This window comes from Amphiura filiformis, unplaced genomic scaffold, assembly GCF_039555335.1.
Source record: "Amphiura filiformis unplaced genomic scaffold, Afil_fr2py scaffold_136, whole genome shotgun sequence".
In the NCBI taxonomy this organism is placed as follows: domain Eukaryota; kingdom Metazoa; phylum Echinodermata; class Ophiuroidea; order Amphilepidida; family Amphiuridae; genus Amphiura; species Amphiura filiformis.
Window position 1 is genome coordinate 34,387 of NW_027305600.1, and position 72,089 is coordinate 106,475.

At 38.2% G+C, this 72,089-nt stretch overlaps 1 long non-coding RNA gene across 2 annotated transcripts; it reads left to right on the plus strand.

Moving 5' to 3' along the window:
- The first annotated feature begins 19,792 nt into the window (after nucleotides 1–19,792).
- On the plus strand, nucleotides 19,793–42,577 carry LOC140145104 (uncharacterized). 2 transcript variants are annotated; one of them, XR_011857986.1, is made up of 4 exons: nucleotides 19,793–19,853; nucleotides 40,475–40,589; nucleotides 41,124–41,337; nucleotides 41,945–42,577. It is a non-coding gene; the product is annotated as an uncharacterized lncRNA (long non-coding RNA). The 2 variants fall into 2 exon arrangements; XR_011857985.1 differs by having other exon boundaries at nucleotides 19,828–19,846.
- The last annotated feature ends 29,512 nt before the right edge of the window (nucleotides 42,578–72,089 follow it).

The window sequence follows — 72,089 nt, forward strand, 5'->3', positions numbered from 1 at the left end:
CTGTGTTAAATACATAGATATTATTATTGCTATCTTCAGTAGATAGCATTTTGTCATTATGCTGTGTTAAATGCATAGATATAATTATTGATATCTTCAGTAGATAGCATTTTGTCATTATGCTGTGTTAAATACATGGATATAATTATTGATATCTTCAGTAGATAGCATTATGTCACCGGTAGGTAGGTAGGTAGGTAAATCACTGAATAGGCCTTTAAAGTAAAAAAAGTTTGATTTACTTGTAGATACTTAAGTTTTACTATAGGATCAAAATAGACTGAGTTGCATTCCCATCTATAAACAATCACACCAATTAGGCCTATGCCATTCCATAAAACCCAACACATCCACAATGACCACTCGCTCTGCTTTTTTTCAGGGGCAGGGGGGAGAGTGCCCCCCTGACAAAAATGAAAGAAAAAGTGCCCCTCTGACAAAAAATAAAAGGGAAAATCAGGAGGGCAAAGGAAAAGAAAAGGGGCAAGGAGCCCTTTTCTACCGAAATTCAGCCCGAAAATACACAATTTTTAAGCGCTACGCGCGCATATTGCAAAGATTAAGCCCTTTTCATCCTGATAATGGGCGAAAATAGTGTAAAATACCAATTTTTTGCGCGCTACGCGCGCACATCGCCCCTTGTCTCTATGTATTGTATGATGCAACTGTAATGTTTTTCGTCTGTGCCCCCAAAATTTTATTTTGCTCCCCCTGACCAAAAAAGCTGGCTACGCCCCTGGCCGACGTCTTCTATTTTGCAATTATTTACCGGCTGAATTTGTGAATATTCTCAGTCATCCAGGTAGATAAACATAATAAAATGAATATTAAATATGTTCATCTGGACTTACTATTTTTGAACACATCAACGCTGTTGATGAGAACATCAGGTTCACACAGGAAGGTTTACATGACAACAAACTCCCATTTTTGGATTGTTTGGTCACAGTTGAGAACAATGGCTCGTTAAATACCACAGTGTACATGAAATCCACTCATACGGACCAATAGGCCTACCTGTTGTTCGATTCGCACCATCCGCTCATTCACAAACTCGGGGTAATTAAAACCTTATTTCATCGTGCAGAAAAAATCCCATCTACCGAGGAGGCTAAGTTGGAAGAATGTAATCACCTCAAATCTGCGTTAGGTACTTGTGGGTACCAGAACTGGACATTTGAGAAAGCTCTCAAACTTCGCGAGAAATCAAAATCCATCTCGTCTGATTCCTCTGCCACAAGGAGCACTCGTCCAAGGAACATTACCAATACCATCGCATACATTGCTGGGGTTTTGGAGAAGCTTAAATGAATATTCGGGAAACACAACATCCCCGTCTCCTTGAAACCGGGCAATACTTTGAGACAGAAACTAGTGCATCCCAAGGACAAACCCCCCGCAATAAACAAAGTAATATTGTTTATGCCATCCAGTGCAAAGACTCTGACTGTGAGGACTCATATAGGGGAGACTAAACCACCCTTGCACAAGCGTATGTATCAGCACCGCAGACCCAGTTCTATAACAGGTTTGAACGATTCTGCAGTTTACACGCACCTCAAATTTGCCAATCATTCATTTGAGGACAAGGATGTGCTAGTGCTCGACAGAGAACATAAGTGGTTTGAAAGAGGGGTTAAGGAGGCAATACATGTCCGGTGGGAGGAACCTTCGCTCAACAGAGGAGGGGGACTTCGCCACAACCTGTCAAGGACCTACGACGCAGCAATCCGGAAACTACCCGGCGACTCTCCTGTCCTGTGACGTCATACCACCAAGTGTGTCACAGATCAAAAGTCAACAACCTGATCAGTCAGCCTGATGATGCGTCTTGGATGAGACGCGATACTGTCGCTATCAAAAGTATAGATGTATTGTAGGTTACTATGTCTAAAAGTCGCGTGCTTTGCATGTAAGGAATGTACGAGCAGTCATGGTCGCTCAACTCAAAAAAAAAAATCAAGTTTCATTGTTTAGATTAGGGGATAATGAAAAGTTAAACCTTGAAGATTTGAATGGATATGAATTGCAAACATTACTTAGGTCTGCTAATGAGCCAATATAGACTAGTCTCATATCAAATGGCATATTACAATAACCCCTATTCAATTATAATAGGTCGAAAGTTGACCTCAACTTTACGAGTATGAGGTTTTTGAACCAATTTACTTTGAATGTCACACAGTGACATCGCCCCGATATCTTCATGGTAGAAATCGCCATGGTAGGTTGAATCCACAGCCACCCATGGCCATTTTATTCGGACCTTATGACATGCATAATTAGCGAAGTGACCTGACTCAGGCTACTGTCAATAGACGGGGTATTTGATTTCTCGCTGTGTGAGTATGCTTGTATACGACATTGCGGTCAATGGTTATACTGTCTCCACTTGAGTGAGTGCCGCTATAGCCTGCTGCACGCTGTAGTCCATACAGGACCAACGCAATATAAAATTAGAGTTTTGGTCAAATTTTGAGTTCAAAACGCACGGCCAATTTTCAAAGCGCACGCTAACGACTATCATATCTGTTCAACACGTATTTTCAAGTGTATGAGACCAAATCTGGTTTCTTGAGAAAAAAATCATGGCGGGAGATATTCATCATTTTCTAACCCAGTATCGGAAGATTTTCGTCTGATATCAAAATCGTGCATAGCAATTCACGTGTATCGACCCCGTGTATTCATTTTAATGTCTCTGCTACACCAAATAATTATTAGCCAGGCGATGTCGGTGTGTGTCATGAATAACATGATATAATTGGAGTTATAGAACTGCGTCCTTACACATTGATGCATCAGAGATTCCAATTTTAGGTATGACGTAATGTCTGGAAGTTCAAACACTAAATTCCAGATCGAGTAAAAAAAATGTAATAATTTGGTTTTTTTATGCAGCCATGTGTGACAGGTATAGGCCTACCCGTAAACAATAACAATATCACGATACTTATCATATCACCTGATCGATTGATTGGGCCTATACAAAAAGGAACACGCGAGACTGAAATATGCCATTTTGTATTTGCTAATTGTATAGAGTAAACTTACCGTGAAGAAGGCTGAAACAGCAGAATCAGAATTACGTTTACAGGTAGGAATTTAATTCACTTTAATAGATTGTAACATCACCAATGTTCTGTGCAGCTCCCCAAATTCCATTGGGTGAAGGAAGCTTTTGATAACCAAACAACTGATCACCAATTTTTGAAATGCCATGTGCATTAAATATATTTTTAGTGTGTTTTATATTCATAGATGTAAATTCAGCAAATGGTACCCATTTTTTTGCTTTGTTTGAATCATCGAGATAAAATATAGATCTATTTTTATCTCGATGTTTGAATCAACAAAACTAAATAATTTTAATATTCCTAATAATCAAAATAAACGTTGTGGTGTTGTCAATCGTTTAAAACATCGGGCCATTTGACACCACCTATATGGAAGACATCACCTTATCCCCCACACTGTACTGACAGGTGGGCATGCGCGTATTTTGGGGGGCTTTGGGGGCGTCAGCCCCCCGGGGTCAAAGTAGGGGGCGGCAAAAACGAAGGGGCGGCGGAAGAAGAAGGGGCGGCAAAAACAGGGGCGGCAAAAAGGAATGGGGCGGCAAAACGAATTAGCAACTAAAAAAGGGCGCAAAAAAATTGAAAAAGCATAAGAAATTTTGAAAAAAGGATGCTTTTAGGGCGCTAGCGCCTAAAATCCTTTTTTTTTTTTTTTTTGCTCTTCACTTTTTCAAACGACCGTGAAAAAAATTGGGTCAACCTTTTCGGGCTGTTAAAGAAGGGGCGGCAAAATTGTTTCTTCTTCAGCCCCCCGGGGTTGGGGCGGCCACGGTACGCCACTGGTGGGTGACTCCATTTGAAATCTACACACCCTGTGTATGTGGGACATTAACGACACATCTTCCACAGGGGATGAGGTGTATGTATTTCAACTGGAACAGCACAGGAATTTGATCTTGAATCTCTCTTTATAATTTGTAGCGTTTATTTTTAATCATTTATTTATTTATTTATTTATTATGCTTCATCACTGGCTCATATACAATTACATATACAAATATATTAAATATAAATATTGCACATACTAAGTTAATAGAATAAAATGCCAGCGAAAAGAATGAGACAAACAGGTACAAAATCACCTCTGAGACCATCCCACCTTTCGATTTTTGAAAACAATTTATGGAAAAAAAAACCCATCCCAAGTTAAATAAGCCTGCAATTCGAGCATCTACAGTAAGAACTAAGAGCATGTATTCAAAGAACAAAAATTTTGAGAAAAATGAGGATTCAAAAATTCAACCACCCCAGATTTGAAGGAAGAAAAGGAACCGGCTGTCCTTGTAGACAAAGGCAGCTGATTCCAAAGCTGCACAATGCGATTAAAATAAGTCATGTGCGCTTCGGGTTTTGCAACGTTGAATTTTAAGTTTTGGATCGGAAGATAATCTAGTGGTGGGATGGTCCCATTCCCTTGGCTGAATTTAATATAATTATTGATATTAATATCATGGTGACCCTCCCTACATCTGTAAAAAAACAGGAGATCACTTTTGTCTCTCCTGAGAGTAAGGGGAAGTAAGTCCAAAATGGTAAGCCTCTCCTTATAATCTTGATCAGGATAATGTAACATGAATTTGGTAGCTTCTTTGAACACCTTCCAACATCTGGATGTTGTGTTTGGATGTACCGCTCCAAAGACAGCTATACCATACTCCTGATCAGATCACTCCTGATCAGATAAAGAGTTCTGGTAACTTTTACTGGGGTATTGAACCCTACTGTACGCATGTTCATGCCCATCTTACGATTGCATTTTTTGACGTCAATAACTATATAGGGCCGCTACAGATCCGAGTATTCGACGTAGAATATTTTGAAGTACCATTATATCTACGTTATTTAATCTATAGTCCCATTCTATTTCCAGTAATGTTGACGTTCTAACGTAGATATGTTACATCAAATAGCCTATTTTACGGCGAATAAAAAGTCTGTAGGGTCACTATAATATTCGTGCGTTCAAACTTCGAGTTTTTTACTACTTCACACTGCCATGTCATGGTTTCGATAGTTTTTTCTTCATTGTTTTGTTTTTATTCTTAATGATTTTGGTATATTTTGTAGTAGGCCTATTGCTCTCTGCTTTGCTCTCTGTGTTTGAGTTTTACACATAAACACACTTAAAACACCTTATTATACTTCTGAATTATAAAGATATCAATAAAAAAATTAAATTTTAGTAAATAGGTATAATTTCTTTCAAATTCAATCATAACCATAGTATTTGTTTAAATGTTACTCTGTAGAATGGGTAATACGTGTTGTATCAATCAATAAGCGTATCTCTTTAAACGTATATCGAGGCTCTGAATTCGAAGTGTTTTAACCATCCGTGTATTTGTGTGACCCTTAAGGGTATCCGTAGGGAGAACACTAAGTGATACGGCCAGGTCTGGCCAGGTGCATGTTTGTTCGCAGTCTACAGGTGTAACTATGTTGTTGTATATTCTATAATTTTCCTGGTGTGTTAACTGTGATTACATCTAGACACCAGTTTATTTTTTATTTGAACGGGACCCTAATTTAATGAGAAAAACGAAAAAAAAGAGAGGCCCGGCAAAAGCCGATTTGCAGACAATTTTGTAGCTACAGACAGCTCGTATTCCATATAACAACTACGGAAACCGATCAGTGCCAGATATGTTGATTTATATTTCATCCACTTAGGTTTGGCTTAACCCACTAAAAGGTAAAACTTTAAGGCTGATCATTTTAATTATAAATGTAGTGTGTGTGTAAAAGTATATTTCTCAAAATGGAGGAGAGCGCCTATGACTATTGTCCGTTCTGTCTATGGTCTATGATAATTGTTTTCTTACCGAAATATATTCACTTAACACAGACCACGGTTGCCAAACAAATGAGGGCAAACCGTTGGTTTCTATGAGATAAAAAACTACCAGAAGTCGCGTAAGCCAATGTTGAGAAGTCATGCAATATTTTTCTTAACCATCAATTGGTGTCTATAGGACAGGAAATTGTCGCGAGGAAAATCTTCAAAACTCATCCTATTGACCTAGGCCTATTACATCGCGGGTTTGGCAACCCTGCAATATATACAGTTATATAACATCGCACCGCATTGTGAGGTGAACGAACTGAATGTTGACATTGTATTCAGGATTTAAAACAAGAACTGTCTTTAAACAGACAATGCGGTTGGTATAAAACATAGCGTGTGATATCATGATATCAACTTCAAAATCTAAAAACAAAAGTAAAGAAATAATTTAGGGCGAAATAAATAAACAGCGTACAGCAGGTGCTATCTTGTCAATAATGATAAGAGAAACATGAAAAAAACCAGCAGAGAGCATGCACCCCAGTAAAGAGTTAAATAAAGCAAGGAAAAATCATAATGTGCAGAAGGCCTACTTTTCGGATGATATTCACAGAAACAAAAATAAAGAACTAAAGATCTAAAAACAAAAGTAAAGAAAATGAGGGCGAAATAAATAAACAGCGTACAGCATGTGCTGACTTGTCAATAACGATAAGAGGAGCATGTACCTCAATAAAGAGTTTAAATAAAACAAGGAAAATCATAATGTGCAGAGGCCTACTTTTCGGATGATATTCACTGAAACAGAAAAAAAGAAATAAGTTTAAAGAATTATATATTTTAAGATTAGATAATGAACAATCATACATAAAAATGTGACATGTGTCTGATGATATTTATACACTTCGAGCAAAAAAAAATAAAGAACTACTTAACACGCGACATAAATAAATAGCCATATTTTATGAACGAACTGAATGTTGACATTGCGGACCAGGATTTGAAACAAGAACTGTTTTCAAAAAGAAAACGCGGTTGGTATAAAAACATAGCGTGTGCTATCATGATATAAACTTCAAAATCTAAAAACACAAGTAAAGAAATAATTTAGGGCGAAATAAATAAACAGTTAAACATACTCAGTGATCACTTGTACTAAAACAAGCATGTCCCAAAAAAGAATTAGTAAAAGATAAAATAATGATAAAACGTACAAGAAGGGGCAAAATATTTGTCGCAAAAACTTATTAAATGCTCATTTGCTCTATAAGATATTTAATGTTTGCAATTTACTCCTAGTTTATCATTTATTTATTATTTATCTAGGCTTATATATCTTTTATTTATTTATCTATTAATTTATCTATTTATCAATTTATTTCAATATCATTATTATTAAGTGCCTATTTATAATGATATTTAAATCTATCAACATTATGCTTACGTCATCCAGGAGTTATTATCCCACTTGAAATCGCCATATAAACACAAATTAATAAAGAAATACACAATGGGTGAAATAAAAGCATGATCTATCTTTTCAAGAATGAAAAGAGGATATAAAAATATAACAGAGCATGTCCTATAAACATGATAAAGAATTATTTAAAATCGTACAAATGTGAAACATGTAATATGACATATACTTCTGGAATGAGCGTTTTGAGCGTTTCGACAGTATTTTTGTGGGAAATGAGAGCACATCAGACATATCGAATTGCATTCTGAATACGAAGAATGTCTTTCTCATATCAAATAATTTTCATTTTTTGAAATTCACGATATAATGCAAATTTTATGACAAATTATTAAAATTTGATATTTTTCACATTTTGATATATAACAGTCCTCGAAGTAAATTTTATAAATCTAATGACATATTCTTAAAGTGTATGTAGCTGGGAGGAAAAGCCGACGATCAATTGAAAATTTTGACCTTTCATATTGAAGATATGGATTTTATTTCCCAAAAAGACCTTTTTTTTGGGGAAATCCATATCTTCAATACGAAAGGTCAAAATTTTCAATTGATCGTCGGCCTTTCCTCCCAGCTACATATACTTAAAGAATGTATCATTAAATTTATAAAATTTACTTCGAGGACTGTTATATATCAAAAATATCAATTTTTAATGATTTGTCATAAAATGTGTATTACATTGCGAATTTCAAAAAATCAAAATTATTTGATATCAGGACATTCTTAGTATTCAGAATGCAATTCGATATGTCTGATGTGCTCTAATGTCCCACAATAAATACTGTCCAAACGTTCATACCCCAGCCCTTAACATAAAACAAAATAAAACGGTCATGATAATATGACATTAAGGGCGAACACCACTAATGAAGCGTCTTGGTTGAAATGCACGTGAAAATTAATGTCTTTCTTTGCTCAATTTGAGGCCTTTTTGGCTCTCATAGTTGCCTGATGTACCCCGTTACATTTTATTAAGAAACAATGTAGTATAGTTTCTCTCCATTGATTTTGCAATGGCGTCTCCAGGAGGGGGGCTCAGAGGGGCTTTCAGATTTATGCGGTGGAGGGGGGGCTTAATGGCTAAAATCGCCAAAAACCGCCTGATTTTACATATCCCTCTAGCGTTGGTTGTCAGTACATTGCAGTCACTCCTCATCAAGTGTTGACAAAGACAACAGTGGTTGTTGAAACGTACACAGTAAGTGCATTTTCTTGGATCAGATACTACGAACTCTGGTTTACTAGTTTACTCTACCGATCCTGATGAAATTGTTCAATCAATAACGATATCTGGGGGACCAATCACAAGCCAGATTCATTTAAAGGTGCATTACATCATGACCAATTTTAGTTAGGCCAGAAATTGGCCTAACTCTCCATAGAATCCCGTGTTAAAAATGTTATCCGCAATCCAAAGTCAGTAGTCCACTTGGGAAGCTAACAAACAGAGGGAGTACGGTGACTGAAAAGATTAGATGTGAAAATCTATCAATTGTGCACAAATAATAATCAGAGTTTTAAGCTTAAATGCAATAGCCAGAAGCACAATTGGCAAGTGGAGTACGGAGAAGTCTAGCTACACCCTGGAAGGAAAAAAAAACAGTATTTGAAACGAGGAAATGTGCAATATGACTTAATGTAATACATTAGAAAAGGCTTAAAAGGCAACTATTAGGCCCTGATTCATATTTAATCCTCATTTAGGCCTGTAAATTAGATTGTCTGTAAATTTAGCAGGATCCTACTTTTTATGACGACTTTCAAAATGTGTTACATTTCAGAAACACCAAGCTGTTTGTGAGGTGGCGTTAGCTGTATGGGTTATAGGTTGAACTTTTTACAATATTTCTGGAAAAAAAATCCTGAAATCCATACCGTATATATTAATTTTTACAATGGATGTCGTCATCTGACCTTCTGCTTGCAGAAAGGGGAAGTTTTGAAGAACTGAGTTGTTTTCCCGGCCTCTGTCTGTACAGAAAGTCAGTGGGGTTATTTACTGGTGTGCACCCTAAAAGGCCCTTGTCATAACCAATGGTGGCGGCATGATTTTTCCCGTGCATGAGGGTTTAGGCCAAATTAAATTATATGTCTAAACTTGAGGTTGCATGTGTAAAACATGGTCTTTTTTTAACGCATGTTTGGGGTATTAAAATGATATTTTTTTGGCTTGCACAATCATGGTAAAGATCCATGTCATACATAAGAGATTATAGGACATACAATACTTGGTAGGCCTCATGATAGGCCTAATGCGTAAACTTTGTAACTGTTAGGGAACTGAAATCAGACTGAAAACACAAACGTCATGGGAGGCTCTGTCTCACCAGTTGCATTTACAAGGCCCTTGTTATAACCAGTGGTGGCGGATGATTTTTTTTTTTGTTGTGTGACAAACAAGGTTCTGAACAGAAACGTCACATACGGACCAACCCACACTACCGAGAACCGCGAATGCCGAGAACCGCGAAAGCCGAGAACCGCTCTAGTTTCAGATTTAAATTTACTCTGTCTTTATACCCGCATGCGAAGCATGGACGGTTATACCCGCATGCGAAGCATGGACGGGTATATTTATACCCGCATGCGAAGCATGGACGGGTATATTGCCATCCTTGGGTTTCATCTCCTTCTCCTTCTCCATCTCCTTCTCCTTCTCCATCAAACACATCATTCTGTCAAGGCTAGCGCTAAAACTACAAAGGCCCTGGGGCCCATATGTGGTACACTTATGGGCCCTATCCCGTAGAAGTGCCTTTTGCCCATCTTGGCCCCAGAGGTCAAAGGTCACGGGCCCCAGGGGCCCAAATGTAAAAACACAAACCATGCCGTTTCTCATCAGATGAAGCAGCCTCGGGGCCCTGAGTTGGTACACTGATAGCCCCAGGGGTACTCTATAAATACAAGTATACATGAGCCCCATATGTTATATATTATGGGCCCCAGGGCCCCACGTGTTAAAAATATGGGGCAACAGATTGACAAGCCTAGCTCTAAAGCTACAAGGGCACTAGGGCTCATATGTTGCACATGTATAAGCCCTAAATTGTAGATGTGCCTTTTGCCCATTTTGGCCCCAGATGTACAAGGCTAGAGGCCCCAGGGGCCCAAATGTTAAAACAAAGGGCCGGCCGTTTCTCAGCAAATAAAGTAGCTGCAGGGCTCATATTTGGTACACAGATAGGTTTTCAGTATTATATTGTCATATGTATATATGTACCCCATATGTCACATAATATGGGCCCCTGGGCCCCAAACGCTAAAACATAGGGCCGGTCGTTACTCTGTAAATAAAGCAGCTTTAGGGCTTAGAGTTAGTACACAGATTGCACCTGAAAATCACATTGTTATATGTACATGTGAGCCCCATATATTACATTATATGGGCCCTAGGGCCCTAAACGCTAAAACATAAGGCCGGCCGTTACTCTGTAAATAAAGCAGCTTTAGGGCTCAGAGTTAGTACACAGATTGCACCTGAAAATCACATTGATATATGTACATGTGAGCCCCATATATTACATTATATGGGCCCCAGGGCCCCAAACGCTAAAACATAGGGCCGGCCGTTACTCAGTAAATAAAGCAGCTACAGTGCCCAGCTTGAGTCTACTGATAGCACTAGAGGATTAAACTTCAACATATGTCCATGGGCCTCATAAGTCAAATATTATGGGCCCCATGGCCCCAAATGTTAAAACAAAGGGCCGGCCGTTTCTCATCAAATAAAGCAGCTTCCGGGCTCAGAATTTGTACACAGTAGCACCTGAGAATTATATTGTTATTAACACCCACATACCCCTCCCCACCGTACACACGTTGGACTAAACAGACATATCCGTATTATAATTATTAATATAATAATTGGAAATACCAGCGTGAAGCGTTAAGGCTGTTCCAGTTAAATTACATACCCATTGGCTGTTCTATTTAATTTACATACTCCCTCTGAAATGGTCCCAAAATAGGCTGTTCCGTTTAATTTACATACTCCCTCTAAAATGGCTGTTCCATTTAATTTACATACTCCCTCTGGAATAGTTTTCCCCTAATCATATTGCATAGCCTCACTGTGAATAAGAGAGACTGACAACAGCAATCTATGGAGAGACAACTCCCCTAGCAGGGGACTTTTTACAAGCAAGTTCTTTAAAAGTGCTACGAGAGTGCAACCTGCATTAAATTAAAGCTTGTGACTTGGACTTTCAATTTTTACACATTTTCCACCCAATTGGGCGACTTTTTACAATTTCTATGTTTTAAGTCCTCAGCAATTTGTACACAGATAGCACCTGAGAATTATATTGTTACTAACACCCACGCACGCACCCCTCCACCCCACACACGTAGGACTAAACAGACAGATCGTATTATATCATAATTGGAAATACCAGCGTGAAGCGTTAAGGCTGTTCCAGTTAAATTACATACCCAGTGGCTGTTCCATTTAATTTACATACTCCCTCTGAACATGGCCCCAAAAAGGCTGTTCCGTTTAATTTACATACTCCCTCTGAAATGGCTGTTCCATTTAATTTACATACTACCTGAGTAAGAGAGACTGACAACAGCAACCTATGGAGAGTAAGAGAGACGACTCCCCTGGGAGGGGACTTTTTACAATTTCTTTATTTAAAGTGCTACGACAGTGCAACCTACATTCAATTAAAGCTTGTGACTTGGACTTTCACTTTTTACCTATACAATTTCTTTATTTTAAGTCCTCAGCAAAAAAGGACTGTAAGTTTGGGTACACCGATAACATGCGGGTATAGCCGTATTTGTGTACAAATATATAGCCTTCTAGTGCCATTCTGTGGTTTCATCTCCTTATACCCGCATGCAGCGCATGCAGGGTATCTTCCCATTCTGTGGTTTCTTCTCCATCTCCTTCTCCTCCTTATACCCGCATGCGAAGCATGGACGGGTATATTGTTATCCTTTGGTTTCTTATACCCGCATGCGAAGCATGGACGGGTATATTGTTATCCTGTGGTTTCTTATACCCGCATGCGAAGCATGGACGGGTATATTCCCATCCTGTGGTTTCTTCTCCTCCTCCTCCTTCTCCTCCGTCCATCAAACACATCATTCTGTCAAGGCTAGCGCTAAAACTACAAGGGCCCCAGGGCCCATATGTGGTACACTTATGGGCCCTACCCCGTAGAAGTGCCTTTTGCCCATCTTGGCCCCAGAGGTCAAAGGTCACGGGCCCCAGGGGCCCAAATGTGAAAATACAAAGCACGCCATTTCTCATCAAATGAAGCAGCATCAGGGCCCTGAGTTGGTACACTGATAGCCCTAGGGGTACTCTATATTTACAAATATACAAGAGCCCCATATGTTATATATTTTGGGCCCCAGGGGCCCAAATGTTAAAATACGGTGCAACAGATTGACAAGCCTAGCTCTAAAACTACAAGATCACTAGGGCTCATATGTGGCATATGTATGGGCCCTAAGTTGTAGATGTGCCTTTTGCCCATTTTGGCCCCAGATGTACAAGGCTGGGGGCCCCAGGGGCCCTAATGTTAAAACAAAGGGCCGGCCGTTTCTCAGCAAATAAAGTAGCTACAGGGTTCAGATTTGGTACACAGATAGGTCTTATAGTATTATATTGTTATATGTATATATAACCCCCATATGTCACATAATATGGGCCCCAGGGCCCCAAACGCTAAAACATAGGGCCGGCCGTTACTCAGTAAATAAAGCAGCCTACAATGCCCAGCTTGAGTCTACTGATAGCACTTGAGAATCATGCTTTAACATTATGTACATGAGCCCCATAAGTCATATATATTGGGCCCCAGGGCCCCAAATGTTAAAACAAAGGGCTGGCCGTTTCTCATCATATAAAGCAGCTTTATGGCTCAGAGTTTGTACACAGATTGCACCTGAGAATTACATTGTTATATGTACATATGAGCCCCATATGTCACATAATATTGGCCCCAGGGCCCCAAACGCTAAAACATAGGGCCGGTCGTTACTCAGTAAATAAAGTAGCTACACTGGCCAGCTTGAGTCTACTGATAGCACTAGAGAATTATACTTCAACATAATTATGTACATGGGCCTCATAAGTCAAATATTATGGGCCCCAGGGCCCCAAATGTTAAAAACAAAGGGCGGCCGTTTCTCATCAAAGAAAGCACAGATAGCACCTGAGAATTATATTGTTACTAACACCCACACACCCATCCACCCCACACACGTAGGACTAAACAGACAGATCGTATTATATCATAATTGGAAATACCAGCGTGAAGCGTTAAGGCTGTTCCAGTTAAATTACATACCCATTGGCTGTTCCATTTAATTTACATACTCCCTCTGAAATGGCCCCAAAAAGGCTGTTCCGTATAATTTACGTACTCCCTCTGAAATGGCTGTTCCGTTTAATTTACATACTCCCTCTGGAATAGTTTCCCCTAATCATATTGCATAGCCTCACTGTGAGTAAGAGATACTGACAACAGCAACCTATGGAGAGTAAGAGAGACGACTCCCCTGGGAGGGGACTTTTTACAATTTCTTTATTTTAAGTGCTACGACAGTGCAACCTACATTCAATTAAATCTTGTGACTTGGACTTTCACTTTTTACACATTTTCTGCCCAATTGGGCGACTTTTTACAATTTCTTTATTTTAAGTCCTCAGCAAATAGGGACTGTAAGTTTGGGTACACCGATAACATGCGGGTATAGCCGTATTTGTGTACAAATATATAGCCTTCTAGTTATACCCGCATGCGAAGCATGGACGGGTATATTGTTATCCTTATACCCGCATGCAATAGCATGCAGGGTATCTTCCCATCCTGTGGTTTCTTCTCCTCCTCCTCCTTCCTCCTCCTTCTCCTTTTCCTTCCATCAAACACATCATTCTGTCAAGGCTAGCGCTAAAACTACAAGGGCCCCAGGTCCCATATGTGGTACACTTATGGGCCTTACCCCGTAGAAGTGCCTTTTGCCCATCTCGGCCCCAGAGGTCAAAGGTCACGGGCCCCAGGGGTCGAAAGGTAAAAACACAAATCATGCCGTTTCTTATCAGATGAAGCAGCCTCAGGGCCCTGAGTTGGTACACTGATAGCCCCATGGGTACTCTATAAATACAAGTATACATGAGCCCCATATGTTACATATTATGGGCCCAGGGCCCCAAATGTTAAAAATAAGGAGCAACATATTGACAAGGCTAGCTCTAAAGCTACAAGGGCACTAGGGCTCATATGTGGCACATGTATGAGCCCTAAATTGTAGATGTGCCTTTTGCCTATTTTGGCCCCAGATGTACAAGGCTAGGGGCCCCAGGAGCCCAAATGTTAAAACAAAGGGCCGGCCGTTTCTCAGCAAACAAGGTAGCTACGGGGTTCAGATTTGGTACACAGATAGGTCTTTAGTATTATATTGTCATATGTATATATAACTCCAATATGTCACATAATATGGGCCCCAGGGCCCAAATGCTAAAACATAGGGCCGGCCGTTACTCAGTAAATAAAGCAGCTACAATGCCCAGCTTGAGTGTACTGATAACACTTGAGAATTATGCTTCAACATATGTAAATGAGCCCCATAAGTCAAATATTATGGGCCCAGGGCCCCAAATGTTAAAACAAAGGGCCGGCCGTTTCTCTTCAAATAAAGCAGCTTCAGGGCTCAGAGTTTGTACACAGATTGCACCTGAGAATTACATTGTTATATGTACATATGAGCCCCATATGTCACATAATATGGGCCCCAGGGCCCCAAACGCTATAACATAGGGCCGGCCGTTACTCAGTAAATAAAGCAGCTACAGTACCCAGCTTGAGTCTACTGAGAGCACCAGAGAATTATACTTCAATATATGTTCATGAGCCTCATAAGTCAAATACTATGGGCCCCAGGGCCCCAAATGTTTAAACAAAGGGCCGGTCGTTTCTCATCAAATTAAGCAGCTTCAGGGCTCAGAGTTTGTACACAGATTGCACCTGAGAATTATATTGTTACTAACACCCACCCCATACACGTAGGACTAAACAGATCCACAGAGAATAGCGTAATTAATATATAGATGACATCAACGCTGAGGCTGTTCCAGTTAAATTACATACCCATTGGCTGTTCCATTTAATTTACATACTCCCTCTGAAATGACCACAAAAAAGCTGTTCCATTTAATTTACATACTCCCTCTGGAATAGTTTCCCCCAATCATATTGCATAGCCTCACTGTGAGTAAGAGAGACTGACAACAGCAACCTATGGAGAGTAATTAGAGAGACGACTCCCTGGGAGGGACTTTTTACAATTTCTTTATTTTAAGTGCTACGACAGTGCAACCTACATTCAATTAAAGCTTGTGACTTGTACTTTCACTTTTTACACATTTTCTGCCCAATTCGGCTACTTTTTACAGTTTCTTTATTTTAAGTCCTCAGCAAATAAAGACTGTAAGTTTGGGTACACCGATAACATGCGGGTATAGCCGTATTTGTGTACAAATATATAGCCTTCTAGTTTGGTTTCTTATACCCGCATGCAATAGCATGCAGGGTATCTTCCCATCCTGTGGTTTCTTCTCCTCCTCCTCCTCCTTCTCCTCCTTCTCCTCCATCAAACACATCATTCTGTCAAGGCTAGCGTTAAAACTACAAAGGCCCTGGGGCCCATATATGGTACACTTATGGGTCCTACCCCGTAGAAGTGCCTTTTGCCCATCTTGGTCCCAGAGGTCAAAGGTCACGGGCCCCAGGGGCCCAAATGTTAAAATACAAAGCATGCCGTTTCTCATCAAATGAAGCATCCTCAGGGCCCTGAGTTGGTACACTGATAGCCCTAGGGGTACTCTATATTTACAAATATTCAAGAGCCCCATATGTTATATATTATGGGCCCCAAGGGCCCAAATGTTAAAATATGGTGCGACAGATTGACAAGCCTAGCTCTAAAAGTACAAGATCACTAGGGCTCATAAGTGGCATATATATGGGCCCTAAGTTGTAGATGTGCCTTTTGCCCATTTTCGCGCCAGATGTAAAAGGCTAGGGGCCCCAGGGGCCCAAATGTTAAAACAAAGGGCCGGCCGTTTCTCAGCAAATAAAGTAGCTACAGGGTTCAGATTTGGTACACAGATAGGTCATTAGTATTATATTGTCATATGTATATAACTCCCATATGTTACATAATATGGGCCCCAGGGCCCCAAACGCTGAAACATAGGGCCGGCCGTTACTCAGTAAATAAAGCAGCTACAATGCCAAGCTTGAGTGTACTGATAACGCTTGAGAATTATACTTCAACATATGTAAATGAGCCCCATAAGTCAAGGCTAGGGGCCCCAGGGGCCCAAATGTTAAAACAAAGGGCCGGCCGTTTCTCAGCAAATAAAGTAGCTACAGGGTTCAGATTTGGTACACAGATAAGTCATTAGTATTATATTGTCATATGTATATATAACTCCCATATGTTACATAATATGGGCCCCAGGGCCCCAAACGCTGAAACATAGGGCCGGCCGTTACTCAGTAAATAAAGCAGCTACAATTCCCAGCTTGAGTGTACTGATAACACTTGAGAATTATACTTCAACATATGTAAATGAGCCCCATAAGTCAAGGCTAGGGGCCCCAGGGGCCCAAATGTTAAAACAAAGGGCCGGCCGTTTCTCAGCAAATAAAGTAGCTACAGGGTTCAGATTTGGTACACAGATAAGTCATTAGTATTATATTGTCATATGTATATATAACTCCCATATGTTACATAATATGGGCCCCAGGGCCCCAAACGCTGAAACATAGGGCCGGCCGTTACTCAGTAAATAAAGCAGCTACAATTCCCAGCTTGAGTGTACTGATAACACTTGAGAATTATACTACTTCAACATATGTAAATGAGCCCCATAAGTCAAGGCTAGGGGCCCCAGGGGCCCAAATGTTAAAACAAAGGGCCGGCCGTTTCTCAGCAAATAAAGTAGCTACAGGGTTCAGATTTGGTACACAGATAGGTCATTAGTATTATATTGTCATATGTATATATAACTCCCATATGTTACATAATATGGGCCCCAGGGCCCCAAACGCTGAAACATAGGGCCGGCCGTTACTCAGTAAATAAAGCAGCTACAATGCCCAGCTTGAGTGTACTGATAACACTTGAGAATTATACTTCAACATATGTAAATGAGCCCCATAAGTCAAATATTATGGGCCCCAGGGCCCCAAATGTTAAAACAAAGGGCCGGCCGTTTCTAATCAAATAAAGCAGATTCAGGGCTCAGAGTTTATACACAGATGGCACCTGCGAATTATATTGATTCCAGGTCTTCTTGCCAGGTCAGAACTATACCCACCTACCGAGTTTGAGCCCCGTACAACCTACGACGGCCTCAGACAAATCTACAAATTTACAGACAGATCTACAGAGGATAGTGTATTATTATATAGATATAGGCCTAGGCCTATGTAGGCTCTACATAGGCCTATGTAGGCTATGAGCCCCATATGTAGAATATTATGGGCCCCAGTTTCACTATTATTTTTTTGCCCAATAGAGAATGGTAGCCCGATCGATGAGAATTATACATTGGCACGGGTAGTCGGGTTCCCTTAAAAAGGGGGTCAAGGGGGTGTCATGGTCGGTCAGGGATGCCATGTTAAAGCCTGGTCAAGGGGTGTCATGGTGGGTCAAGGGTTGCCATGGTGGGTTAAGAGGTGCTATAAAATATCAGAGGGTGTCATGATAGATCTATGGTGGGTCAATGTTGTCTAGTTTGACCCCCAGAGGTGTCAAATGAATGACAAATAAGGAATAAAAAAAAAAAAAAAAAACCATGGTCGTTATAAATTAAGAAAAATCATAAATTTTGGGTTCCTAGTTTCAGGATATAGCGTCAGGCCCGTAGCCAGGGGGTGCGGCGCGCGACGCACCCCCCTATTTGCATAAGTAGGCCTATACAAAAAGTCCAAACATTTAAGAATATGTGAGCGGAGCGAGCCACAAAATTTGATTTTTTTAACCTTTTTGGTAAAAAAGGTCTAAATTTGGGGAGAAAGTCCACTTATCATAGATTTGCCCCCCCCCCCTTGAAAAAAAGTCCATTTTTTCAAAATCAGCACCCCCTACAAAAAATCCTGGCTACGGCCTGGCTAGGGCCTACCCATTTCTCCAATGCTTTAGCAATCAAATATATTAAAGCGTACGTCATTATACGTTGAACACGGATCGATTGGCGCGAGGTACATATTATGATTATGCACCAAATATGTATCTTGTTTACACCGTGTGATCAGAGCCGTGTGATGGTCCAGGCCCAGGCGGTTCCAGCTGGTCAAAGTAAGTACCGGTATTTAGTCCGTCAAGAAACCTCCTATTCTTAAAGGCACATTCACAGATTTTGTCACTCACAGATGTTGTGAAATTTGTAGGATGTATTTATTTTGACTTCATGTGCATGTTGATGGTATGTATGTAGGCCTACATTTAACATCAAAATACCAAGTGAAAGTTGCAACAATATTAATGTTTATTTTGACAAATCGGGAAGTTTTGTGAAAATTTAAAGATCTGGTAATATTTTTCATTAGCTCTTACCATGGTTAGAGCTAATGACAATGGACCGGGGGGGGGGGGGCAAGCTTAGTCTTGGTAGCGATATGCCTACGAGAATCTGAAAGTGGGCTATAGGCCTAGGTCTATTTAGGCCTATAAAAAAATTCCAAGGGAATTTTTTATGCCCGAAACACAGATTTTTAGCTACATTTAGGCTAATTGTATTTTGAGCAATGTTTCATGTTTTTTTAATGCAATTTGGGCTCCAGTTAGGGGAAAAGAAGCTTGAAAAAACAAACAAACAAACAAACAGCCGAATACCCATGCTTCTTTAATATAGGCCTACCAAAATTGAAAAGGGAGCTATCATTATACAAGAAGTCTAAAATAGAGACCATGCATAGTGCAGCACAGCACAGCACAGACTATAGGCATGATAGTATCCCGGGATAGTAAGGTTGAACATCCGGACTTGTTTTTCCTTACCATACTCCCCTTGTGCATGTGCTACAAAAATGCTATAGGCTACATATTAAACCAGAGCGGGTCTCCATGCATATCTAGGCCCTAGGCATATCCTACGGGTCAGTTGCGGCATAGACCATCAGAGTCTATGCATGGTTGCGGAGCATTTTTCCTTTGTGATGTTATCAGCCTGATCAAGACTCACAGAGCTGGGCCCAAGAGCGGACATGTGAGTGGACATATCAAAATGATTTTCCCTCATGTAGGGTCTTCAGAAAATTAAATGTGTAAAAAAACTTGTTCAAATCAAAATTTCCGAATATCCCTTTAAAACCATCGGTCATGAGTCCAGCTGCGGGCCTTCTAGACAGACTAGTGGTGTACGTGCAATTTGATCGCTCGTAAAAATCACGGGAGCTAGTGCAAACAGGTGCAACCGGAACCGCAGAGCCAGGCAGAGCACAAGTTTACGCAAGATCTCTGACAAACATCGCAACAACCGTAACGCGTAAGTATTGCAGCTAGTGTGTTATGCATTTATATCAGTGATTTTTTACTTATATTAGTGAATTAAACGATAATTTTATATTTTGAAATACATCCCGGCGAACGGCTGTGAATGATGTTAGATAATGTCGGCTATCATACAGTACAGTAAGCCAAAGAATTATAAACTCAGGCCATCTGTGCTCAGGCTAAGACTCCGGGCTAAGACTATCGGTAGGTAACAGTTGCATAGGCGTAGATCCCGGGGGGTGGTCCATACAATCATCCCCCAATGTTGAGACTTGTATATGGGTTTCTGACCAAATTAACCTTATAATTATTTGGTATACCAATAATTGGAACTCACGGCTCCAACCGTCGGAGTTCTATGTGTAGGCATGTGCTGCCGCGATTGTGCATTCATCACCATTCACATAGGCTACATAGTCGTGGAGTGGACTTTTCGCTGCTCATAAAAATCGCTCAAAAATCGTCTTTTTAAATATTTCTTTGGACAAAAGCTGATGCATAGAATAACTTAGTAGGCCTATAGCAATCACAGATGACATACATCAGTAACACAGGTTTCTAAAGCGAGTATTTTACCAGATAGGCCTATACTAAGGGGTGGTGCAATAATTATGTGTAGGCCTACCCCCGGGGTGGTGAATTATAAGGGGGGGCAAAGATTTTTGGCAGGCCAAAAGGGGGGGCAAGCATTTTTGGCAGGTCAAAAGGGGGGGGGTCAAGCGTTTTTTGGCACGTCGAAAGGGGGGGGCAAGCAATTTTGGGTACCGTTTCTACATTAGGCTACGCCCTAAAAAGGCGTAGGAAAACGTTAGGAACACGTTCAAATATGCAAAATTTCCTGCTCGCTGCCCTCGCATTATATGATAAGACAACTTAAGGTTTTAAATTCGGGTTCCCCAAAATCTTGCATGTGTAAGGGGGGAAAAGGTTTTTGGCACGTCGAAAGGGGGGGGCAAAGATTTTTTGGCACGGCCAAAGGGGGGGCAAGAGATTTTTGGCAGACCATTTTGAGAATTCACCACCCCGGGGTACACATAATTATTGCACCACCCCTAATGCAAACTTGCCAAAATAAAACCCTAGCACCCTACGGGTAGGCCTACCTACAACTTGAGAACAAGTCCTCAAACGTTCGAAATTTGTAGTTACCATTTTAGCCCTAAAATTGCAAAACTTCCCGCGCTACGCGTGAATTTATCCCACTATTACACCATATTTAATCAGTTTAGCTTCAAAATGGCAAAATTTTCGCGCGCATTTGTTCAATAAGCTTAATCTGTCGCCAAAAGTGTTGGATTCACTATAGTTCAAGAAAGTTTTTCCAACCTCATCCCCCCATGTCAAAAAGAAATCTACGTCACGACCAGAACTTTGTGTTCACCCCTGTAGGCCTATATCGTAAGTAAAGACAAATATGTCAAAATTAAAACAAGCAGCCATTCTTATTTGTTGAAATAGGTTGAGAATTAAAGAAATGGTGAATCTAAAACCTAATGAAGAAACAAAGTCAAAAATTGCACTTTTGAGTTCAAATCAATGAAAGCACGACGGTAGTTTTAACATGCTTATGCTAATTTTAAAAAAGCACAGCGCTTGTTCTCTTGTTCATGAATGCTTTGTGTAAAAATCAAATGCACCGGGGGGCACTTCAATATGAAATGGATATTATAGGTGTAGGGCTGGCACTTTCGCAGTAAGGGGCATTCAGTGGGAGCAAAATGTAAAAAATATGGGGCCGGTCATTGGGTGAGAGCATGATTTTTGGCATTTGGTGAGAGCAAAATGTAAAAAATATATGGGGTCATTGGGTGAGAGCATGATTTTTGCCGGGGATTTTTGGCATTCGGTGAGAGCAAAATGTAAAAAATATGGGGTCAATTGGGTGAGAACATGACCTTTTTTAAATGGAACCTTTGGGTGAGAGCCGAATCGGCGCCACAGAAACCTCGAACATCGAATTTCAAATTCCTTTGTTTTCGTTTTCAAAATAAGTAACAAAATCAGTGATAAATGATTTTTGTAAGGCCGTGTAAAATTAATATTTTGGTTCTCGTCCCTCCCTCCTCAATTTCTGGGATTTGTCAGATTTTTTTTTTTTTTTAGATTTTTCAATTTTTAAGACTTTGGAATGATTTATGAAATCTTCATACATATGAATAAGTTTATTAGAGAACAAGCATCACTTCCAAGTCTTTTTGTGGTACTCTCTAGGGGTTTATCCCTCAGAATCTCACATTTGAAAAAAAAAAAAAAAGGGCCTCATCGTTTCCTCGAACACTTAGAAGAAAACCGAAAACTACTGACAAAAATAATTTTACATTGAAAAAAAAAAACAAAAAAAAAAAAACACCTCCCTCCCTCATCAATTCATGAAAATCCTCTGGACGAGAACCAAAACATTAATTTTATACGGCCTAAGTTGTGTTCCATAGCTGGAATACAGCCAGATTGTATACTGTAAACCTGTAATTACAGACTACAGAGAGTACAGGGATCTATACAATGATTTTGGGGAGGGGGTGTTTCTGTTAGAAAGGATAAAATTCAAATTGAGAAAAATTCTATTGGATATAGGTTAAAATACTTTGGTGGGCAGGGGTGGGGGTTGGAGAATATGAAGGGGGTCTGGAAAAGTTTAACAGAGATAAAGGGGGACTTAGGTTGTTTCTGATTTTTTTCAGTACTGGAGTCAAACTCCACCCTATCCAGCTGAGTGGGGAGACCGTGGGAGCCCCAGTACAGCAGGGTCTGAGTATTTTAAGCCCATTTCGGCATTGGGGCTATTGCACATTAAGTGTACACTTCAGTCTCAAAGAGGGCCGAAATTAGAAGTCATTTTAAAAATTTATAAAAATTCTATGGTTTTTAAAACTTCATGATGTACAAAATTCAATTCCAAAATATCAGATCGTGGGCTAAAGCTTCAATGGGAAAATGCATGGCATTGGAGAGGACATTTAACAAAATAACATTGACCACTTCAGTGATATGTAATTCAAATAAATTGTATGGGTCATAATTATTTGCATTTGTTTACATTGTTCATTCAGATGAATACACATTTTTTAATCATTCTACATGACTTTTTGCTGAACCATGAAATGGTCTCAGCCTATATGAGTGAATGTTACTAGCTTACTAGCTTACTGACTAACCATTTGGTCTGAAATGGACATATCTCTAAATGCCACAAAGGTATGACGTCATGAGTAATGTCATATGAAAGAGGAAAACATAAAGAGGTCATCCAGGGGTCACAGGGGTCAAAAAAGGTCATTTTAACCGAAAATGCTCCAATGAGCTTAAATTTAAATTTAAGGTCATTAAGGGGTCATAAAGGGGTCAAAGGTCAAGTTTTCCAAAATGCTCCGGTTGAGCTGAAATTTAAACGCAATGATCCTGATGACATTCTAAACATGTTGAAAATATTTTTAAATTCATTTAAGGTAATGGGCAATACAGAGGTCAAAAGTCAAGTTTTCAAGATATATTAAAACGGCAATTAATGAAACAATCTTATTAAATTTAATACTATCCAGCACAGTATTGCTGCTGATCAGATCGTCACAGTCATCCGCCTAACTTACCTCGTGCCCTAGCAAAGGGCACAGTTGCTCTAGTTTATTTTAAATTCTTTACTTTTCCTCTTTTATTAACACCACTCGGGCGGCCAAACCTTCGTAGCATTTCGAGATTATGTCCATTACAGACTCCGGGTGGCAGTGGTATAGGCCTACCACAATATACTGCCAAAGCAACATGGTTCAGCTATGGTGCGGTTATCGCTCTAGTTTTGTTAAAAAATTAAAGTGCGAGCTTCTGTAAATCCAGATGCAAGTTAAACGATTGTTAAAAAAAACATGAAACTCTTACTTTATTATAACACTAGATTCTCTAACTATCACTTTTCTTATCATAAATATTAATTCTCATGTGTTTTAATTAAATATTGTCAAATGCCCATATTTTTCAGTATAACTTGTGTTTTCTGAGCTTTCCAACGTATGGGTGTCTGGAGAGGACATTTTGTTTTTAACAAACAGTTTTTCACTTTTTTTCACTGATATTTTCTTGTATTTTATTTTTAATGTAGGCTCCCTTTAGATGTGTTGTCATTAACTTGTCAATATCTAAGATGAAACATTCACTTGAAATAAAAGTACATGTATGCTTTTTGTGAGCTGTTAAGGACAACTGTTTTTGGTTGTTCTGGAGAGGACATTGGCTACTTGTAGTATTGTGATTAAAAACTAATGCCTTGCCTTGTTAGAGGGAAGGAGAAGGTTAATTTTGTCAAAAGAAAGTCAAACATTTACCCTTGGTTTTGTGTCAATTGCAGATTTACCCATGTTCTGGAGAGGACACATTTTTAACACAAATTCAAGACACCAAAACTGTCAGGTTGTGATATTTAATACAAATATCCTCAGAAGTCAGAACTAATTGTTAGCAAGTTTTGGCAGAAACTACCAATTTAGTTTCAATTTTGATAGTACTTGTTTTGGAGAGGACATCCATTTTGCTGTTTAACACAGAAGCTACATAAACAAAAATGGTCATAATTTTCACAATACTGGACCAATTTGTGCCGAATAACTTGCATCGTATTGTGTATGCTTCATTCTTTGTTACCAAAGCAATAACTACCAAGTAGGCATATTTTATATTCCTAAGAAATCATTCACAAGACATTCAAAATATGAAATGAGACTCCAGAAATGTGTTAAAATTTAAAATGCACGTAAATGCAAAAATCTGATATAAAAAATTGTCAGAATTGAATGAAAATGCTCCTGTAGCTTCTCCTACATACCACCCATCTAATGAAATCACCTACATTTATATTTATATAATGTTCCATATTGCACACATAAATAACGTGAAATAGCCCATTATAAAAATTGGAAAAACATTTTGCACTTCGTTTATTTTAAGTAGACCTACAGGCATTTTTTCGAAGCCAGTCATCGGAACAATTTTGTTCCCCTTGGAATTTTGCCTAGAGGGTATTAGGGCTGTGCAATAATTATGCATACCCAAAGTAGTGAATTTTCAAAATGGTCTGCCAAAATTGCTTGCCCCCCCCCCCTTTTGACATGTCTAATAAGGCCAAAAAAAAATTGTTGTGTTCCCCTCACCCGACCGGTCCGATTTTTGAAAATTCTGGAAAAGTTTTTTAGTGTACAAAAGAATACCGACCCTAATTTTTTTTTTTTTTCAGATTTCAAATTCAGATTTTTTTTTTTTTTAAGTCAGATTTTTAACATTTTCAGTCACAACAAAAGTGCATCTTCAACAATTCTTTGGCATTTTAAATGCTCATGCTTTAATTTTTTGTTGAAAATTTAGTGTACAATACTGTTAGCCACTCATTGTAACCTTAAAATAGTAGAAATAGCATGTTATAAAATAAAAAAATATAATTAAAAAAATAAAAATTCCGACCGTCCAGTCCTCTTGATTTTTGCCTTGTGAGGGCAACACAACAATTTTTTTTTTGGCCTAATATTTGCCCCCTCTCTTCTTTCGACATACCAATAACTATTTGCCCCGCTTTACACATGCCAGATTTTTGAGAACCCCAATTAGAAACCTTTCTAATATCATAGGACGTCATCGATCTTTTGGTTTGTTCCCTCATGTGATGATTGTTCAAATTACATTGCTGTATATTGCATAGCTGATATTTGTTTACATCATGTACATGTATAATTGTAAAGTTTGAAATGAATGTTGTAAAGGTATTAAAAATGCCCATGAACAGACTGTTTAACACATGGTATGTACATGTACGAAAATATTTCTGTTGTATATATGTTGAGGGTCATTTTATTATTATTTATCATTTGAAGCAAACATATGGCAAATGTTAAAATAATTTTAATGAAATGTCATGGCCTTGCCAATAAAAACAAAAGATTTGATGTTTTAAATTATTTGAAACCTAAAAATGCTGATATATTGTATGCAAGATCACCTGGTAAAAAAAATGTTGACCTCTCCATCAAGTTGGAATGGACTAGAGTCTGTCACTTCAGTTACTCAAATTCTCATCCATCAGTACCCATACAGAGATGCCAATTTAAGGGTATACAATGTATTGTTGGTCAAAGCAGCAACAAAAAAATGTTGTTCACAGCATCTTGCGAATGGTAGGCTAGTGAGCTTTAGCAAAAATTGCATTGCTCAATTCATAGCGAGCGTGTAGAAGAATTCAAATATTACATATACTTTTGTAGGTACTGTGGTTCTTGAGTTATGTTGTAAAGAGAGCTGAAACAACAACACTTTTGTAAAACGTACATAACTCATTAATAACAATAAATTAAGCAAGTTTTCAAAGTATATGATTTGTAGAATGAACATTTCCAAAACACCAAAGTATTATTTTTCAATAATATATTGATTCAGATAATGAAAATCGATTTTTTTTTTTTTTGCTTCAACCAACAACACCTCGTATACCCTTAATGACCAATTTGATCATAAGTTAAAGTTGACAGCAATGGAAATTATGGGGTTATTGATATTAGTTGTCAATCAATATATGAATACAACATAGAAATTACAATGGCATTAAACTAAATATTTATTGTTATCTATTCAATGTGATGTGACTGCAACATGGGTCATATGCAACCTAAGAATTACATGGCATTGAACCAAAGATTTATTGTTATAATTCAATAAATAGCAGTTCAACGTTACTGTAACATAGGTCAAATCAAATGCAACCTAGGAATTACATGGCATTGAACCAAAGATTTATTGTGATAATTCAATAAATAGCAGTTCAATGTTACTGTAACATAGGTCATATGCAACCTAGGAATTACATGGCATTGAACCAAAGATTTATTGTGATAATTCAAAATAGCAGTTCATTGTTTCTGTAACATAGGTCATATGCAACCTAGGAATTACATGGCATTGAACCAAATATTTATTGTTATAATTCAATAAATAGCAGTTCAATGTTACTGTAACATAGGTCATATGCAACCTAGGAATTACATGGCATTGAACCAAAGATTTATTGTGATAATTCAATAAATAGCAGTTCAATGTTACTGTAACATAGGTCATATGCAACCTAGGAATTACATGGCATTGAACCAAAGATTTATTGTGATAATTCAAAATAGCAGTTCATTGTTTCTGTAACATAGGTCATATGCAACCTAGGAATTACATGGCATTGAACCAAAGATTTGTTGTGATAATTCAATAAATAGCAGTTCAATGTTACTGTAACATAGGTCAAATCAAATGCAACCTAGGAATTACATGGCATTGAACCAAAGATTTATTGTTTTAATTCAATAAATAGCAGTTCATTGTTTCTGTAACATAGGTCATATGCAACCTAGGAATTACATGGCATTGAACCAAAGATTTATTGTGATAATTCATGTAGCATTTCATTGTTTCTCTAACATAGGTCATATGCAACCCAGGAATTACATGGCATTAAACCAAAGATTTATAGTCGTAATTCAATAAATAGCAGTTCAATGTTTACTGTAACAATACATAGATCAAATGCAACCTAGGAATTACATGGCATCAAGCCAAAGATTTAAAGGGATTTAGAGGAGGAGCATGTGTGACCGAGTGGATAAGGCATTTGGCTCATAATCCTTAGGTTGCGAGTTCGAACCCCACTTAAATTCTAGCAATTTGACCTGCAGGTCACCATTAGAGTTTGAAATAAAACCTTCCTTTTATCAATAGGTATCAATAGGAGTTAATGTATTGACCTAATTTCCTTGGGAAACAAACATCCCAATAATGTAAACATCTACATAAAAATCAGGGCATTATTTAAAGCTTACCCCTGTAGAGGTCAGAACGGCTATGAGGTCATACGCGCTCAGAGGGAGATAGTCAAACTATTTCCCTGGGAGATAGTACTTCGAATAGTACTCTGTTCCCTCATTAATCAGCTTTTTGACTGCTTTGCAAAATAGCAAAACTATTTTTGTCACATGATACTCGTTTTTAATGAAGGATATAATTTGTACTAATTTGACCTCAGATGACCCCTGGTGACCCCGAAATGACCTTCCAAAAATTTGGCTTTAAATGTTAACAGTACCCACCAAGTCTCATGCCCATACGCCAGTTTTGAGTAATTTTGACTTCAAATGACCCCAAATTACCCCAAAATGACCTTTATAATATGACCTCAGATGACCTCTGGGTGACCTTGGGTAACCTTGACTCACTAACCAATACAAACATGTTCTGCCTGGGGTCAAGATGCACCCACTCACCAAGTTTGAGGAATGTGCAACCCCTATAGTTTCTGAGAAAAGAGGCGGGCAGACAAACACACATACAGACAAACAGATTCTGGTGAAGTATAGTATGATGAGGAATGCATTGGTGTTTCCCTCTAAATTTTCACCTCTGTTTTAAATAGGTTCCATTGATCCATATTAAATTTGTGGATGTATTTTTCAAAACTTACCCCTTAGACAGGTAACAACTCCAAAATTAAACTGAGTGCTAAACATTGTGGTTAAAAGCTGGACATATGTTCTTAGATACATTGTATAGGTGTGTAGGAATGCAAAAATACCAAAAGTGTCTAAAATCTTGTGTCTTTTGTATGGTCACCAGTTTAGGTCAAAGGTCATCATGGTCATAATGATTTAAAATGTTAAAGTTGCTCCAATCATGCTATGTGATACCTCAAACTCTTCCTCTCATCATAAGGAACAAAAACGTCAATTGTCATATTTCTTTAGGATGCACACTTCAGGGATTATGATGTCAAATAGATCAAAGGTTAATGACCTTAAATTACATACGAGGGGCGGTCAATAAGTTCATAGAACAAGGTACTTGAAAGAGTTCTGGCTAAATTCCTTCTATCTCACTCTTGAACAAGGTCACTGCATACCTTTGTTTCATCAGAAAATGGGATGATCAATATGTGTAAGCAAGGTTTTTGTATTTTGTTTGTCTAAATGAATAATTTGAGACGAGTTTTGAACGAATCGGAGCATTTTCAAAATTTGAATAATAATGTAAGAGGTCATTGAGCTTTGATCTATTTGATGTCATAATCCCTGAACTATGCATCTTACAGAAATATGAAAACTTGTCTTTGACCACTGTGTTAAACAAATTGATAATAAATTCTAGCTAGTGACACAAAGAATGTGCATGCCCAGTCTTGTCTACTCTGTCCCCTTAATTTTAGTTACACTGCCTGAATAGGTGTACATGGATATGTACATTTAAACTTTGAAGACTTTTACATTTTGTGTTACTTTTTGATTTAATATGCACCAGTGTTATGAAATGATGTAGCTACAAATAATTTACCTGTAGGCTGTAAAGACAAAGTAATATTTAAATCAAATTCATTTGCATTTGCTTAACCTGACAGAAATGGCCAGGAAGAAACAAGGAAATTAATTGGTCTTATGCACAATTCAAGTACTTCTAAACCCCAACCCCGGGGAATTGATGGGGCTTGTAATTTTTGGACTTATTACAAACATGTACACTGTAGGCTTAATGTTTTATTTACATGCCCAATTATCTTGTTGTTTGATCATAATGTGTGATTTGCACCATTGTAATGACTATTGGTGTACATAAATGCCCTGTGAAAGACTAAGCCTGCTGTGCTTTAATTACAGTAAAATTGAACATTTATAATAAAACCGGGTCTCGATCCCCGGTTTTATTCTGAGCTCACTGATCAAGTGCTGAATAAACACATCGCATGCGTGTGTTAATCATTGATCAGTGACATGCCGTATACACTGTATGCGTACCGCTATTCGTCTTCATACATCACATCAGCTGCGTGTAGTTTTGCCAATAATCATGATAATCATACAATTGGCGATTTTATACACACATTGTAAAAGCTGTCCGTCTTGACTTGACGTATAATCTGTGTGCAATTCGTCTTACGTCTTCTTTGTTCGTCCTAGCTGTGTAAAACTACGAAAATATTCATGACAATATATTACGTTCGGCGAACTGATACACGCATTATAGACGCTGCAATGAAATAGCAATTTTCTTCGTTTTACCTCATTTGTTTGGCTCGAAATGAAAAGGGGACAATGTGATCAGTAGCTATCAGTGAAAACTACCATTTTAGTCCATTCTTTATGCAAATCACATATTTTTGCTTTAATTTAAAATTCACAAAAAAACGGAATGTGTACAGTTTGTACACTGAATAACAAGAATAGGCATAAGTAATAGCAATTAATCTGACTATCTAAAAGTATTCCCTATAATTATCTATAAGGTTAAGGGATCTAAAATGAGCGTTTATTGTGTTTCGACAGTATTTTTTGTGGGACATGAGTGTACCTCAGACCTATCGAATTGCATTATGAATACGAAGCATGTCTTTCTGATATCAAATAATTTTCATTTTTTGAAAATGACAATATAATACCAATTTTAGGACAAATTATAAAAAATTGATATTTTTCAAATTTTTGATATATAACAGTCCTCGAAGTAAACTATATAAATCTAATGATATATTCTTAAAGTGTATGTAGCAGGGAGGAAAAGCCGACGGTCAATTGAAAATTTTGACCTTTCATATTGAAGATATGGATTTTTTTCCCAAAAAGACCTAATTTTATTTGGTGTTTTGGGAAAAAAATCCATATCTTCAATACGAAAGGTCAAAATTTTCAATTGATCGTCGGCTTTTCATCCCACCTACATATACACTTTTAAGTATAAATCATCAGATTTATAAAGTTTACTTCAAGTACTGTTAAATATCAAAATATCAATTTTAATGATTTGCCATAAAATGTGTATTAAATTGCGAATTTCAAAAATCAAAATTATTTGATATCAGAATGACATTCTTCGTATTCAGAATGCAATTCGATACGTCTGATGTGCTCTAATGTCCCACAATAAATACTGTCCAAACGTTCATACCCCAGCCCTTAACTTATTTTGCATAAAACCAACAAAGAATCATTCTTTTGCCCAGGACCACTTTTTGAATGGTGTATAAACTGACACAAAAATACTAATATTTAGAGTGAAAATTGACATTTACAGTGACGGTAAATTTGTTAGAGAGAAAAACATAATTGCAATTTTAAATTAAATGTTGTCATATGATGGTATTTTGTGCAATATGTCATTTTATTCAAATGTAGATGATGTTAACATGTACAAACACATTGTGTAATAATTATTTCAAATTAAGTGCATGTTTTAAATTAAAAAGCACAGAATGACAGGCAAGTACATGATCATCTGTTTGTTGAATGCCATTACAACAAATACTAGATTCCATATATAGAAAGTTGTGACAGCATGTGAGGAATTCAAATCTGCAGTTTTTCCAAACGTCTTGGTCATATGAATGTTACTTTCAAATGAATGTCAAGCTAAGGCTATATTATACAGTACGGCAGCAATGCAAATTTGGTTAATTTTCTTTATTTTTCCATTTGAAAAGATAATGCCTTCAAAAAATCGAAAGAGAAAAGAGCAGAGAAGAGAGAAGAGACAGGAGGAGAAGAGACAGATAGAGTTGGACAAGAAAAGACGGGAGTCTCCAAATACTAGCCTTTGTGCTACCCATCATACTAGCCTTTGTGCTTCCAATAACTCTAGCCTTCGTGCTACCCATCATACTAGCCTTTGTGCTACCAATGACTTAAGCTTTCATGCTACCCATGACTCTAGCCTTTGTGCTACCAATGACTCTAGCCTTTGTGCTACCCATGAATCTAGCCTTTGTGCTACCCATGAATCTAGCCTTTGTGCTACCCATGAATCTAGCCTTTGTGCTACCCATGAATCTAGCCTTTGTGCTACCCATGAATCTAGCCTTTGTGCTACCCATGAATCTAGCCTTTGTGCTACTCACAACTGTAGCCTTTGTACTACCCATGACTCTAGCCTAAGTGCTACCCATACTTCTAGCCTTTGTGCTACCCATACTTCTAGCATTTGTGCTACCCGTGACTCTAGCCTTCGTGCTACCCATACTTCTAGCCTTTGTCCTACCCATACTTCTAGCCTTGGTGCTACCCATACTTCTAGCCTTTGTGCTACCCATACATCTAACTCTGATGCTACTGAAGACTCCCAAAATACTAGCCTATGTGCTACTCAGAATATCTATCAAAATGTGACAGAAAATGATAGTCAAGATACTACTCATATCACTCAAAATTGTAGTATACCTTTATGTGCTACTCAAAATAGTCAAACAAGTGACCACGATGCTGCTCAAATGGAACAGCCTGGTTGCTCTTCATGGTCCAATGATACACATTTCCGCCAAGAAAAAGAACAAACTCGATTCCAAAAATGGTATGCAACTTTGCCTCAGTCAACGAAACAAGACAAGCAGGCATCACAACGACAGTACTATAGAAGCAATAAATCTAAGATTCTGCAGAAAAAGCAGTCTGACTATCAAAAACCAGAAACACGCCAGAAGATTCTGCAGAAAAAGCAGTCTGACTACCAACAACCAAAAACAAGAATGAAGAAGCTGCAACAAATACGGTCCAAGTATCAAAATCCAGAAACATGCAAGAAGATACTGCAGAAAAAGCAGTCTGACTATCAAAAACCAGAAACACGCAAGAAGATTCTGCAGAAAAAGCAGTCTGACTATCAAAAACCAGAAACACGCAAGAAGATACTGCAGAAAATGCAGTCTGACTATCAAAAACCAGAAACACGCAAGAAGATACTGCAGAAAAAGCAGTCTGCTTATCAAAAACCAGAAACACGCAAGAAGATACTGCAGAAAAAGCAGTCTGACTATCAAAAACCAGAAACACGCAAGAAGATACTGCAGAAAAAGCAGTCTGACTATCAAAAACCAGAAACACGCAAGAAGATACTGCAGAAAAAGCAGTCTGACTATCAAAAACCAGAAACACGCAAGAAGATTCTGCAGAAAAAGCAGTCTGACTATCAAAAACCAGAAACAAGAGCACAAAAACTTGACAGTATGCGTCAGAATTATAAAAAACCAGCAAATAAATCCAAAAAAATCACTAATGTAATGGAGAAGAGATCTGCTGCAAGAGCAAATATCCATCAAGTTATCAGAAATTTCAAGCGCCAATGCATGACACAAAAACCCACTTACACTTGCATTATATGCAAACGCCTGTGGTTTAGAACTCAGGTTTTGCCCTTCATGAAAACAAAATATCCCAGAGAAAGTCTGCTTAAAGCGATGCTACCAACTACTACATTTTCAGAATTGCCTGAAGATGCATGGATTTGTAAAACATGTAATGAGAACATCAAGAAAGGTATTCTGCCACGTTTAGCAGAAGCAAACAAGCTAGCACTGGCACCACAACCACCAGAACTATCTCAATTGAATACACTAGAGAGACACTTAATATCTCCTGTGATTCCCTTCATGAAATTAATCCCTTTGATTAAGGGATGTCAGAAGGGGATCCATGGTCAAGTTGTATGTGTAAAAGCTGACATTGATAAAACAGCCAAATCACTTCCAAGACTTCCTAATGATGAATCTCTGATAAGAGTCAAATTGAAGCGCAAATTGGATTACAAAGGCCACCACTTGTATCAACATGTTACTCCTGCCAAAGTAAGATCAGCACTCAATATCCTTAAAGACATCAATCCTATCTTTGAGGAGATAGAAATTGATCATGATGATGAACTAGAAAGAACTAATGATCCAATAGTAGCAACTAATGCAACCAATGAATTACTTGCAGACAATGAGGAAGACTCATCTGACTCAGAATCTGCATATAATGCTGATACAGAACCTGAAACAGACACTGAAGACAGTAATGAAACTGTTCCAAATGATGATGTCACTAACACATCTGCACCTCTTGACTCATTCTTGCAACCAGTTGATTTTGCTCAATACATTGCAGATCACACTGATGACTCAATACTGTGTCTTGCGCCTGCTGAAGGCAATAGACCTCTTGGAGTACTGAATATGGAAGCTGAATCGTTTCCCGTACAATTTCCAAACGGAAAAAACACTTACAATGAAGAAAGAATGCCAAAAGTTTCACCTTGTAGATACTTCAATGCAAGGCTGTTTTCTAGCGATAACCGCTTTGCAAGTGATCCACAATATATATTCTTTGCTCAATATGCAACAGAACTGAATCAGATAATGTCTAAAATATCCATAGCAATGAGACAAGGACACACAAAGACTGCCAATGGCAAAGATATCACACCACCTATGCTGACAAACCCAGCACAAGTGAAGCAATTATTACACAGAGATGACGGCTATCGATATATGGCTCAAATAAGGGGCACCCCAGCTTACTGGGAGAGAACCCTCAAAGATCTATTTGCAATGATACGCCAACTTGGAATACCAACTTGGTTTGTCACTTTCAGTGCTGCCGATCGAAGGTGGTGTGAAATTGACAATGCCATCCGTGAATTACACGGCAAACCACCAATGACACCTGAAGAACACAAAAATATGACCTGGGATGAACACTGTGAAAACATAATGAAAGATCCTGTATGTGCTACCAGGATGTTTCAGCAAAGAGTCCTAAACCTGATCACACAAGTAATCCAATCTGAAGCTAAACCAATTGGCAAAGTAGTAGATTATTTCTACCGTACTGAATTCCAACAGAGAGGCTGGCCTCACATCCATATGCTGGCATGGGTGGAGGATGCTCCCAAATTAGACCAAGATAATGATGAAAAACTGGTAGAATTCATCGACGAATACGTCGCATGTAATTTACCTCCTGAAAGTGATCCAGAGCTTCATGAAATTGTAACCAGTGTACAAACTCACAGCAAAAATCACACTAAATCATGCAGGAAAACTGGCAAAATATGCCGATTTAACTTTCCCAAGCCACCAACTGAACGCACATTGATTTGCAGACCAAATCTTCCTGATGAATCCCAAAATGCTGTAGAAACAGCCAAAGAAAAACTCAAGGAAGTCTGGAATGTTCTTTCAGACCCTGAAACTGAATTTAACAGCACTACTCAACTGCTCAATGCAGCAAATATCTCACAGAAAGAACTGGAAGAATCTCTTGAGTTACTTTCTAAATCAACAACTGTATACCTAAAACGAAAGCCTAATGATGTCTGGATTAACAACTATAACCCACATCTATTGCGGGCATGGAATGGCAATATGGATATCCAATATGTTTTGGATGCTTACAGTTGCACAATGTACATTGTGTCTTACATTAGCAAAGCAGAACGTGAAATGGGTGATCTGCTCAAAAATGCATCAAAAGAAGCTAGAGAAGGAAACAGTGAGGCAATCACTGAACTTCGAAAGCTCGGAAGTGTGTACTTGACACATCGAGAAGTACCAGTCATGGAATGCATCTACAGAGTCTGTAGTATGCCTCTGAAAAAATCCACAAGAAAAGTCATATTTATCCAAACAGATCCAAATGGACAAAGAATCTCACTGCCACTGGAAAGTCTGAAAAATATGTCTGAAAATGACCAAGTATGGATGCCAAATATGCTTGACAAATACTACGCAAGACCTCAAACATCCAAATTCAGTGATGTTTGCTTGGCAACATTTGCTTCCAGATATCATATGCAATCAAAGAAAGATGATAATAATGACAGCACAAATGAATATGAATTACAGGATGATCTAGGTGTTCTTAAGGAACGCAAGCAGAGACCTGCCATTATTCGCTATCCAAAGGTACAATTGAAAAAGGACCCAGAGAGGTACTATATGAATATCATAAGACTATACTTGCCACACCGTGATATCAGGCTCAAGCCTGCTCAATTTGAGACCTATCAGTCATATTACATGACCGGTAGCGTAGATACAAAGAATGGCAGAAAATCTGTTCATGAAATTGTCACTGAAAACATGGCACAATATGAAACTGCAAATGAGCAACTCGATGAAGCCTGGCAAGCCATGCAAGAAGCAGGAAACTTGCAAGATGCATGGGCTGCTTTGGCACCACAAGCAGAACAACAACGTCTTGATGATCTCCAAAACAAGAATCGCCTAGATTCTGATGATGAGTTTGATCAAATAGAAATTCCAGAATTGCAGCCAAACATAGCACATGCATCAAATCAAGCCACATACCCAATATCTGTGGAGACCTGTATTCCAGGGCTCACAAATGACCAAATCACAGCCATGTTCAGAACACTCAATGACAAACAGCAGCAAGTGTTCAAACATGTACACCAGTGGTGTATCAAGAAAGTAAACGGTGAAAATCCAGAACCATTTCGTATATTCCTCTCCGGAGGAGCAGGTACTGGCAAATCACACGTCATCAAATGTATAAGATATCATGCTCAAAAGCTTTTTGCACCACTCGCTGAATCACCTGATGATACAACAGTGCTAGTTGTCGCACACATGGGCACTGCTGCCTTCAACATAGAAGGACAAACAATATGTTCAACATTCAATTACAGTACACAAGCTCCAAATAACTACAGACCTCTGTGCGAAGACACACTAAACACACTAAGATCTAAACTGCAACACGTTCAAATTCTCATCATAGATGAGATCTCAATGGTCAGTAAGAAACAACTCAGGTACATCCATGGTAGATTACAGCAAATAAAACGTGCCTCAAATAGCTCATACTTTGGAAATGTATCTGTACTAGCAGTTGGGGATTTTTATCAAATTCCTCCTGTGAAAGCAGGTACTCCTTTATGTGTGCCAGATAAGAACCCTCTACAAGAGCTATGGAATACAAACTTCCAACATTGGGAACTCACAGAAATTATGCGTCAGCGTGATGACCTCACGTTTGCGCAGCTTCTAAATCGCCTCCGTGTACACAAACGAGAGGATCCAATAGATCAAACAGATGATGAAATTCTGAAATCTCGCATTATTAATGCAGATGCCAATGTCAAACCACCATCAGAAGCCTTGCACTTGTATGCATACAATGTAGATGTAGACAAGCACAATTTATCCATGCTAGAATCTTTGCCAAATGCAGCAATAACAGTCATGGCTCTAGATATTGTACAAGCAGCTGGTCAAAGTTACCGCAAGAAAGAACCATACAAATCAGAAGATACCAGTTTGGTGCCTGAATTACAACTTGCTGTTGGAGCTAAAGTCATGCTCACTGCAAATTTGGATGTGTCTGATGGTCTCTGTAATGGAGTCACTGGCACTATCAAAGCCATTCAACCAAATGATGCAAACGACCAACCTACTGCTGTATATGTCCACTTTTACCATGTAAAAGTTGGATCAAATGCAAGACAAAAGAACCCTCTACCACCACCACACAATGAATGTGTTGCCATAAAGCCACATAAAGTTACATTTGTACCAAACGGTTCAAATTCTACTGTCATTCGCCAACAATATCCTCTCAAACTTGCCTGGGCCATGACAATACACAAGGTCCAAGGTCAAACTACTGAACAAGTAGTCATTTCACTCAAAAATGCAAGAGCAGCTATGGGTTATGTGGCACTTAGCCGTGTCACTAGTCTCAGTGGGCTCTTCCTCGAAGACTATAATCCACAAAAAATATTTTGTGATGAAACAATTGCACAGCATATAGCTACAATGTCTGCATGTGATATGTCTCAATCAAACCCACTACTTCACATAGACCAGAAGAAGCACTTCATAATTGCTCATCACAATATTCAAAGCCTGTCGAAGCATTATGAAGACCTCCAAAGCAACTTTGAATTCCGCAAAGCGGACATAATCTGTCTTTCAGAAACTTGGCTCAATACAAGTCACAATCTGGTGAACTATCACCTCCCGAATTATCACCTTGTTGCCATTGCAAAACCACAAGATTTAGCAAGAGGCCGAGGTGTTGCTATGTATGTCAGAAGCTCTATTAATTACTACCAAGTACCACTCGAAGTCAATGAATGTGATGTCTTAGCAGTAAGAACCGCTGGTTCCCCATCAATACTTGCCATAACAGTGTACAAGCCTATCAATACAAATGCTGCTGCATTCAGTGAAGTTATTGCCAACATATGCACACAAATTGCAATTCTAGATGTTGACTATACTGTCATCCTAGGAGACTTCAATCATGATCTCAAACAGAATGCTCCAATTCGACCACTTCAGCAATATAACCAACTGATCAATATGCCTACCACAGCCAAAGGCACTCTACTAGACCATATCTATATTAAGCCAACTCCACAGCACTACAAAGCATATGTATTATCCTCATATTATAGCTATCATGAACCTACTGCTGTTGCCATAAAATTTAGAGAGAAGTTATAAAACTTCCATCTTCTACAAAATAAAAGAAAAAGTGCTGTTGCTCCAAGACAACCCAAGAAAATTGAAGCATTTTAGCTTTCTAAAATTGACTGATTTTAAGATCTCACACATATTTCTAAACTTATCATTGCTCCAAGACAACCCAAGAAAAGTGAAGCATTTTAGCTTTCTAAAATTGACTGATTTTAAGATCTCACACATATTCCTAAACTTATCATTGCTCCAAGACAACCCAAGAAAATTGAAGCATTTTAGCTTTCTAAAATTGACTGATTTTAAGATCTCACACATATTTCTAAACTTATCATTGCTCCAAGACAACCCAAGAAAATTGAAGCATTTTAGCTTTCTAAAATTGACTGATTTTAAGATCTCACACATATTTCTAAACTTATCATTGCATGTAACAGCATCATATCTACTCATGAAAATAAATTTGCTGTTGCTCCAAGATAACCCATCAAAAATTAATCATTTTAGCTTTCTACTCATGACATGGCATTTGCATGTAAATGAACGACCATCCTGTTGTACCTTCTCACTGGTAAAAATGTTGAACCTAATGACTTGTTGAATTGGTAACAAGCACACCAAGATGGCAAGCAGAGGTACGTGTGAATAATGGAATGGTATTTCTATCAATAATATAACAACAAAAAAAGTATATGGCTACAAAAACATGTTGTTTCCTCTTTGAACAATTATAGATTCACTTTTTGCAGTCCTGATATTAAGTGATTTCATATTGCTTGTAAATAAAATGTATTCGTGAAATATATCTTTTGAAAAAATGGATCATCATTTTTTGTTTATAAATATATTTTCCTGGATTTCTCAAATAACAAAACCAACACATTTCCAAATTTATGTAGCAACTTTTTTTTTGCATTCAAAATACTACCAAATTGCTAAAATATGCACCATTTTGCTATACAATGCCAGCTTATGCCCTGATCAAACTTAATTTAGCCAAGCCAGACTTAAAAGGGCATTTCGTGATCCATAGCCTCATCCCTCCACTTTTCTCAAAAAAAGTTAAGATTTTTATATCACTGGAAACCTATAATGTTTATGTACAAAATATTTCTTGCAGATTAATTCGTTTAGCAAAGATATTGCGAAATTTGATACAACGTATTGTCTATGGAGCAGTGTAATACACATACTCATGCATAACTCGCAAACGCAATATCGGAATCAACTGAAAGTTTGGGAGTATGCTTTTTTCGTGGATATGTACTGACAAATGTCATAAAAAGAGGATGCTAGGATCACGAAATACTCCTTTAACTTTTGCAAACAAAACAAAAAACACCTCGGTGCTCACAATAGGTACCAATATTATTGTACTTTTATTTCACTACACACACGTCTAATTACAGAAAAGTGGTTACTAATGCTCCGAAATAAATTTATGAACATTTTATGCTTTCCTATTTATAATACTTTGATTAAATAAAAACATGTTTCTATGATGTACAGCTAAAAAGTGATCTATACAAATGTATGTCAGAACTTGCATTTTGAGTAATTAACATTTTAAAATTCAATCTCTATACCATTGCAATTCGTAACCATTTTAATATTTCGTCGGCCGTATCACATACTGACGTATTCGACATTTTTAAAATTTTTGAGAAAATTGGTATATTAGTTTGTTATGTTCTACTCTATATATTCACCAAAAACCATGCCTCAAAGTAGCTTAATTAGTAAGATATTAATTAATTTAATTTTGACGTATTTACAAAACCTTGAAATGTCTGTATCACATAACGACGTATTTGCCGATCACCTATACTGCGCAAGCCCAGTATGTCGTATCTGCAATTTGAAGGATTTGCCGTTTCACATACTGACGTATTTGCGCGACGTATTTGCGCGACTTTGTCATTACACGATAAAATCGCTGTTTTGTCCTTTTCACATACTGACGTATTTGCGCAACTGTTTCACATACTGACGTATTTGCGCGACGTATTTGTCATTTGAACAGCGAAATTGTCATTAGTCCTTTTCACATAGTGACGTATTTTATTTAATATTGTTTTTTGCAGAATAAGTTATGCTCTGATAGTAATAAGTGAATTATATTGAAAATATAGTATATTCGCTTTACTGCTAACCTGGTTTTAATCGACAATAATGTTTTAATCAAGATTATGAAGCAAATGAAAATCTCTAAATTTTCAACTTCGATTTTCTCGAAATGCGTATTTTGCAAATACGTCAGTATGTGATGCGGCCGACGATTTATTGCAATGTGAGTAATTAGCGGCCTTTTAAAATTCAATCTTTCTTTACCATTGCAATTCGTAACCATTTATTTATTCATATAGGTCTTCATGGTTTAGTGTATTGGAAACAAGAACCCTGCGAAGTAACACCACTACAAATCTGCAATGTGAAGTTGGCACAAAGTTGACTCTAATACCACTCCTAACAAGACTACAGGTTAGTAAAGCAGGTTATAATTGTAGACCTGAGCTGCAGAAATTCCCAAGTCGTATTTTTGGCAGTTTTAATGTTGCTGAGGATCAGAAAATATAATGTAAACTTTTTTTAAAAACCAAATTCAAAAATTGTACCTACTTTTTTAAGGGGGGTAACTTTAACTTTGGTATCATCACTGATCCAAGCTGCAGAAATGCCTTTAGAAGTCCATCGGTGTTTTTATTCGTTTTACCTAACTGCCTATTCATTTCAATTAAAAACAGACTTGTAATGAATGTATATTCAAACTGGTTTTAAATAACAAAATAAGCTGTTCTTTAGCTATATACAATAATGATGAGTGGTGAGAATTGGGAGTTCGATTTAGAGTTACTTAAATCAAAGAATAATTCATATAAACTAACAAACAAAATGTTTACAACTGTGACTGAATTATCCATGATGGTGACAAGTAAATATCGAGTTATCAGTAACGAAAGTACAATAACCTTGAGACAATTTTTAATTACTTCAAAATTATTGCTCATTTCACAGCATCTCCACTTTGAGCATGAGAAAAAAAATGAGAGAGCGAACCACCCTTAAGAAGATCCAGATGGAGACACCATAACTCTCCAGCCAGTTTGTCTACACCCTCCACAAACATAACAAGAAATCCATCCATGAGCTGTATGTATGAAAGAGCCATCACATGTCCATTGTACTTCGAGAGTTGCAATAATAATGAGCCCAAGGTTAACCTGATCAAGTAAGTTTAAAAGTCAACTTTCCGAGTCAACTTCACAGTTCAAAGGTCAAACTGTTAAGATAATCGCATCTAAAACTGATAGGACCAGCAGTTGAAAGGTGAAACTGTTAAGATAGAAGTTTAAGATAGAAGCTTGTTACAATAATCTCATCAAGAGCAATCAAATGCCCATTGTACAATGAGAGTGGCCAGAATAATGAACCTAATAAAGTTGAGGATGTCAAGAAATTAGTAACTATATTTTCAGTAGCATATATGCAAGGACAAAGTTTCAAAACCCCAATAAGCATGTACAATCATAGACTGATCTGTGCATGTCTTGGGTACTAATAACTCATTCTTTACAAGGTGAAATCAAATTTTGTGAAATTTAGGTTTTTAAACCATGTCATTAGGCATATACTGTCAGCTTGATAGGTTCACACTTGAAAATTGATTTGTTAACAATTTACAGAAATAGAAACAAAATATAGTGACAATTAAATTTTACTCTCTATTCCTCTATAAAGTCTATGGTACTTTAGTCCATACGAAATACTTTAGAACTAAATGTACCACAAGTGCAAAATTGCATACGCATTGTACTTTTCTTATATTCCTGATACAGGACCTTCGTCTACGATACCCTTGTCCAGTGCGGCACCTAGGAATGCTTCCGTACCATCAACACCGCCATCATCAGTGGTAAGGTCAGCAAGCCAGTCGTCGACTTTGTCATTTACACATATGGCCATGCGTGACTACATGTATCCAATTGTGACACTGATTCAAAAGAGTCTACGTATTGCCTTCTACATCTGCATCCAGTCAACTTTCTTACCACTTAACATCATGATCAACAACTACTGGAACAAAAATGAGGAATTATTCAGGATGGAGCGCAGAGTAAGGAAGTATAAGTGAAAAATCATTTATTTTTAATACAGGTATAATTGTACCAGCAGACATGCTGTTAGAAGTCACCTCTGAAGGACTAGTGCCTTGACAATATGGAGTGTATAATACAAAGTGTGTATAAGCATGTTTGTATCTTCATTAGCATTACCGGTTCACATTAAGGTATAATAGAACATTCATTTTTTTAATGAGCCCTGATAGAGCCAAAAACAAAAATGTTTCATTGTCCATAAATCCCTTTTAAGCTGTAGTGCCCATCAGATTAAAAAACAAAAAAAAAAAAAAAAAAAAACATTTTAAAACCTTTTTTTACAATTTCCAAAAATTTTAAATTTTAAATAATGACTTAAAAGTCATTATTATTATTTTTAATGGCCACTATCTTCATCGACTTGCCAAAAAAAATCTCCAGAAGGCCACAACAAATTTTTTGTTTGTGAAGCATACATGAATATTTTTCAGTATTATGAGCAAGATTTTTAACACAAATTTCCACATACGTAAATGCCAGCTGGTGATAACAATCACTGACCATCCAGGATTTGAACCTACGACCTTCAGATCACTGTACCGATGCTCTACCAAGAGAGCTAATAAGTTAGATGGAGAAGAGCAATGATGTTATTATCGATAGGCCTTCAGTTCAATACCTATCCTCTAACATCTTATCATCCAAGAAGCTTACATGTATATCATTCAATAATTAATCGTTACCCATTTGTTTAAGTATAAAATATCACCACTTGATAACAAATCTAAGGTAAATCTGGGTTATTTTGCCACTGTTATAGCGTGATATTACTATTTAGCTGTCATTCAGACCTTTTTCCAGTAACCGGCAAAAGATATCTGATACCTAACGGCAACCAATGAGCGGTTTATCATGAAAGCAGCACACCCAAGTTAATAAAAATAAGTCTCCAAATGCAGGCTGAAATCGCTATCTATCTGCTAACTTTGCTATACATGTTTCTAGTAGGCCCTCTATGATAAGATTGCACCTTGCAATTTGGCGGATGAATTCGTTAGAGAACAAAAACATTAAAATTACATCAACATTATACTCCAGAATGTTGCAAAGTAGCAGGAATATAATTTCCAAAGTCTACTCTTTGAAAACAAACAAATTACTGATGTTTAACCAATTCTAATAAAGCCATTCTGACCTACTAAAAAGCCTGCAAACACAATTAAAATTATAATTAGCATGGCTGGATTTTTTTTATTCTAGGCTGCAAATATAAGTTTTACTCCTTTTCTTTATAAGGGGATGTGTAGCCTAGCGGTAACAATCTTGACTCGTAATCCAACGATCCAGGGTTTCAATCACAATGCTGCCGGGATTCAATTAGAGAAAATGTACAATAAAGCAATAGAGAGTTCCCGTGTTTTGGGTTACCCGCCATCTTGGAGGGAAACCTAAACTCCGTTTACAATTTTCAGAATACCAACACTCGCGCAATAATTAGCAAATGTTATTTTGTAGAATGTAGCACCAATAGGGTCATTGACCAAATCAAAGGAATGAGGAATACGGCGGTGCGAATCACGTTATAAACACTATTGTAGTCCGTTCCGCTTGAAAACATGGGAACTCTCTATATGACTGATCATCATACACTCTATTGTACATTCGATAATTGGCCCGTTTCCTTCACACAACAACAGTCCAAATGAACTTGAGTAACCTGGATTGGTTATGGCAAAAGATGCAACAGAGCCTCAAAGAAAAAAGATTTCTTCAGTACCTTAGAGGCGCTTGAAAATACCAGGAGGTTTCCTGAAGTTCTTAATGATTTTTATTTCCTACCCTCTAAGAATGTAGTACATCATGATATACAAATTTTTTAATTTCAAAAATTATTAATATCGATATATATAAATTTTATTAATATCAAATTATATTAATTGCAAATTAATGAATTGGAGCAAAATTACTTGACAGAGCAAAATAACCCAAATTTGCCCTACAAATGTTTATTATTGTTGAAAATTATTAATTAAGACTTCAACACTACTTGTTTATTTCGCTTACCGGGAGCGCTTATTGTTGTTATTGTGTCAATCAAACAACTTGCAATCCTATTTTTCAGTTGAGTGTTTCCATTTTTGTTTCGCCTGATAAAGTACATGTAAGAGACTATGTAATCACTTTTTCGTATAGCTGAATGTATGTGTGGCGGTATGTGTGTGTGGTTGTATATGTGACATTTTTGGTTAATGTTTTGGTTATCTTCGGACGATTTATTTGGGACCGCTGTGCCTATTTTTTACTTTTGCTACCCAAAGTAACCACTACCACCGATTTACGAACCTGTTCTATCACATGACATCGCCAGCTCGTCGTGTGACAACCCAGATCAATAAAACCAATTCCATCAGTTTGAAAAAGACAGTCGTTGTGTCCGAAGCTCACATAAGTGAACAATTTTAGTTGTATGTTATGGTTTAAACTCTACCAAAAAGTAATCACGAAAGCAGGTGGTCGTAAAAGCACACAAGACTCGTGATTCGAGAACCGCCTTGTTCCATAGTGTGTTTCCTGTCTTATATTGTCTATAATTAAAACAATCAAATTATTCACTCCAGCAGTTAAGATATGGGAAGCAAAGACGTACAACAATACCCCCCTAAAGATAGTTTATACTTCCAGTTATAGTTGCCACTATATAACCATGTTTATGTGCACCATCTAAAACGTTTTTGGTGGTAAATTTTACTTAAAGGCTCATTCAGTGATCCCAGTGAAAGTGTAAAAAAATCGAAATTATTTATAAATTGCTAAAAGTTAAAAATTGTAATTAACATTTTTGAAATGAAACATTTGATTAAAGAACAAAGAAAACAGCAGTATTGACAATGTTGAAGCCCTATTCAAATACATAATTTCTCTTTTGAAGTACAGAAATTACAGATTCATGTAAAATGTCTTCTTTTGTCTTTAATACCACAGCCTTTGACTTAACCACTAGCAGGCTATGTTAACACATCTATGACACTAACAAAGGTGCCAAAATCTAAATTTTGAAAATATTTACGGTCCTTCAGATGAGCAAATCACTGAATAGGCATTGTACTCATGTATGATGCAATATTTTTTATTATTTTTTATTCATAATCGGTAATATAATATTTCTCTGCCATTTAATCTGTTAAGATACTACTTGCAAATTGTATGTCTTGCAATACCGTACCAACTTGTTTTGAGCTCAACACAAAAAATACTTTTCATCCTAGTCATCTAAATTCATTCCTTGCCCTTTGTCAGTGCAAGTGAATAAATCAAAAATAGGTATAGTATAACAAAAGTCTCTAGTTCTAGGTATGAAAAAGTGACTAAATCTAAAATAGGGATAAGAAAGGTCTTTAAATCAAATAGGTATAAAAAAAAGTGAATAAATCAAAAGTAGGGATAAGAAAGATCTCTAAATCAAATAAGGTATAAAAAGGTGAATAAATCAAAATAGGGATAACAAAGTTCTAAATCAAAATAGGTATAAAAAGTGAATAAATCAGAAATAGGGTTAACATTAAGGTCTGTAAATCAAAAATAGGTATGAAAAAGTGAGTAAATCAAAAATAAGGTTAACATTAAGGTCAGATAAAAAAAATAGGTATAAAAAGTGAATAAATCATAAATAGGTATAACTAGAGGTCTCTAAATCAAAAATAGGTATGAAAAATCAAATAGGTATAAAAAAATAAATCAAATAGGTATAAAATAGTGAATAAATCAAAAGTAGGGATAAGAAAGATCTCTAAATCAAATAAGGTATAAAAGGTGAATAAATCAAAATAGGGATAACAAAGGTCTAAATCAAAATAGGTATAAAAAGTGAATAAATCAGAAATAGGGTTAACATTAGGTCTGTAAATCAAAAATAGGTAAAAAAAGTGAATAAATCAAAAATAGGTATAACAAAGGTCTCTAAATAAAAAAAAAAAGGGTATAAAAAGTGAATAAATCAAAAATAGGGATGGCAAAGGTCTCTAAATCAAAAATAGGTATAAAAAAAGTGAATAAATTAAAAATAGGGATAAGAAAGGTCTCTAAAACAAAAATAGGTATGAAATAGGGAATAAATCTAAAATAGGGATAAGAAAGGTCTTTAAATCAAATAGGTATAAAATAGTAAATAAATCAAAAGTAGGGATAAGAAAGATCTCTAAATCAAATAGGTATAAAAAGTGAATAAATCAAAATAGGGATTACAAAGGTCTTTAAATCAAATAGGTATAAAATAGTGAATAAATCTAAAATAGGGATAAAAAAAGGTCTCTAAAACAAAAAATAGGTATAACAAAAGTCTCTATTTCTAGGTATGAAAAAGTGACTAAATCTAAAATAGGGATAAGAAAGGTCTTTAAATCAAATAGGTATAAAATAGTGAATAAATCAAAAGTAGGGAAAGATCTCTAAATCAAATAAGGTATAAAAAGTGAATAAATCAAAATAGGGATTACAAAGGTCTTTAAATCAAATAGGTATAAAATAGTGAATAAATCTAAAATAGGGATAAGAAAGATCTCTAAATCAAATAAGGTATAAAAAGTGAATAAATCAAAATAGGGATTACAAAGGTCTTTAAATCAAATAGGTATAAAATAGTGAATAAATCTAAAATAGGGATAAAAAAGGTCTCTAAATCAAAAATAGGTATGAACAAGTGAATAAATCAAAAATAGGTACCGTATAACAAAAGTCTCTACTTCTAGGTATGAAAAAGTGACTAAATCTAAAATAGGGATAAGAAAGGTCTTTAAATCAAATAGGTATAAAATAGTGAATAAATCAAAAGTAGGGATAAGAAAGATCTCTAAATCAAATAAGGTATAAAAAAAGTGAATAAATCAAAATAGGGATAACAAAGGTCTAAATCAAAATAGGTATAAAACGTGAATAAAATCAAAAATAGAGCTAACAAAGGGTTTTAAATCAGAAATAGGTATGAAAAGTGAATAATTAAGAAATAGGTTAACAAAGGTCTCCAAGTCGAAAATAGGTATAAAAAAGTGAATAAATCAAAAATAGGTATAATAAAGATCTCTAAATCAAAAATAGGTATGAAAAAGTGAGTAAATCAAAAATAAGGTTAACATTAAGGTCAGATCAAAAATAGGTATAAAAAGTGAATAAACCATAAATAGGTATAACAGAGGTCTCTAAATCAAAAATTGGTATGAAAAAGTGAATAAACAAAAATAGGGATAAAGAAAAGTCGAAATCAAAAATAGTATAAAAAAGTCAGTAAATCAAAAATAGGGATGACAAAGGTCTAAATCAAAAATAGGTGTAAAAAGTGAATAATAAAAAAAAGGTTAACAAAGGTCTGTAAATTTAGGTATAAAAAAGTGAATACATCTAAAATAGGGATAAGAAAGGTCTCTAAAGAAAAATATGTATAAAAAGTAAATAAATCAAAAATAGGGATAAGAAAGGTCTTTAAATCAAAAATAGGTATAAAAAGTGAATAATCAAAAATAGGGATGACAAAGGTCTCTGAATCAAAAATGGGTATAAAAAAGTCAATAAATCAAAAATAGTAATAACAAAGGTCTCTAAATCAAAAACAGGTATCAAAAGGGGAATAAATCAAAAATAGGGATAAGACAGATCTCTAAATCAAAAATGGGTATTAAAAAAGTCAATAGATCAAAAATAGGAATAACAAAAGTCTCTAAATCAAAAATAGGTTTAAAAAAAGTGAATAAATCAAAAAATAGACCTAACAAAGGTCTCTGAAACAAAAATAGATATGAAAAAGTGAATGAATCAAAAATAGGGACAAGACATTTAAATCAAAAATGGGTATAGAAAGAGTCAAATCAAAAATAAGTTTAAAAAAGTAAATAAATCAAAAATAGGGATAAAAAAGGTCGAATGAAATAGGTATACAAAAATGAATAAATTAAAAATAGGGATAAGAAAGGTCTTTAAAACAAAAATAAATCAAAAGTATAAAAAAGTGAATAAATCAAAAATAGGTATAACAAAGGTCTCTAAATCAAAAATGGGTATGAAAAAGTGAATAAATCAACAATAGGGATAACGAAGATCTTGCATCATTGTCCTATGACGAGTTCATATCCTGGGCACTTATCTAATTCAATTCAATGTCTCCTTTTATATTTTTCTGCATCATTTGACAATGCAGAACAACCACCTTTCTACAACCTGATTCTTATTTTAAGCAGCGAATAGGCTTCAAATTTCAGTATCATTATGAGTAACCGTTTGGCTGTCATTTTTACTTCCATTCTGAGAACCATGTACATTGTGGGCTAAAATTTGACTGCCAGTTTAGTGACATTTTCAGTACAGTACCACAAAAACAAGGTTTTTTAAAGTTGCACAAACACCAAATTGTTTATACTCCACTGAAAAAGTATCCAAAAACACTTAAAACAAAAGGCATTTTTTAAAGACACTAAAGCTAAATTAAAAAAATAAAGCAGTGGATATATAGAAAATTTGTTCTGTTTATTTTGATACCTCATCCTCTTTGCACCGTATTTTTCTGAGGCCTGAGAGTATATCAGACACACAAAATTGAATTCTGAATACGAGGACGATATCAAATAATTCAGATTTTATGAAATTCGCAATATAATGCTAATTTTATGGCGAATTATTAAAAACTGATATTTTTATGTTTTGAAAAAAATGTATATAATCAATATGAAAGGACAAAATATTCACATCATACGGCTTTTCCTCCCAGCTACATACATATCATTAGATTTATACAATTTACTTCGAAGACTGTTAAATGTCAAAAATGTCAATTTTTAACAATTTGCCATAAAATTTGTATTATATCGCAAGTTTCAAAAAATCACAATTATTTGATATCGGAAGGACATTCCTCGTATTCAGAATGCAAATTGGTGTTTAAGATGTGCTCTCAGCTCCCACAAAAAATATGTGAAAACGTCGCTATCCGAGCCCTTAACCAAAATGTTTACCCAATTGTTAACCCTTGGCCTTTGATTTCTTTGTTGATTTGTCTCAAATGCTTTGACCAAAGCCAGTAATACAGACTGAAGCTCACTTGACCATCAATCTCTCATATTGAGAGTCTGTACTATCCTTAGGGGTCATTGTTATATGCACGTTTGCTTCTCATATCAAAACCACTCGAGCAATATAGGTCAAAACTTGAAAACATATTGTTTTAATGATATCCATCTATAAAGATAGAAAACACAATATGAATTCCAAGATCCAATCTGTTCAGCCACCAAAGATCATTCCTTCCATCCTCAGCTTAGTTATGTAATGCTCTACCTGGTTCAATTAACTCCAACCAGAATCGGCTAAGCTTCAAGCGCGCTAACCCATACAGCCCTATGGCACTGATAACAGCTGTTAATGCCTTGAATAGTTCAGACATTAAAAAATATCTGACCACCCCTTTAAATACATCAAAAGCAAAATAAATACAAAAGTATGTTCCTCTTTTCTATCTTCCTCTCTGTGCAATAAACTACGTTTACCAGGCACAATTTCAAAAGGTTTTTTAGGTCGTCCGAAGGAAAAGACCTTATGGCATCACTAGTCGTGTCTGTGTCATTATGTTTGTGTGTGTCCGTCAACAATTTGCTATTGCAACCATTATTATGTTTTGGTGGATCCAAGTGTGTGAAAATATTGGATCCAAAACATAATGATAAAATTCGATGCTTTACGCCCAATACTGTGAGTTTTAAAGTATTGGACGAGATGTAATTTTAAACTCATTTCAGTTCAAAATTGACACAAAAAGTAGAATTTTTTGTAATTTTAGGTGTTTACTGGTTGTATCAATTTTGATGATACAAACATCCAAACTATAATACTAATAATAGTGTATATTTTATATCAAATACCTTCAAGTTACTTTATTAAGTAAACACATTGGTTAACAAACAAAAAAGCCCAAGCAACCGACCCTACCTGATTGGCCCGTATATTTTTCTTTTGGTCACCTTAACATGTTATCCAATGTGTAAAAGACCATCACCATCCCCATCACAAATATGTGTTGTAATGTTAAATACATACTTACCATGTAAATTATGTTATATGTAAACTTGGAAACTATTTTATGCCATTAGGCTAGCAATTTATATACTGATTAAGAAGGTTATCCAATGTGTGAAAAGACAACCTTACTATCTATACTATGTACATTATGTAACTTTAAGAAGTTTTTATGCCATTAGGCTAGTCATATACATCTGATTTAAAAGAATATTATTCAATGTGTAGAAAAACAACCTTTTAACTACCATCTACATTGTATTATGTAATTATTTTTTGAAAAGTTTTTATACTATTAGGCTAGTCATTATATGTAATTAAAATCAAACTTAACCAATGTGTGCAAAAACAATTACACCATCTAGATTATGTTATATAATGTTAGGAAATGACATTAGGCTATAGTCATTTACATCTTATTTAAAACAAAATTAGCCAATGTATGGGAAAAAGCCTTACCATCTAAATATGTTATGTAATATTGAGAAGTCTTATATCATAAGGCACCCCCCCCCCCAAAAAACGTTTCTCATTATAAATAGCAATATCTCTTTGGCCTATTTGTCGCGACTCTACAGTGATACTTCCATTTATGGATATTTCTGCGTTGCTTATTTCCTGTTTCACGTGACAGCTGTTATATCTGAATTTGGAATCTGTAGCCGCATCTTCCGGCACATTCATTATCTTGTTGCAAGTTGCTCGCTTACATTTGATTAATGTCAGCTGAGATGATATTACCCGCACTAATATAAAGACAATTGTAAAATATTGATTCTAATGTACAGTCCCAAAATTTAAAAAAAACACAAACAAACAAAATAAAACAATAATGGAAGTAATAACAAGACACCTAGTGCTATATTATGTGTTTAACTACTTATTCTTAATAATCTTAATGCAATTACAAAGATTTAGTACCAAGATACACTGTAATTTGAAAATAGACCCTTGTAAAAATGCCCGAAATGGCCGATACACAGTATTTTAGGGGTATTCATGTCACGAAGTACCATATTCGGTTGAGTTTAAAACAATAATGAATGAAAATACAAGATTTTTTGTTTGTTATTTGTATGTTTAAGCAGTTAATGTTAATGCAATTACAAAGTTTTGAGCATCATGATAATCTCTTTTTTAAAACTACTGGCCCTCATAATTGCTCAAAAAGGCAGACGAGTAGTATTTTAGCAGTACGTGTGGCACGAATTGCCAGTTTTGGTCTGTTTTATATTAACAATGGAAGTAAATCCAAGACATCTTTTGCTATTTGTATGTTAAACTAGTTATTGTTGATGCAATTACAAAGACTGAGTATCAAGAAACACTTTATTTTGAAAATACACCTTTGTAAACTTTGAGGGCTCTTGAGCTACCTCTAAATCATATTCAATATTTTTTTCATCCAGGATGGTATTTCAAACTTTTGAAAAATAAAAACCCCCCTAATGTGCATCTTCCTTTTTAGCTTCTTTTAGACCAAAATTAATCCCACTTTGATCTAATTTACATGTAGCATTAAAATTGCAAATTATTGTGCGCATTACACAAATTAGTCCCTAAAGCATCCTCTCCAAACAAAAAATCTGGTGTCGTATATGCAATATCAATAATATGTATAAAAATGATAAATGTTTGACATTTAAGAAAAGACATGTATAAACAGAGAAGATGAGAAGTATATTATTTATGGGTCATAGTAGAAAAAAATTAGATTAGAAGACTATAAGAATAAGTAGTTGTTAGCCTTTCTGATAATATACTAAATGTTATTTAACTATTTGATAACATCATTAGACCATATAAGGCAATAGAACAATAGCTTAATGTCATAAAAATGTGTATTTGTATACAAAATAAAATGTATATTTCTAGTTCAAAATATCTTTGGTTAGTCAGTCAAAATCAAGAAAAATCGTTCAATGATCAAATAGGCGATTGTTAGAGATCTTTATTATACCTAATTTTAATATTTGTACTATATTTTTTATATCTTAAATTGTTTTATTTCTATTTTAATTGTTAATAATAATGAATCAATGTATGAATGATCAATAAATGTTGCCAATTATATCTGTCAAATTGGAAGTATTTACTTTTCAGTTGTTTCTATCTGGTGAAAACACAGTATTCAACAAATATTTGTTCATGTAGCACCCTTTTTATAAAAACGTTCATACTTTGACATATCTATACTACTAAAATATTTGGGACATGGGTAGGTGCTGGGAAAAACATGTTGACCGACTTTTTACAATTTCTTTATTTTAAGTGCTACGAGAGTGCAACCTACATTAAATTAAAACTTGTGACTTGGACTTTCATATTTACACATTTTCCGGGCGACTTTTTACAATATCTTTATTTTAAGGCCTCAGCAAAATAAGGACTGTAAGTTTGGGTACACCGATAACATGCGGGTATAGCCGTATTTGTGTACAAATATATAGCCTTCTAGTTCTCCTTCTTCTTCTCCTCCTCCTTCTCCTTCTCCATCAAACACATCATTCTGTCAAGGCTAGCGCTAAAACTACAAAGGCCCTGGGGCCCATATGTGGTACACTTATGGGCCCTACCCCGTAGAAGTGCCTTTTGCCCATCTTGGCCCCAGAGGTCAAAGGTCACGGGCCCCAGGGGCCCAAATGTGAAAATACAAAGCACGCCGTTTCTCATCAAATGAAGCAGCCTCAGGGCCCTGAGTTGGTACACTGATAGCCCTTGGGGCACTCTATATTTACAAATATACAAGAGCCCCATATGTTATATATTATGGGCCCCAGGGGCCCAAATGTTACAATATGGTGCAACAGATTGACAAGCCTAGCTCTAAAAGTACAAGATCACTAGGGCTCATACATGGCATATGTATGGGCCCTAAGTTGTAGATGTGCCTTTTGCCCGTTTTGGCCCCAGATGTACAAGGCTAGAGGCCCCAGGGGCCCAAATGTTAAAACAAAGGGCCGGCCGTTTCTCAGCAAATAAAGTAGCTACAGGGCTCAGATTTGGTACACAGATAGGTTTTTAGTATTATATTGTCATATGTACATATGTACCCCATATGTCACATAATATGGGCCCCTGGGCCCAAATGCTAAAACATAGGGCCGGTCGTTACTCTGTAAATAGAGCAGCTTTAGGGCTCAGAGTTAGTACACAGATTGCACCTGAAAATCACATTGTTATATCACATAATATTGGCCCCAGGGCCCCAAACGCTAAAACATAGGGCCGGCCGTTACTCAGTAAATAAAGTAGCTACAGTGGCCAGCTTGAGTCTACTGATAGCACTAGAGAATTATACTTCAACATAATTATGTACATGGGCCTCATAAGTCAAATATTATGGGCCCCATGGCCCCAAATGTTAAAATAAAGGGCGGGCCGTTTCTCATCAAAGAAAGCAGCTTCCGGGCTCAGAATATGTACACAGAATTATACTGTTACTAACACCCACACACTCATCCACCCCACACACGTAGGACTAAACAGACAGATCGTATTATATCATAATTGGAAATACCAGCGTGAAGCGTTAAGGCTGTTCCAGTTAAATTACATACCCATTGGCTGTTCCATTTAATTTACATACTCCCTCTGAAATGGCCTCAAAAAAGGCTGTTCCGTATAATTTACATACTCCCTCTGAAATGGCTGTTCCATTTAATTTACATACTCCCTCTTGAATAGTTTCCCCCTAATCATATTGCATAGCCTCACTGTGAGTAAGAGATACTGACAACAGCAACCTATAGAGAGTAAGAGAGACAACTCCCTGGGAGGGACTTTTTACAATTTCTTTATTTTAAGTGCTACGACAGTGCAACCTACATTCAATTAAAGCTTGTGACTTTGACTTTCACTTTTTACACATTTTCTGCCAATTGGGCGACTTTTTACAATTTCTTTATTTTAAGTCCTCAGCAAATAAGGACTGTAAGTTTGGGTACACCGATAACATGCGGGTATAGCCGTATTTGTGTACAAATATATAGCCTTCTAGTTATACCCGCATGCGAAGCATGAACGGGTATATTGTTATCCTTTGGTTTCTTCTCCTTCTTCTCCTTCTCCATCAAACACATCATTCTGTCAAGGCTAGTGCAAAAACTACAAAGGCCCTGGGGCCCATATGTGGTACACTTATGGGCCCTACCCCGTAGAAGTGCCTTTTGCCCATCTTGGCCCCAGGGGTCAAAGGTCACGGGCCTCAGGGGCCCAAATGTGAAAATACAAAGCACGCCGTTTCTCATCAAATGAAGCAGCCTCAGGGCCCTCAGTTGGTACACTGATAGCCCTAGGGGCACTCTATATTTACAAATATACAAGAGCCCCATATGATATATATTATTATGGGCCCTAGGGGCCCAAATGTTACAATATGGTGCAACAGATTGACAAGCCTAGCTCTAAAAGTACAAGATCACTAGGGCTCATACATGGCATATGTATGGGCCCTAAGTTGTAGATGTGCCTTTTGCCCGTTTTGGCCCCAGATTTACAAGGCTAGGGCCCCAGGGGCCAAAATGTTAAAACAAAGGGCCGGCCGTTTCTCAGCAAATAAAGTAGCTACAGGGTTCAGATTTGGTACACAGGTAGGTCTTTAGTATTATATTGTCAAATGTATGTATAAACCCCATACGTCACATAATATGGGCCCCAAGGCCCCAAACGCTAAAACATATGGTTGGCCGTTACTCAGTAAATAAAGCAGCTACAATGCCCAGCTTGAGTTTACTGATAGCACTTGAGAATTATACTTCAACATTATGTACATGAGCCTCATAAGTAAAAAAATATGGGCCCCAGGGCCCCACATGTTAAAACAAAGGGCCGGCCGTTTCTCATCAATTAAAGCAGCTTTAGGGCTCAGAGTTTGTACACAGATTGCACCTGAGAATTACATTGTTATATGTACATATGAGCCACATATACCACATAATATGGGCCCCAGGGCCCCAAATGCTAAAACATAGGGCCAGCCATTACTCAGTAAATAAAGCAGCTACATGGTTCAGATTTGGTACACAGATAGGTCTTTAGTATTATATTGTCATATGTATATATAATCCCCATATGTCACATAATATGGGCCCCAGGGCCCCAAACGCTAAAACATAGGGCCGGCCGTTACTCAGTAAATAAAGCAGCTACAATGCCCAGCTTGAGTCTACTGATAGCACTTGAGAATCATACTTTAACATATGTACATGAGCCCCATAAGTCATATATATTGGGCCCCAGGGCCCCAAATGTTAAAACAAAGGGCCGGCTGTTTCTCATCAAAGAAAGCAGCTTCTGTGCTCAGAATATGTACACAGATAGCACCTGAGAAGTATATTGTTACTAACACCCACACACCCACCCACCCCACACACGTAGGACTAAACAGACAGATCGTATTATCATAATTGGAAATACCAGCGTGAAGCGTTAAGGCTGTTCCAGTTAAATTACATACCCATTGGCTGTTCCATTTAATTTACATACTCCCTCTGAAATGTCCCCAAAAAAGGCTGTTCCGTTTAATTTACATACTCCCTCTGAAATTGGCTGTTCCATTTAATTTACATACTCCCTCTGGAATAGTTTCCCCCTAATCATTTTGCATAGCCTCACTGTGAGTAAGAGAGACTGACAACAGCAACCTATGGAGAGTAAGAGAGACGACTCCCCTGGGAGGTGACTTTTTACTTTATTTTTAATGCTACGACAGTGCAACCTACATTCAATTAAAGCTTGTGACTTGGACTTTTACTTTTTACACATTTTCTGCCCAATTGGGCGACTTTTTACAATTTCTTTATTTTAAGTCCTCAGCAAATAAGGACTGTAAGTTTGGGTACACCGACAACATGCGGGTATAGCCGTATTTGTGTACAAATATATAGCCTTCTAGTTCTCCTTCTCCTCCTTCTCCTCCATCAAACACCTCATTCTGTCAAGGCTAGCGCTAAAACTACAAAGGCCCTGGGGCCCATATGTGGTACACTTATGGGCCCTACCCCAGAAGTGCCTTTTGCCCATCTTGGCCCCAGAGGTCAAGGTCACGGCCCCAGGGGCCCAAATGTGAAAATACAAAGCACGCCGTTTCTCATCAAATGAAGCAGCCTCAGGGCCCTGAGTTGGTACACTGATAGCCCTAGGGGCACTCTATATTACAAATATACAAGAGCCCCATATGTTATATATTATGGGCCCCAGGGGCCCAAATGTTACAATATGGTGCAACAGATTGACAAGCCTAGCTCTAAAAGTACAAGATCACTAGGGCTCATACATGGCATATGTATGGGCCCTAAGTTGTAGATGTGCCTTTTGCCCGTTTTGGCCCCAGATATACAAGGCTAGGGGCCCCAGGGGCCAAAATGTTAAAACAAAGGGCCGGCCGTTTCTCAGCAAATAAAGTAGCTACAGGGTTCAGATTTGGTACACAGGTAGGTCTTTAGTATTATATTGTCAAATGTATGTATAACCCCATATGTCACATAATATGGGCCCCAAGGCCCCAAACGCTAAAACATAGGGCCGGCCGTTACTCAGTAAATAAAGCAGCTACAATGCCCAGCTTGAGTTTACTGATAGCACTTGAGAATTATACTTCAACATATGTGCATGAGCCTCATAAGTAAAAAAATATGGGCCCCAGGGCCCCACATGTTAAAAACAAAGGGCCGGCTGTTTCTCATCAATTAAAGCAGCTTTAGGGCTCAGAGTTTGTACACAGATTGCACCTGAGAATTACATTGTTATATGTACATATGAGCCCCATATAGCACATAATATGGGCCCCAGGGCCCCAAATGCTAAAACACAGGGCCAGCCATTACTCAGTAAATAAAGCAGCTACAGGGTTCAGATTTGGTACACAGATAGGTCTTTAGTATTATATTGTCGTATGTATATATAATCCCCATATGTCACATAATATGGGCCCCAGGGCCCCAAACGCTAAAACATAGGGCCGGCCGTTACTCAGTAAATAAAGCAGCTACAATTCCCAGATTGAGTCTACTGATAGCACTTGAGAATCATACTTTAACATATGTACATGAGCCCCATAAGTCATATATATTGGGCCCCAGGGCCCCAAATGTTAAAACAAAGGGCCGGCCGTTTCTCATCAAAGAAAGCAGCTTCCGGGCTCAGAATATGTACACAGATAGCACCTGAGAAGTATATTGTTACTAACACCCACACACCCATCCACCCCACACACGTAGGACTAAACAGACAGATCGTATTATCATACCAGCGTGAAGCGTTAAGGCTGTTCCAGTTACATTACATACCCATTGGCTGTTCCATTTAATTTACATACTCCCTCTGAAATGACCCCCAAAAGGCTGTTCCGTATAATTTACATACTCCCTCTGAAATGGCTGGTCCATTTAATTTACATACTCCCTCTGGAATAGTTTCCCCTGAATCATATTGCATAGCCTCACTGTGAGTAAGAGAGACTGACAACAGCACCCTATGGAGAATAAGAGAGACGACTCCCCTGTGAGGGGACTTTTTACAATTTCTTTATTTTAAGTGCTACGACAGTGCAACCTACATTCAATTAAAGCTTGTGACTTGGACTTTCACTTCTTACACATTTTCTGCCCAATTGGGCGACTTTTTACAATTTTTTTATTTTAAGTCCTCAGCAAATAAGGACTGTAAGTTTGGGTACATGCGGGTATAGCCGTATTTGTGTACAAATATATAGCCTTCTAGTTCTCCTTCTTCTTCTCCTCCTCCTTCTCCTTCTCCATCAAACACATCATTCTGTCAAGGCTAGCGCTAAAACTACAAAGGCCCTGGGGCCCATATGTGGTACACTTATGGGCCCTACCCCGTAGAAGTGCCTTTTGCCCATCTTGGCCCCAGAGGTCAAAGGTCACGGGCCCCAGGGGCCCAAATGTGAAAATACAAAGCACGCCGTTTCTCATCAAATGAAGCAGCCTCAGGGCCCTCAGTTGGTACACTGATAGCCCTAGGGGCACTCTATATTTACAAATATACAAGAGCCCCATATGTTATATATTATGGGCCCCAGGGGCCCAAATGTTACAATATGGTGCAACAGATTGACAAGCCTAGCTCTAAAAGTACAAGATCACTAGGGCTCATACATGGCATATGTATGGGCCATAAGTTGTAGATGTGCCTTTTGCCCGTTTTGGCCCCAGATTTACAAGGCTAGGGCCCCAGGGGCCAAAATGTTAGAACAAAGGGCCGGCCGTTTCTCAGCAAATAAAGTAGCTACAGGGTTCAGATTTGGTACACAGGTAGGTCTTTAGTATTGTATTGTCAAATGTATGTATAACCCTAATATGTCACATAATATGGGCCCCAAGGCCCCAAACGCTAAAACATAGGGCCGGCCGTTACTCAGTAAATAAAGCAGCTACAATGCCCAGCTTGAGTTTACTGATAGCACTTGAGAATTATACTTCAACATATGTACATGAGCCTCATAAGTAAAAAAATATGGGGCCCAGGGCCCCACATGTTAAAACAAAGGGCCGACCGTTTCTCATCAGTTAAAGCAGCTTTAGGGCTCAGAGTTTGTACACAGATTGCACCTGAGAATTTCATTGTTATATGTACATATGAGCCCCATATACCACATAATATGGGCCCCAGGGCCCCAAATGCTAAAACATAGGGCCAGCCATTACTCAGTAAATAAAGCAGCTACAGGGTTCAGATTTGGTACACAGATAGGTCTTTAGTATTATATTGTCATATGTATATATAATCCCCATATGTCACATAATATGGGCCCCAGGGCCCCAAACGCTAAAACATAGGGCCGGCCGTTACTAAGTATATAAAGCAGCTACAATGCCCAGCTTGAGTCTACTGATAGCACTTGAGAATCATACTTTAACATATGTACATGAGCCCCATAAGTCATATATATATTGGGCCCCAGGGCCCCAAATGTTAAAACAAAGGGCCGGCCGTTTCTCATCAAAGAAAGCAGCTTCCGGGCTCAGAATATGTACACAGATAGCACCTGAGAAGTATATTGTTACTAACACCCACACGCCCATCCACCCCACACACGTAGGACTAAACAGACAGATCGTATCAGTTGGAGGGCCATTCAACTTTGACGCGCTATTATTAAACTGTACGCTATGAATACGCACACAACGAAAATTTAAATTTGCTTGGTTTGGGTTGCAGTTTTAAAAGCTTTCAAAATTCTCTCTACAACTCCTAATAGCTATATATTTTATATATAACTACAAGAAAGGCTTTCAACATTCCATATATGTTCACAAAAAATACCGTAACTTTGCAAGGAATATGATATGGGCACATAAACACAAATTTTTGTCATGAATTGAGATAAAAGAGTAACAAAAATTGCGTTATTTTAAAAATGGTGCGAGTTCATAAATCAGGAATTTGCATATGATTATAAACATGGCTTATTATCCTCATATTAAAAAATCAAGATTTTTGGTTGGTTAAGACAAAAACCTGCCGGGATGAAAAGGGTATTTTACAAGACGGAAAAATACCAGTATTCAGTAGGCCATGCGACAACAACATTGAGAAGGTTCATGCGAGCAGTGTTAAACTGCGCGCGCGTATTTCACTGAACACAGATGAATGGCGCGCTTGGGCGCAACAAAGTCGCGCGAGTGTACTCGTTCACGGTGTCAAGTCACGCGGTATTGTTATGAAGTTGTATACTTAATTTTCGTCGATGGGCCTAATCTGGGTAACCAATTTAAACAATTATAACAACTTGGAATTTTAAGTTCAAAATTTGGGACAAAGACTAATCGATAGATAAAGGTTGACATTACGTGTCTGGCTAAAAATTAGAATGATTAAAGCGTTAAGACAGAAAATATCCGGGTTAGAAGTCCTTAGCAACGAAAATAAATTTGAAGGTAAAGCAAACGCAAAAATCACGAATTCTAACGACAAAAGTAGACAAAATGGAAATCAAGTAGAGAATTGTGAAGATATTTTCAATACAAGTTATTTGTAAATTGCCCGAGATGATTGGCTACACATAATACGATACATTTCAAATCGAAATTTTCCGCGGGAAAGGTAAAAATGCATACCCAAGAGTGCGACGGTCATTTTTGCAAAGGTCGCGTACGTTAATAATTTGACCTTTAACGGAAAACGCGCATGATGGCCCTCCGACTGGTATTATCATAATTGGAAATACCAGCGTGAAGCGTTAAGGCTGTTCCAGTTAAATTACATACCCATTGGCTGTTCCATTTAATTTACATACTCCCTCTGAAATGGCCCCCAAAAGGCTGTTCCGTATAATTTACATACTCCCTCTGAAATGGCTGTTCCATTTAATTTACATACTCCCTCTGGAATAGTTTCCCCTGAATCATATTGCATAGCCTCACTGTGAGTAAGAGAGACTGACAACAGCACCCTATGGAGAATAAGAGAGACGACTCCCCTGTGAGGGGACTTTTACAATTTCTTTATTTTAAGTGCTACGACAGTGCAACCTACATTCAATTAAAGCTTGTGACTTGGACTTTCACTTTTTACACATTTTCTGCCCAATTGGGCGACTTTTTACAATTTCTTTATTTTAAGTCCTCAGCAAATAAGGACTGTAAGTTTGGGTACATGCGGGTATAGCCGTATTTGTGTACAAATATATAGCCTTCTAGTCTGTTTCTGTGGTTTCTTCTCCTCCTCCTTCTTCTCCATCAAACACATCATTCTGTCAAGGCTAGCGCTAAAACTACAAAGGCCCTGGGGCCCATATGTGGTACACTTATGGGCCCTACCCCGTAGAAGTGCCTTTTGCCCATCTTGCCCCCAGAGGTCAAAGGTCACGGGCCCCAGGGGCCCAAATGTGAAAATACAAAGGATGCCATTTCTCATCAAATGAAGCAGCCTCAGGGCCCTGAGTTGGTACACTGATAGCCCCAGGGGTACTTTATATTTACAAATATACAAGAGCCTCATATGTTATATATTATGGGCCCCAGGGGCCCAAATGTTAAAATATGGTGCAACAGATTGACAAGCCTAGCTCTAAAAGTACAAGATCACTAGGGCTCATATGTGGCATATGTATGGGCCGTAAGTTGTAGATGTGCCTTTTGTCCATTTTGGCCCCAGATGTACAAGGCTATGGGCCCCAGGGGCCCGAATGTTAAAACAAAGGGCCTGCTGTTTCTCAACAAATAAAGTAGCTACAGGGTTCAGATTTGGTACACAGATAGGTCTTTAGTATTATATTGTCATATGTATATATAACTCCGATATGTCACATAATATGGGCCCCATGGCTCCAAACGCTAAAACATAGGGCCGGCCATTACTCAGTAAATAAAGCAGCTACAATGCCCAGCTTGAGTGTACTGATAACACTTGAGAATGATACTTCAACATATGTAAATAAGCCCATAAGTTAAATATTATGGGCCCCAGGGCCCCAAATGTTAAAACAAAGGGCCGGCCGTTTCTCATCAAATAAAGCAGCTTCAGGGCTCAGAGTTTGTACACAGATTGCACCTGAGATTTGCATTGTTACATGTACATATGAGCCCCATATGTCACATAATATGGGCCCCAGGGCCCCAAACGCTAAAACATAGGGCCGGCCGTTAATCGATAAATAAAGCAGCTACAGTGCCCAGCTTGAGTCTACTGAGAGCACCAGAGAATTATACTTCAATCTATGTTCATAAGCCTCATAAGTCAAATACTATGGGCCCCCGGGCCCCAAGTGTTAAAACAAAGGGCCGGTCGTTTCTCATAAAATTAAGCAGCTTCAGGGCTCAGAGTTTGTACACAAATTGCACCTGAAAATTATATTGTTACTAACACCCACACACGTAGGACTAAACAGATCCACAGAGAATAGCGTAATTATAATATAGATGACATCAACGTTAAGGCTATTCCATTTAAATTACATACTCATTGGCTGTTCCATTTAATTTACATATTCCCTCTGAAATGGCCCCAAAATAGGCTGTTCCGTTTAATTTACATACTCCCTCTGAAATGGCTGTTCCATTTAATTTACATACTCCCTCTGGGATAGTTTTCCCCAAATTATATTGCATAGCCTCATTGTGAATAAGAGAGACTAACAACAGCAACCTATGGAGAGTAAGAGAGACGACTCCCCTGGGAGAGGACTTTACAATTTCTTTATTTTAAGTGCTCTTGGTCTTGGTCTTTCACTTTTTACACGTTTTCTGGACAATTGGGCGACTTTTTCAATTTCTTTATTTTAAGTCCTCAGCAAATAAGGACTGTAAGTTTGGGTACACCGATAACATGCGGGTATAGCCGTATTTGTGTACAAATATATAGCCTTCTAGTCTTCTCCTCCTTCTCCTTCTCCATCAAACACATCATTCTGTCAAGGCTAGCGCTAAAACTACAAAGGCCCTGGGGCCCATATGTGGTACACTTATGGGCCCTACCCAATAGAAGTGCCTTTTGCCCATCGTGGCCCCAGAGGTCAAAGGTCACGGGCCCCAGGGGCCCAAATGTGAAAAATACAAAGCACGCCATTTCTCATCAAATGAAGCAGCCTCAGGGCCCTGAGTTGGTACACTGATAGCCCTAGGGGTACTCTATATATGCAAATATACAAGAGCCCCATATGTTATATATTATGGGCCCCAGGGGCCCATATGTTAAAATATGGTGCAACAAATTGACAAGCCTAGCTCTATAAGTATAAGATGACTAGGGCTCATATGTGGCATATGTATGGGCCCTAAGATGTAGATGTGCCTTTTGCCCATTTTGGCCCCATATGTACAAGGCTAGGGGCCCCAGGGGCCTAAATGTTAAAACAAAGGGCCGGCCGTTTCTCAGCAAATAAAGTAGCTACAGGGTTCAGATTTGGTACACAGATAGGTCTTTAGTATTATATTGTCATATGTATATATAACCCCATATGTCACATAATATGGGCCCCAGGGCCCCAAAAGCTAAAACATAGGGCCGGTCGTTACTCAGTAAATAAAGCAGCTACAGTGCCCAGCTTGAGTTTTCTGATAGTACTTGAGAATTATACTTCAACATATGTACATGAGCCCCATATGTTATATATTATGGGCCCCAGGGCCCCAAATGTTAAAAATAAGGAGCAACAGATTGACAAGGCTAGCTCTAAAAGTACAAGATCACTAGGGCTCATATGTGGCATATGTATGGGCCCTAAGTTGTAGATGTGCCTTTTGCCCATTTTGGCCCCAGATGTGCAAGGCTGGGGGCCCCAGGGGCCCTAATGTTAAAACAAAGGGCCGGCCGTTTCTCAGCAAATAAAGTAGCTACAAGGTTCAGCTTTGGTACACAGATAGGTCTTTTAGTATTATATTGTCATATGTATATATAACCCCATATGTCACATAATATGGGCCCCAGGGCCCCAAACGCTAAAACATGGGGCCGGCCGTTACTCAGTAAATAAAGCAGCTACAATGCCCAGCTTGAGTCTACTGATAGCACTTGAGAATCATACTTCAACATATGTACATGAGCCCCATAAGTCATATATATTGGGCCCCAGGGCCCCAAATGTTAAAACAAAGGGCCGGCCGTTTCTCATCATATAAACCAGCTTTATGGCTCAGAGTTTGTACACAGATTACACCTGAGAATTACATTGTTATATGTACATATGAGCCCCATACATCACATAATATTGGCCCCATGGCCCCAAACGCTAAAACATAGGGCCGGCCGTTACTCAGTAAATAAAGTAGCTACAGTGGCCAGCTTGAGTCTACTGATAGCACTAGAGAATTATACTTCAACATAATTATGTACATGGGCCTCATAAGTCAAATATTATGGGCCCCAGGGCCCCAAATGTTAAAACCAAGGGCGGGCTGTTTCTCATCAAAGAAAGCAGCTTCTGGGCTCAGAATTTGTACACAGATATCACCTGAGAATTATATTGTTACTAACACCCACACACCCATCCACCCCACACACGTAGGACTAAACAGACATATCGTATTATATCATAATTGGAAATACCAGCGTGAAGCGTTAAGGCTGTTCCAGTTAAATTACATACCCATTGGCTGTTCCATTCAATTTACATACTCCCTCTGAAATGGCCCCAAATAGGCTGTTCCGTTTAATTTACATACTCCCTCTGAAATGGCTGTTCCATTTAATTTACATACTCCCTCTGGAATAGTTTTCCCCTAATCATATTGCATAGCCTCACTGTGAATAAGAGAGACTATTACCCATTGGCTGTTCCATTTAATTTACATACTCCCTCTGAAATGGCCCCAAAAAGCTGTTCCGTTTAATTTACATACTCCTCTGAAATGGCTGTTCCATTTAATTTACATACTCCCTCTGGAATAGTTTCCCCTGAATCATATTGCATAGCCTCACTGTGAGTAAGAGAGACTGACAACAGCAACATATTGAGAGTAAGAGAGACGACTCCCCTGCGAGGGGACTTTTTACAATTTCTTTATTTTAAGTGCTACGACAGTGCAACCTACATTCAATTAAAGCTTGTGACTTGGACTTTCACTTTTACACATTTTCCGCCCAATTGGGCGACTTTTTACAATTTCTTTATTTTAAGTCCTCAGCAAAAGGACTGTAAGTTTGGGTACACCGATAACATGCGGGTATAGCCGTATTTGTGTACAAATATATAGCCTTCTAGTTCTCCTTCTCCTCCTATCAAACACATCATTCTGTCAAGGCTAGCGCTAAAACTACAAGGGCCCCAGGGCCCATATGTGGTACACTTATGGGCCCTACCTCATAGATTCATCCTATGCACACCTGGGCCCCAGAGGTCAAAGGTCACGGGCCCCAGGGGCCCAAATGTCAAAAACACAAACCATGCCATTTCTCATCAGATGGAGCAACCTCAGGGCCGTGAGTTGGTACACTGATAGCCCCAGGGTACTCTATAAATGCAAGTATACATGAGCCCCATATGTTATATATTATGGGCCCCAGGGGCCCAAATGTTAAAAATAAGGGGCAACAGATTGACAAGCCTAGCTCTAAAGCTACAAGGGCACTAGGGCTCATATGTTGGACATGTATAAGCCCTAAATTGTAGATGTGCCTTTTGCCCATTTTGGCCCCAGATGTACAAGGCTAGAGGCCCCAGGGGCCCAAAGGTTAAAACAAAGGGCCGGCCGTTTCTCAGCAAATAAAGTAGCTACAGGGCTCAGATTTGGTACACAGATAGGTCTTCAGTATTATATTGTCATATGTATATATGAACCCCATATGTCACATAATATGGGCCCCTGGGCCCCAAACGCTAAAACATAGGGCCAGCCGTTACTCTGTAAATAAAGCAGCTTTAGGGCTCAGAGTTAGTACACATATTGCATCTTAAAATCACATTGTTATATGTACATGTGAGCCCCATATATTACATTATATGGGCCCCAGGGCCCCAAACGCTAAAACATAGGGCCGGCCGTTACTCAGTAAATAAAGCAGCTACAGTGCCCAGCTTGAGTCTACTGATAGCACTAGAGAATTAAACTTCAACATATGTCCATGGACCTCATAAGTCAAATATTATGGGCCTCAGGGCCCCAAATGTTAAAACAAAGGGCCGGCCGTTTCTCATCAAATAAAGCAGCTTCCGGGCTCAGAATTTGTACACAGTAGCACCTTAGAATTATATTGTTACTAACACCCCAATACCCCCCTCCCCAAACACGTAGGACTAAACAGACATATCCGTATTATTATTATCATTAATATATATAATAATTGGAAATACCAGCGTGAAGCCTTAAGGCTGTTCCAGTTAAATTACATACCCATTGGCTGTTCCATTTAATTTACATACTCCCTCTGAAATGGTCCCAAAATAGGCTGTTCCGTTTAATTTACAAACTCCCTCTGAAATGGTTGTTCCATTTAATTTACATACTCCCTCTGGAATAGTTTTCCCCTAATCATATTGTATAGCCTCACTGTGAATAAGAGAGACTGACAACGGCAATCTATGGAGAGACAACTCCCCTGGGAGGGGACTTTTTACAAGTTCTTTATTTGCACGAGAGTGCAGCAAATAAGGACTGTAAGTTTGGGTACACCGATAACATGCGGGTATAGCCGTATTTGTGTACAAATATATAGCCTTCTAGTTATACCCGCATGCGAAGCATGGACGGGTATATTGCCATCCTTGGGTTTCATCTCCTTCTCCTTCTCCTTCTTCTATCAAACACATCATTCTGTCAAGGCTAGCGCTAAAACTACAAGGGCCCCAGGGCCCATATGTAGTACACTTATGGGCCCTACCCCGCAGATGTGCCTTTTGCCCATCCCGGCCCCAGAGGTCAAAGGTCACGGGCCCCAGGGGCCCAAATGTAAAAACACAAACCATGCCGTTTCTCATCAGATGGAGCAACCTCAGGGCCGTGAGTTGGTACACTGATAGCCCCAGGGGTACGCTATAAATACAAGTATACATGAGCCCCATATGTTATATATTATGGGCCCCAGGGCCCCAAATGTTAAAAAAATAAGGGGCAACAGATTGACAAGCCTAGCTCTAAAGCTACAAGGGCACTAGGGCTCATATGTTGCACACGTATAAGCCCTAAATTGTAGATGTGCCTTTTGCCCATTTTGGCCCCAGATGTACAAGGCTAGAGGCCCCAGGGGCCCAAAGGTTAAAACAAAGGGCCGGCCGTTTCTCAGCAAATAAAGTAGCTACAGGGCTCAGATTTAGTACACAGATAGGTCTTCAGTATTATATTGTCATATGTATATATGAACCCCATATGTCACATAATATGGGCCTCTGGGCCCCAAACGCTAAAACATAGGGCCGGCCGTTACTCTGTAAATAAAGCAGCTTTAGGGCTCAGAGTCAGTACACATATTGCATCTTAAAATCACATTGTTATATGTATATGTGAGCCCCATATATTACATTATATGGGCCCCAGGGCCCCATACGCTAAAACATAGGGCCGGCCGTTACTCAGTAAATAAAGCAGCTACAGTGCCCAGCTTGAGTCTACTGATAGCACTAGAGAATTAAACTTCAACATATGTCCATGGACCTCATAAGTCAAATATTATGGGCCCCAGGGCCCCAAATGTTAAAACAAAGGGCCGGCCGTTTCTCATCAAATAAAGCAGCTTCCGGGCTCAGAATTTGTACACAGTAGCACCTGAGAATTATATTGTTACTAACACCCCAATACCCCCTCCCCACACACGTAGGACTAAACAGACATATCCGTATTATAATTATTAATATAATAATTGGAAATACCAGCGTGAAGCCTTAAGGCTGTTCCAGTTAAATTACATACCCATTGGCTGTTCCATTTAATTTACATACTCCCTCTGAAATGGTCCCAAAATAGGCTGTTCCGTTTAATTTACATACTCCTCTGAAATGGCTGTTCCATTTAATTTACATACTCCCTCTGGAATAGTTTTCCCTAATCATATTGTATAGCATCACTGTGAATAAGAGAGACTGACAACGGCAATCTATGGAGAGACAACTCCCTGGGAGGGGACTTTTACAAGTTCTTTATTTGCACGAGAGTGGAGCAAATAAGGACTGTAAGTTTGGGTACACCGATAACATGCGGGTATAGCCGTATTTGTGTACAAATATATAGCCTTCTAGTTATACCCGCATGCGAAGCATGGGCGGGTATATTGTTATCCTGTGGTTTCTTCTCCTCCTCCTCCTCCTTCTCCTCCTTCTCCTCCATCAAACACATCATTCTGTCAAGGCTAGCGCTAAAACTACAAAGGCCCTGGGGCCCATATGTGGTACACTTATGGGCCCTACCCCGTAGAAGTGCCTTTTGCCCATCTTGGCCCTAGAGGTCAAAGGTCACGGGCCCCAGGGGCCCAAATGTGAAAATACAAAGCACGCCATTTCTCATCAAATGAAGCAGCCTCAGGGCCCTGAATTGGTACACTGATAGCCCTAGGGGTACTCTATATTTACAAATTTACAAGAGCCCCATATGTTATATATTATGGGCCCCAGGGGCCCAAATGTTAAAATATGGTGCAACAGATTGACAAGCCTAGCTCTAAAAGTACAAGTTCACTAGGGCTCATATGTGGCATATGTATGGGCCGTAGGTTGTAGATGTGCCTTTTGCCCATTTTGGCCCCAGATGTACAAGGCTGGGGGCCCCATGGGCCCAAATGTTAAAACAAAGGGCCGGCCATTTCTCAACAAATAAAGTAGCTACAGGGTTCAGATGTGGTGCATAGATAGGTCTTTAGTATTATATTGTCATATGTATATATAATCCCCATATGTCACATAATATGGGCCCCAGGGCCCCAAACGCTAAAACATAGGGCCGGCCGGTACTCAGTAAAAAAAGCAGCTACAATGCCCAGCTTGAGTCTACTGATAGCACTTGAGAATCATACTTCAACATAATGTACATGAGCCCCATAAGTCATATATGTTGGGCCCCAGGGCCCCAAATGTTAAAACAAAGGGCCGGCCGTTTCTCAGCATATAAAGCAGCTTTATGGCTCAGAGTTTGTACACAGATTGCACCTGAGAACTACATTGTTATATGTACATATGAGCCCCATATATCACATAATATTGGCCCCAGGGCCCCAAACATTAAAACATAGGGCCGGCCGTTACTCAGTAAATAAAGTAGCTACAGTGGCCAGCTTGAGTCTACTGATAGCACTAGGAAATTATAATTCAACATAATTATGTACATGGGCCTCATAAGTCAAATATTATGGGCCCCAGGGCCCCAAATGTTAAAACAAATGGCGGGCCGTTTCTCATCAAATAAGGCAGCTTCCGGGCTCAGAATGTGTACACAGATAGCACCTGAGAATTATATTGTTACTAACACCCACACACCCATCCACCCCACACACGTAGGACCAAACAGACATATCGTATTATATCATAATTGGAAATACCAGCGTGAAGCGTTAAGGCTGTTCCAGTTAAATTACATACCCATTGGCTGTTCCATTTAATTTACGTAATCCCTCTGAAATGGCCCCCAAAAGGCTGTTCCGTTTAGTTTACATACTCCCTCTGAAATGGCTGTTCCATTTAATTTACATACTCCCTCTGGAATAGTTTCCCTGAATCATATTGCATAGCCTCACTGTGAGTAAGAGAGACTGACAACAGCAACCTATGGAGAGTAAGAGAGACGACTCCCCTGGGAGGGGACTTTTTACAATTTCTTTATTTTAAGTGCTACGACAGTGCAACCTACATTCAATTAAAGCTTGTGACTTGGACTTTCACTTTTTACACATACAATTTCTTTATTTTAAGTCCTCACCAAATAAGGACAGTAAGTTTGGGTACACCGATAACATGCGGGTATAGCCGTATTTGTGTACAAATATATAGCCTTCTAGTTATACCCGCATGCGAAGCATGGACGGGTATATTGCCATCCTGTGGTTTCATCTCCTTCTCCTTCTCCATCAAACACATCATTCTGTCAAGGCTAGCGCTAAAACTACAAAGGCCCTGGGGCCCATATGTGGTACACTTATGGGCCCTACCCCGTAGAAGTGCCTTTTGCCCATCTTGGCCCCAGAGGTCAAAGGTCACGGGCCCCAGGGGCCCAAATATGAAAATACAAAGCACGCCATTTCTCATCAAATGAAGCAGCCTCAGGGCCCTGAGTTGGTACACTGATAGCTCTAGGGGTACTCTATATTTACAAATATACAAGAGCCCCATATGTTATATATTATGGGCCCCAGGGGCCCAAATGTTAAAATATGGTGCAACAGATTGACAAGCCTAGCTCTAAAAGTATAAGATCACTAGGGCTCATATGTGGCATATGTATGGGCCCTAAGTTGTAGATGTGCCTTTTGCCCATTTTGGCCCCAGATGTACAAGGCTGGGGGCCCCAGGGCCCTAAATGTTAAAACAAAGGGCCGGTCGTTTCTCAGCAAATAAAGTAGCTACAGGGTTCAGATTTGGTACACAGATAGGTCTTTTAGTATTATATTGTCATATATGTGTATATAACCCCCATATGTCACATAATATGGGCCCCAGGGCCCCAAACGCTAAAACATAGGGCCGGACGTTACTCAGTAAATAAAGAAGCTACAAGGGCACTAGGGCTCATATGTGGCACATGTATGAGCCCTAAATTGTAGATGTGCCTTTTGCCCATTTTAGCCCCAGATGTACAAGGCTAGGGGCCCAAGGAGCCCAAATGTTAAAACAAAGGGCCGGCCGTTTCTCAGCAAATAAGGTAGCTACAGGGTCAGATTTGGTACACAGATAGGTCTTTAGTATTATATTGTCATATGTATATATAACTCCGATATGTCACATAATATGGGCCCAGGGCCCCTAATGCTAAAACATAGGGCCGGCCGTTACTCAGTAAATAAAGCAGCTACAATGCCCAGCTTGAGTGTACTGATAACACTTGGGAATTATACTTCAACATATGTAAATGAGCCCCATAAGGCAAATATTATGGGCCCCAGGGCCCCAAATGTTAAAACAAAGGGCCGGCCGTTTCTCATCAAATAAAGCAGCTTCAGGGCTCAGAGTTTGTACACAGATTGCACCTGAGAATTACATTGTTATATGTACATATGAGCCCCATATGTCACATAATATGGGCCCCAGGGCCCCAAACGCTAAAACATAGGGCCAGCCGTTACTCAGTAAATAAAGCAGCTACAGTACCCAGCTTGATTCTACTGAGAGCACCAGAGAATTATACATCAATATATGTTCATGAGCCTCATAAGTCAAATACTATGGGCCCCAGGGCCCCAAATGTTTAAAACAAAGGGCCGGTCGTTTCTCATCAAATTAAGCAGCTTCAGGGCTCAGAGTTTGTACACAGATTGCACCTGAGAATTATATTGTTACTAACACCCACCCCATACACGTAGGACTAAACAGATCCACAGAGAATAGCGCAATTATAATATAGATGGCATCAACGCTAAATTACATACCCATTGGCTGTTACATTTAATTTACATACTCCCTCTGAAATGACCCAAAAAAAGGCTGTTCCGTTTAATTTACATACTCCCTCTGAAATGGCTGTTCTATTTAATTTACATACTCCCTCAGGAATAGTTTCCCCCAATCATATTGCATAGCCTCACTGTGAGTAAGAGAGACTGACAATAGCAACCTATGGAGAGTAAGAGAGACGACTCCCCTGGGAGGGACTTTTTACAATTTCTTTATTTTAAGTGCTACGACAGTGCAACCTACATTCAATTAAAGCTTGTTACTTGGACTTTCACTTTTTACACATTTTCCGCCCAATTGGGCGACTTTTTACAATTTCTTTATTTTAAGTCCTCAGCAAATAAAGACTGTAAGTTTGGGTACACCGATAACATGCGGGTATAGCCGTATTTGTGTACAAATATATAGCCTTCTAGTTATACCCGCATGCGAAGCATGGACGGGTATATTACCATTCTGTGGTTTCTTCTCCTCCTCCTCCTCCTCCTCCTCCTTCTCCCATCAAACACATCATTCTGTCAAGGCTAGCGCTAAAACTACAAGGGCCCCAGGGCCCATATGTGGTACACTTATGGGCCCTACCCCGTGGAAGTGCCTTTTGCCCATCTTGGCCCCAGAGGTCAAAGGTCACGGGCCCCAGGGGCCCAAATGTAAAAATACAAAGCACGCCGTTTCTCATCAAATGAAGCAGCCTCAGGGCCCTGAGTTGGTCCAGTGATAGCCCTAGAGGTACTCTATATTTACAAATATCCAAGAGCCCCATATGTTATATATTATGGGCCCCATGGGCCCAAATGTTAAAATATGGTGCAACAGATTGACAAGCCTAGCTCTAAAAAGTAC